Source organism: Salmo trutta, chromosome 37, assembly GCF_901001165.1.
Source record: "Salmo trutta chromosome 37, fSalTru1.1, whole genome shotgun sequence".
Lineage (NCBI taxonomy): Eukaryota > Metazoa > Chordata > Actinopteri > Salmoniformes > Salmonidae > Salmo > Salmo trutta.
The window spans coordinates 14,832,412-14,893,373 of NC_042993.1; the positions used below are offsets into that span (position 1 = coordinate 14,832,412).

The 60,962-nt window shown below is 44.6% G+C and overlaps 1 protein-coding gene across 2 annotated transcripts; it reads right to left on the reverse strand.

Annotated features, from left to right (window-relative positions):
* Positions 1-24,598: 24,598 nt before the first annotated feature.
* LOC115176753 (adhesion G protein-coupled receptor B1) lies at positions 24,599-60,518 on the reverse strand. 2 transcript variants are annotated; one of them, XM_029737014.1, is made up of 19 exons: positions 60,379-60,518; positions 58,103-58,178; positions 55,944-56,046; positions 55,068-55,111; positions 49,115-49,241; positions 41,120-41,223; positions 40,723-40,825; positions 40,385-40,535; positions 39,934-40,003; positions 39,411-39,477; positions 38,333-38,418; positions 32,342-32,440; positions 30,860-31,031; positions 30,523-30,618; positions 30,375-30,414; positions 28,698-29,383; positions 27,827-27,862; positions 27,257-27,415; positions 24,599-26,651 (listed from the first exon to the last, which is right to left on the reverse strand). In XM_029737014.1, the coding sequence occupies exons 1-19, from the start codon at positions 60,467-60,469 to the stop codon at positions 26,457-26,459; spliced, it is 2,505 nt and encodes an 834-aa protein (XP_029592874.1). In that variant the 5' UTR covers positions 60,470-60,518; the 3' UTR covers positions 24,599-26,456. The 2 variants fall into 2 exon arrangements, with proteins under 2 accessions (XP_029592874.1, XP_029592873.1); XM_029737013.1 differs by having other exon boundaries at positions 30,351-30,414.
* Positions 60,519-60,962: the final 444 nt, after the last annotated feature.

A 60,962-nucleotide genomic window follows, 5' to 3' on the forward strand; every position in this document is an offset into this window, starting at 1 on the left:
CGGTCTAGCTATGACCTGTAACCTCCACAGCCCAGTGCCTGCAATTAAGATTTATGACACTCTACAGGAGTTCAAGTTTTTTACAATCACTTTGGCACTAATTTCAGAACCTTGTGGTCATTTTTCAAAACTCTAGACACAAAACTCAAAACGGTCATCACTTGTAACACAGGCTGTCCAATGTTCAAACATTGCATTGTGCATTCATATCTTTAAATAAACCTTGCACTTGCAGAATCATTGGTTCAAATAACTAATTTATCATGAAATACCATAGGAACATTCATTTAGATCACCCACACACAAGATACCGATAGTTTCACTGTGTAGTTGTTCGTACAATCATTAAATATTGTAGTACAAAATATGTGATACATGTTTCATTATGCTACTACACGTGAATACATCACTGTAAAAGGACTAGTAGAGAGAATACTACAGACACAGTGGAATCATTGAACAAAATATGAAATTTATTGATGAAATACAATAAAATCACAACATAGGTTTCTTTGAATCAAAGCAAAGATAATTAGCTACAAAAAAAGAAAAAACAGTTAAAGGTCAACTGCAGTGTTCCTCACCTGGCTTACTGTAAAAAGCAAAACAAAGGATTGATTACTGTACTTCTATATTTCCACCAACCCTGTCTTGTGGATTTGGCCACAGGTTCTCATCCACATCACAATGGATGTTTTCATTGGCCAAACATCTTGGGAAGAATCTTCGGGCGAATCCAGGCCTGACACTGGTCTGCCGTGATGTCATTGCATGCGTCATCCATGGCCTGGAGAAGGGCGGCTTGTCCCTGAGGGCACCTATCATATACCTTCCATCTCCATGTGGAGAAAAAATCCTCAATCAGGTTAAGGAAAGGAGAGTATGGGGGTAAGTACAGGGTGGTAAATTGTGGATGGGCCTGAAACCATGCTTGCACCATTTGAGCATGGTGGAACCTGACATTATCCCACACAATGACATAGGTCACGTCATCAGCTCTACAGATCTGATTTAGCTCATCAAGGAAAGTTACATTCAAACAGCGAATCATGTGGCTGCCTGCAACTCAATATATAGAGTATATAGAGTAGAGAGCTTTAGATGTTGTTCGACCAAACATTAGAACGGACAAGATGAGTAATCTAAGCAACTTTGACTGTGGTATGATTGTTGATGCCACACATGGTGGTTCCAGCATCTCAGAAACAGCTGCCTTCCTGGGATTTTTACGCACTACAGTCTCTAGAGTTTACAGAGAATGGTGCGATAAACAAAACACATTCAGTGAGCGGCAGTTCTGTGTGCAAAAACACCTTGTTAATGAGAGAGGTCAGAGGAGAATGTCCAGACTCATTCAAGCTAACAGAAAGGCCACAAATGCTCAAATAACAGCTGTTTAAAACAGTGGTGTGCAGAAGGGCATCTCTTAATGTACAACACCGTGAATAATCCAGGCTGTTGTGGAGGCAAAAGGGGGTCCTACCCAGTACTAGATAGGTGTGCCTAATAAAGTGGCCCTGAGTATACAGTAATGTCAAATCTGAAAACATGGTCTGGAAAAGTGGTACATGGACCATAGAAACAGTGTCTGATAAAGAATGATGATGAAATATTACAGAGATAGATAATGTAGTCCAATTGGTTCATATTCCACGGTAATTGGTGTCAATGGATCTCATTATCCTGAACCTTTCATGATCAAAACATGGAATATTGTTTGTCATGTTTCCATAAAACTATGCATTAAGAGTAATGCAACAGTTACTTATCATTTGATCAGTTGTATCAATTGATAGTTAGATCATTGTAATGAAATGAATAGACAGTCATCTGCATTGTCTGCAGCATTCGGTCACATGACAGCTCGATCAACTGTTCGATTTCACTTACCGGCATGTCAACTTACCGGCGTGCTCAAGCAATCCAAAAACTGTAATCAAAAGTTTGCGCCACACTCAACTCACGCAGCTGAACAATTTGTTTGTTTGTTAAACTTTGTCTGTAAACACGCTGGATGATTCAGAATCCATTGAAGAGCTTGAACGATTCATTGACGAGAGATACTTACGAACTCTTAGAAACATGTCGCTAGCTTCAGAGGACTCAAACATTGTTAAGGACAACCAACCCAATCAACAAAACAAACCAAAATCAGGTTGGACAATTGGTATCAACGATGGAACCAAACCATCCCCTAGTAAGAGGGCGCGTGTGGCGAGTGGGGAGAGGTTTACAGATATGGATGTTGACTTGTTGAAATCCATCAATGAAAGGCTTGCCAAACTTGAAATCTTGGATATATTACGAGAGGACATCAATGCATTATGTGCTAGTCTAGAATTCAGCCAACGTCAGATTGATGATCTAAGGAAAGAGAACACGGAGCTGAAAGGTACTGTAGACTCTATTCATAGCAAGGTGGAGGTGGTACAAAGGGAGAACAAACAACTTAAAGAAACCTTGCTTGATGTACAGTGTCGATCAATGCGGGACAATCTCATATTTTCAGGGATACCGGAGAATGACAACAGCAGAGGCTGTGAGGACACAGTCCGAGATTTTATGTCAACTCAACTAAAACTGCCCACTGATGTTGTGCGTAATGTCACTTTCTCCAGAGTCCATAGAATAGGTAAGGCCTCTGGAAATAGGCCACGGGCTATTGTTGCATGTTTTGACAAAATTAAGGAAATGACGAAGAACATGGGCAGAGAACTCAGAAACACTGATTTTGGAATGAATGATCACTTCCCCACCGAGATCAATGAAAGGAGAAAAAAACTATATCCCATCATGAAGGAAAAACGTTGCCTGAATCAACGAGTCTCCATGGTGATGGATAAACTTTATATCAACGGGCAATTGTATCGGGACTCTAGAGTAAATCCCTGGCTATTTTCATTTAATGTTCAAATTTGAGTTTGTATGTTGTAGTGTATCATGACAACTTCAACTATAACGAATACATTCTCTATTGATCTTCACTTGACAAGGAAAGGGTTGCATATAGCTCAGGTTAATGTATGTAGCCTTCCTAACAAAATACATGAGGTTTTTAACTTGGTCAAGATAAATAATATTCATATTTTGGCCTTGACCGAAACGCATTTAGATGCATCTGTAAATGATGGGCAAATTAACATTCATGGATATAGTCTACTTAGAAGGGACAGGAATAGGAATGGTGGGGGTGTAGCACTGTATATTCAGAATCAGATACCTTTTAAGAGGAGGGATGACCTTAATGTATGTCAAGTAGAGGCACTATGGGCTCAAGTACATCTGCCTCACCAGGCAGCCATATTGGTGGGATGTGTGTACAGACCTCCTAGCTCTAAGGTGTCCTATTTGGATGACTTATGCACTGGGTTTGACAAGGCCACAGATAGCAACAGAGATGTATTTATCTTGGGTGATTTTAATATAAATTGGAAGGATCACAATAATTTGAATAGAACAAAATTGATGAGATATGCTATGAACTGTGGTTTGAAACAAATGGTTAATGATACTACTAGATCATCAATTAAGTTGGGTCATCGTTCAGACACATGCATTGATCTGATTTTCTGTAATATACCATCGCAATGCTTAAAAGCCAGATCAATGCCAGTGGGCTGGACAGACCATAATATTGTGACCGTAACCATGAACACCAAGGTTCCAAAGAAACCCCCTAGGATTGTGGTCAAGAGAAATTTTAAAACATTTAATTGTGAGCTATTTCTAAATGATTTGGCTGCTGTACCCTGGGAGCTGATTTATCTAGAGGATGATTTAAATCACGCTACAGAATGTTTTATTGATTTGCTCACTGAGGTTATGGACCATCATGCCCCTATAAGAAAGAGTACAGTTGGTGCACGTCCATCTCCATGGATTGATGATGAACTGGGTGAGGCTTTTTCTCAAAGAAATATGTTAAAAGTCTTAGCAGCCAAGTCAAAACTAGAAATTGATGAACAGAATTATAGAACATTTCGTAATTATGTAGTTAAATTGAATCGAAGGAAAAAAAAGTTATTTTTCAACAATGCTTTTATTGATTGTAAAAATGATTCTAAAAAGGTATTGAATACAGTTAAGGGTTTACTTGGTACATCTATCTCATCATGCCCATCTAGTGTGGAGGTTGACGGGAGAATAATAACAAAACCAGTTGATATTGCCAATCATTTTGCAGATTTTTTCACAAAGAAAATTAATTTACTGAGCAACAATGTAAACATACATTCTTCCAAACAAGCTATTGTCCAATGGATTGATGATCATATTATGAGCAACAAGATCTGCTCTTTTAGTCTGCAAACGGTGTCAGTGGAGGAGGTGTTAAACCTTTTGAAGTCATTACCTGATGGGAAATCTACATGTTATGATCTTATGGACAATTTTTTGCTTCGCTGTGCTGCTCCCCAGATTGCAGTTCCACTGAGATACATATTTAATTGGTCACTGGAAAAGGGGATGTTTGCAAATGTATGGAAGCATGCTAAACTTTGTCCTATTCCAAAAGACTGCAAAGAACCCGCTACTCCTGCCAATAGTCGACCAATTAGTCTACTCCCTACACTCAGTAAGATATTGGAGGGTATTGTGAGTAGACAAATATGGGAGTACATGGAAAATAATGATCTGATTACAGCCAATCAGCATGCTTATCGCAAAAATCATTCCACTACCACTGCATTGGTTGGCATGACTGACCAGTGGCTCAATGCTATGGATAATGGCAAGTTTGTGGGGGTACTATTTTTAGATTTCAGTGCAGCATTTGATTTAGTGGATCATGAGATAATTTTGACAAAATTAATGCATTATGGTTTTAAGGAGGTAGCATTGAATTGGGTACAGTCATATCTAACTGACAGGAAACAGTCCACCTATATCAATGGTTCATTTTCTTCCCCTCATGCTTTAAACTGTGGAATACCGCAGGGCAGCTGCCTTGGGCCACTTCTTTATTTAATATATACCAACGACCTTTCCTATGCCCTAGCTGAAACTCAAGCTACTGTATTTGCAGATGATACTACAATTTATGCAGCAGGACAATCGGTTCAACAGGTACAGCAAGCTTTACAAGGAGATTTGGAGAATATTAGGGAGTGGGTTTGCCAGAATAAACTTGTTTTAAACACCAAGAAAACCAAAGTTATGTTGGTCTGTTCCACTAGGAAAAGGCCAAAACAGCATGGGATACAATTAAGTATGGGAGGAGTACAAATTGAAGAAGTGGCAGAAACCAAACTATTAGGAGTGCAGCTAGACAACTGCTTTTCATGGTCATCTCAAATAACTAATCTATGTAAAAAAATTATTAAAACAGCATGCATAATCAGAAGGATAGCTAAATATTTACCAGGAAAAATTCTTAAGCAAATAACACAAGCTTTAATTGAGAGTCAAGTGAACTACTGTTCTGTGGTCTGGGGAAATGCATCATTAAGTGAAGTTAGGAGGCTGCAGATTGCACAGAACAAAGCAGCAAGGATTGTTTTACGGTGGAGATATGGTTTTTCTGTTGCAGTCATACGCAATGTTCTTGGTTGGTCATCAATCGACAAGATAATTGAAAAAAACATGCTTATTTTATTTCATAATATACATAATTTAAAACGGCCAAGTACAATTCACAACGGCAATCAGTTGGTAAGAGACAGACATTCCGTAAATACTAGGAATAGATTGTCCACCATCTATGCGTTATCCAGACAGAAAAGAGAAATAGGCAAAAGAACATTTCGATTTAGAGCAATAAAGAAATTGAATAAATTAACTGAGCAAACCAGAAACCTTTCAATATATACATTTAAACATTATTTTAAAACAATTTAAATATAATACACAGAAATGTTGTGGGATTACAGTAGATGAAGAATTCATATTTTTTAGATTGATTATTTATTTTTATTACGTTAGTATATTATGTATGTTTGTAATAGTGTGTTATATGTGAAAATGTGTTCGTATATAAATTGTATTTTAATATTTAAGGACTCTTGGAAGATTAGTCCAAATGGGGACTAAAAGAGATCCAAATCAAATCAAATCAAATCAAAATCTCAGATGTAATGTGTGAATTGCATTTTGAAATGGTAATACTTTGATGTAAAGTTGTGTCATTTTGAACAGGTGATTTTAGTTCAATGAACAAATGAACTTAGCTTTATGTGTATTGTATCCAAGCAATTGGAAAAAGTGTTAGAGTTTTGAAAAATGTGCATTTTGATCATTGGTTGTGAGTTTTGTGTCTAGAGTTTTGAAAAATGACATCAATGTTCCGAAATTAGTGCCAATGTGATTGTAAAAAAACTGTAATATGCATTAGATATCTAAAGTGTGTGAGACTGGAATGTATTATGCATCAGCTGAGGCCATTATCATCTGAATAAGACTGCTGCGTTCTACAGAATGTGCCCAATGTCGTTCAACTTGTTGCTCCATCTTAAATAAATATTAATGGTTAATAAACACAGCCTCTTTGGTGACTAATACACATTGGCCTTAGGATAATACTGTTTCCTCTGAGATGAAATGATTCTCAGAGAATACACACAGGGAGCACCATGAGACACTATACTAACTAACACATGCAGTTGAAGTTAGAAGTTTACATACACCTTTGCCAAATACATTTAAACTCAGTTTTTTACAATGCCTGACATTTAATCCAAATAAATATTCCCTGTCTTAGTTCAGTTAGGATCACCACTTTATTTTAAGAATGTGAAATGTCAGAATAATAGTAGAGATTTATTTCAGCTTTTATTTCTTTCATCACATTCCTAGTGGGTCAGAAGTTTACATACACTCAATTAGTATTTGGTAGCATTGCCTTTAAATTGTTTAACTTGGGTCAAACGTTTTGGGTAGCCTTCCACAAGCTTTCCACAATAAGTTGGGTGAATTTTGGACCATTCCTCCTCACAGAGCTGGTGTAACTGAGTCAGGTTTGTAGGCCTCCTTGCTCACACACGCTTTTTCAGTTCTGCCCACAGATTTTCTATAGGATTGAGGTCAGGGCTTTGTGATGTCCACTCCAATACCTTGACTTTGTTGTCCTTAAGCCATTTTGCCACAACTTTAGAAGTATGCTTGGGGTCATTGTCCATTTGGAAGACCCATTTGCGACCAAGCTTTAACTTTCTGGCTGATGTCTTGAGATGTTGCTTCAATATATCCACATCATTTTCCTACCTCATGATGCCATCTATTTTGTGATGTACACCAGTCCCTCCTGCAGCAAAGCACCCCCACAACATGATGCTGCCACCCCCATGCTTCACGGTTGGGATGGTGTTCTTTGGCTTGCAAGCCTCCCCCTTTTTTCTCCAAACATAACAATGGTAATTATTGCCAAACACTTCTATTTTTGTTTCATCAGACAAGAGGACATTTCTCCAAAAAGTACAATATTTGTCCCCATGTGCAGTTACAAACCGTAGTCTGACTTTTTTATGGTGGTTTTGGAGCAGTGGCTTCTTCCTTGCTGAGCCGGCCTTTCAGGTTTTTAATTTTTAATTTTTTGATTTCACCTTTATTTAACCAGGTAGGCTAGTTGAGAACAAGTTCTCATTTTCAACTGCGACCTGGCCAAGATAAAGCACAGCAGATTGACACATACAACAACACAGAGTTACACATGGAATAAACAAACATACAGTCAATAATAAGAAAACAAAGTCTATATACAGTGTGTGCAAATGAGGTAAGATAAGGGAGATAAGGCAATAAATAGGCCATGGTGGCGAAGTAATTACAATTAAGCAATTAAACACTGGAATGGTAGATGTGCAGAAGATGACTGTGCAAGGTGAGATACTGGGGTGCAAAGGAGCAAGATAAATAAATAAATACAGTATGGGGAAGGAGTAGTTGGTTGGGCTGTTTACAGATGGGCTATGTACAGGTGCAGTGATCTGTGAGCTGCTCTGACAGCTGGTGCTTAAAGCTAGTGAGGGAAATATGAGTCTCCAGCTTCAGTGATTTTTGCAGTTTGTTCCAGTCATTGGCAGTAGAGAACTGGAAGGAAAGGGGGCCAAAGGAGGAATTGGCTTTGGGTGTGACCAGTGAGATATACCTGCTGGAGCGTGTGCTACGGGTGGGTGCTGCTATGGTTACCAGTGAGCTGAGATAAGACGGGGCTTTACCTAGCAGAGACTTGTAGATGACCTGGAGCCAGTGGGTTTGGTGACGGGTATGAAGCGAGGGCCAGCCAACGAGAGCGTACAGGTCACAGTGGTGGGTAGTATATGGGGCTTTGGTGACAAAACGGATGGCAGTGTGATAGACGGCATCCAATTTGTTGAGTAAAGTGTTGGAGGCTATTTTATAAATGACATCGCCGAAGTCGAGGATCGGTAGGATGGTCAGTTTTACGAGGGTATGTTTGGCAGCGTGAGTGAAGGTTGCTTTGTTACGAAATAGGAAGCCAATTCTAGATTTAATTTTCGATTGGAGACGCTTAACGTGAGTCTGGAAGGAGAGTTTACAGTCTAACCAGACGCCTAGGTATTAGTAGTTGTCCTCATGTTCTAAGTCAGAACCGTCCAGAGCAGTGAAGCTGGACAGGCGGGCAGCTGTGGGCAGTGCTCGGTTGAAGAGCATGCATTTAGTTTAACTTGAATTTAAGAGCAGTTGGAGGCCATGGAAGGAGAGTTGTATGGCATTGAAGCTCGTCTGGAGGTTAGTTAACTTCTATAGGGTAGGGGGCAGTATTTTGACGTCCGGATGAAAGGCGTGCCCGTAGTAAACTGCCTGCTACTCAGGCTCAGAAGGTAGGATATGCATATTATTAGTAGATTTGGATCGACAACACTCTGAAGTTTCTAAAACTGTTTGAATTATGTCTGTGAGTATAACATAACTCATATGGCAGGCAGAAACCTGAGAAAAATCCATCCAGGAAGTGTGGAAATCTGAGGTTTGTAGTTTTTCAAGTGATTGCCTGTACAGTATACAGTGACTTAGGGTTCATTTTGCACTTCCCAAGGCTTCCACTAGAGGTCAACAGTCTTTAGAACGTTGTTTCATGCTTCTACTGTGACTGGGGAGAGAATAAGAGTTCCTGGAAGTAGATGAGTGAGAAAATGACATGAGCTCAGTGGCGCGCACTCACGTGAGAGTTAGCTGTGTTCCTTTTCTTTTTTGAAGACAAAGGTCTTGTCCAGTTGGAATATTATGGAAGATTTATGATAAAAACATCCTAAAGGTTGATTCTATACATCGTTTGTCATGTTTCTACGAACTGTAATGTAACTTTTTTGACTTTTCATCTGAACTTCATGCACAAGCACAGCGCATTTGGAGTACTTGATCGAATGCGCGAACAAAAAGCAGGTATTTGGATATATATATGGACTTTATCGAAACAAATGAACATTTATTGGGGAACTGGGATTCCTGGGAGTGCATTCCGATGAAGATCATCAAAGGTAAGTGAATATTTCTAATATTATTTCTGAGTTTTGTTGACTTCACAAAATGGCGGGTTTGGTTTCGTGTCTGAATGTTGTACTCAGATTATTGCAAAGTGTGCTTTCGCTGTAAAGTTTTTTGGAAATCTGACACAGCGGTTGCATTAAGGAGAAGTGTATCTATAATTCTTTGAATAACAGTTTAATATTTTATCAACGTTTATGATGAGTATTTCTGTAAATTGATGTGCTCATTCACCGGACGTTTTGGGAGGCAAAACATTTCTGAACATTACATGCCAATGTAAAATGTTTTTTTGGGATATAAATATGAACTTTTTCGAGCAAAACATACATGTATTGTGTATCATAAAGACCTATGAGTGCCATCTGATGAAGATCATCAAAGGTTAGTGATTAATTTTAGCTATATTTCTGGTTTTTGTGATGCCTCTCCTTGCTTGGAAAATGGCTGTGTGGTGCTGTCCTAACATAATGTAATGCTAAATTTTTGCCGTAAGGGCTTTTTGAAATCGGACAATGTGGTTGGATTAACGAGAATGTGACGTTCAGAACTAGCATACCCCCCGCAAACTTCCGGGGAATTTACTAACAATTTACTAAATTACTCACGATAAACGTTCACAAAAAGCATAACAATTATTTTAAGAATTATAGATACAGAACTCCTCTATGCACTCGATATGTCCGATTTTAAAATAGCTTTTCGGATTAAGCACATTTTGCAATATTCTAAGTACATAGCCCAGCCATCACGGGCTAGCTATTTAGACACCCGGCAAGTTTAGCCTTCACCAAAATCAGATTTACTATAAGAAAAATGGTCTTACCTTTCCTGTTCTTCGTCAGAATGCACTCCCAGGACTTCTACTTCAATAACAAATGTTGGTTTGGTCCCAAATAATCTTCATTATATCCAAACAGCGGCGTTTTGTTCGTGCGTTCTAGAAACTGTCCGAAATGGTAAATCAGGGTCGTGCACATGGCGCATTTCGTGACAAAAAAGTTCTAAATATTCCATTACCGTACTTCGAAGCATGTCAACCGCTGTTTAAAATCAACTTTTATGCAATTTATCTCGTAACAAAGCGATAATATTCCGACCGAGAATCTGCGTTTCGGTAAAAAGAGGGAAAAACAGAAAGGCGGGGGCGGCCAGTGCACGCGCCTAAGCCTTTTGTCTGCTGATAGACCACTTAGCAAAAGCGCTCGTGTGTTTCAGCCAGGGCTTTGAATTACGTCATTCAGGTTTTTCCCGGGCTCTGAGAGCCCATTGGAGCCGTAGGAAGTGTCACGTAACAGCAGAGATCCTTTGTAATAGATAGAGATGACAAAGAAGGGCAAGAAATGGTCAGACAGGGTACTTCCTGTACAGAATCTTCTCACGTTTTGGCCTGCCAAATGAGTTCTGTTATACTCACAGACACCATTCAAACAGTTTTAGAAACTTTGGAGTGTTTTCTATCCAAAGCTAATAATTATATGCATATTCTAGTTTCTGGGCAGGACTAATAATCAGATTAAATCGGGTACGTTTTTTTATCCAGCCGTGAAAATACTGCCCCCTAGCCATAAGAGGTTAAAATGGTGTAAAATAGTTGTATGTTAGAAATTTGAATTATGATTTTTGTTGTTTTGAATTTGCCGCCCTAGTGTGTCCCGCACGCTAGCGTCCCACATACCCCAGACAGGTTAACACAGTGTCCAAAGAAGGGCCGGAAGTATACAGAATGGTGTCGTCTGCGTAGAGGTGGATCAGAGAATCACCAGCAGGTGATGTCGATATAGGACTCATTTTACTGTGGATATAGATACTTTTGTACCTGTTTCCTCCAGCGTCTTCACAAGGTCCTTTGCTGTTGTTCTGGGATTGATTTGCACTTTTTGCACCAGTATGTCCATCTCTAGGAGACAGAACGCATCTCCTTCCTGAGCGGTATGATGGCTGCGTGTTCCCATGGTGTTTATACTTGCGTACTATTGTTTGTACAGATGAACGTGGTACCTTCAGGCATTTGGAAATTGCTCCCAAGGATGAACCAGATTTGTGGAGGTCTACAATTTTTTTTCTGAGGTCTTGGCTGATTTCTTTTGATTTTCCCATGATGTCAAGAAAAGGGGCACTGAGTTTGAAGGTAGGCCTTGAAATACATCCACAGGTACACCTCCAATTGACTCAAATTATGTAATTTAGCCTATCAGAAGCTTTTAAAGCCATGACATCATTTTCTGGAATTTTCCAAGCTGTTTAAAGGCACAGTCAACTTAGTGTTGTAAACTTATGACCCACTTGAATTGTGATACTGTGAATTATAAGTGAAATAATCTGTCTGTAAACAATTGTTGAAAAAATGACTTGTGTCATGCACACAGTAGATGTCCTAATCGACTTGCCAAAACTATAGTTTGTTAACCTCTCTGGGGTATGTGGGATGCTAGCGTTTGCGTGTTTAGTCCACTACTCCAAATGCATGAAGCGTGCGCAAAATGTCATGACGAAAAGTAAAAAAACTTTCTATTTACATTCGTAGAAACATGTCAAACGATGTATAGCATCAATCTTTAGGATGTTTTTATCATACATCTTCAGTAATATTCCAATCAGACAATGTCTTCAAAAAAGAAAAGGAACACAGCTAACTCTCACATGAGTGCGCACCACTGAACTCATGTCATTTTCTCAGTTGTTTACTTCCAGGACCTCCTATTCTCTCCCCATTCACAGTAGAAGCATGAAACAACGTTCTAAAGACTGTTGACATCTAGTGGAAGCATTGGGAAGTGCAAAATGAACCCCAAGTCACTGTATACTGTATAGGCAATCACTTGAAAAACTACAAACCTCAGATTTCCACACTTCCTGGTTGGATTTTTCTCAGGTTTTTGCCTGCCATATGAGTTCTGTTATACTCACAGACATCATTCAAACAGTTGTAGAAACTTCAGTGTTTTTTATCCAAATCTACTAATAATATGCATATCCTACCTTCTGAGCCTGAGTAGCAGGCAGTTTACTATGGGAATGCCTTTCATCCGGACGTCAAAATACTGCCCCCTACCCTAGAGAAGTTAACAAGAAATTTGTGGAGTGGTTGAAAACTAGTTTTAATGACTCCAACCTAAGTGTATGTAAACTTCCAACTTCAACTGTACAGTACCTTCGTAATGTATTCAGACCCCTCGACTTTTCCAGATTTTGTTACGTTATAGCCTTATTCTAAAATTGATTCAATTGTTTTTTTCCCCTCATCAATCTCCACACAACACCCCATAATGAGAATGCAAAAACTGGTTTTAAAAAATGTTAGCAAATGTATAAAATAAAATAAACTCAAATATCACATTTACATTAGTATTCAGACCCTTTAGTCAGTACTTTGTTGAAGCACCTTTGGTAGCAATTACAGCACTGATTCTTCTTGGCTATGACACTACCAGCTTGGCACACCTGTATTTGTGGAGTTTCTCCCAATCTTCTCTGCAGATCCTCTCAAGCTCTGTGAGGTTGGATGGGCAGCGTTGCTGCACAGCTATTTTCAGGTCTCTCCAGACCTGTTCGATAGGGTTCAAGTCCGGGCTCTGACTGGGCCAATCAAATAATATTTGATTGGTCACATACACGTGTTTAGCAGATGTTATTGCGGGTGTATCGAAATGCCTGTGCTTCTAGCTCCGACAGTGCAGTAATATCTAACAAGTAAGATCTAACAGTTTCACAACATATACCCAAAATACACGTAAATCTAAGTAAGGCATAGATTAAGAATATACATATATGTCAGAGCGGCATTGGACTAAGATACAGTGGCGTAGTATAGAGTACAGTGGCGTAGTATAGAGTACAGTGGCGTAGTATAGAGTACAGTGGCGTAGTATAGAGTCTCTCACAGTTGAAGTGTACCTATGATAAAAAATTACAGACCTCTACATGCTTTGTAAGTAGGAAAACCTGCAAAATCGGCAGTGTATAAATTACTTGTTCTCCCCACTGTACATATGAGATGGGCGATGTAATATTTACAAACAAATAAAGTGACTAAGATATCATAGAATAGTATAGATCAGTTTACACATATGAGATGAGTAATGCAAGATATGGAGACATTATTAAAGTGGTTAGTGTTTCATTTCTAAAAGTGGCCAGTGATTCCTAATCTATGTCTATAGGCAGCCGCCTCCGATGTGCTTGCGATGGCTAGCACATCAGTCTGATGGCCTTGAGATAGCTGTTTTTCAGTCTCTCGGTCCCAGCTTTGATGCTGCAGTCCCAGCTTTGATGCACTCAAGGACATTCAGAGACTTGTCCCAAAGCCACTCCTGCGTTGTTTTGGCAGTGTGCTTAGGGTTGTTGTCCTGTTGGAAGGTGAACCTTTGCCCCAGTCTGAGGTCTGGAGCAGGTTTTCATCAAGGCTCTCTCTGTGCATTGCTCCGTTCATCTTTGCCTCAATCCTGATTAGTCTCCCAGTCCCTGCCACTGAAAAACATCTCCACAGCATAATGCTGCCACCACCATGCTTCACCATAGGGATGGTGCCAGGTTTCCTCCAGACGTGACACTTGGCATTCAGACAAAAGAGTTCAATCCTGGTTGCGTCAGACCAGAGAATCTTGTTTCTCATGGTCTGAGAGTCTTTAGGTGCCTTTTGGCAAACTCCAAGCGGGCTGTCATGTGCCTTTTACTGAGGAATGGCTTCCGTCTGGCCACTCTACCATATAGGCCTGATTGGTGGAGTGCTGCAGAGATAGTTGTCCTTCTGGAAGGTTCTCCCATCTCTCCAGAGGAACTAAAGCTCTGTCAGAGTGACCATCGGGTTCTTGGTCACCTCCCTGACCAAGGCCCTTCTGGAGGCCACTGTGTACTTGGGGACCTTCAATGCTGCAGAAATGTTTTGGAACGCTTCCCCAGATCTGTACCTCAACACAATCCTGTCTCAGAGCCCTACGGACATTTCCTCCGACCTCATGTCTGACATGCACTGTCAACTGTAGGACCACAGGTGTGTGCCTTTTCAAATCATGTCCAATCAATTGAATTTACCACAGGTGGACTCCAATCAAGTTGTAGAAACATCTCAAGCATGATAAATGGAAACAGGATGCACCTGAGCTCTATTTCCAGTCTCATAGCAAAGGGTCTGAATACTTATGTAAATCAATTTGCAAACATATTAAAAAAAACTGTTTTCACTTTGTCATTATGGGGTATTGTGTGCAGATTGCCAAGATAATTTTTTTATCAATTTTAGAACAAGGCTGTAACGTAACAAAATGTGGAAAAAGTCAAGGGGTCTGAATACTTTCCGTTGCACTGTATGATCATATGTGGACTTCAGTCTGGTGAGTTTGACATCAGGACTGTAACACACATAATGTAACAAGCAGACATGCTAGGATCTACTAACTAGACTATTCTACATCTTATTACTCTAAACTTTATCAAGTTTGTTTAGGGTCAGTTTGATCTATATTGGTCCCACTTCATAAATTATATGTGAAGCATCTATGAAGGCCTTCACCGTTTCATGTGAGACCCCTTTATCATTGAATGATAAGTGTTTATGCCATGGAAACATCCTATTTCCAGTGATGTAAAACAAGACCTTGAAGCCTTTGAAGAAAATCAATGATGATCTGCCAAAAGCTTTTCTATGCTAAAAATCTCATTTTAGGGAGAATATTGTCAGTATTGAGTAAGTAAGGAATGTTCAGATATATCCACGAGAAAGAGAGAGCCTCGTGTCACACAAAAAGGCTCGCTTCTCAGACAGGAAATTATATTCTGCAGGAAATGATAGACTCTTGGAAGAAGCAAGATGAAAGGGTGGCTCAACCGAGACGCTCTCCGTTCCACTCCGTATTACAACCCAACATCTTTATAAGCAATAAAGGATCAGCTGGATAGCCCATCCTGTATACGTAGTGCCTTCAGAAAGTATTCGTAACCCTTGACTATTCCACATTTTGTTGTGTTACAGCCTGTATTAAAAAAACATTCTCTCCCATGTACACAATACCCCATAATGACAAAGTGAAAACATGTTTTTTGAAATTTTGTCAAATGTATTGAAACTTAAATACATAAATATCTAATTTACATAAGTATTCACTCCCCTGAGTCAATACATGTTACAATCACCTTTGGCAGCGATTACAGCTGTGAGTCTTTCTGGGTGAGTCTCTTAGAGCTTCGCACACCTGGATTGCACAATATTTGCACATTATTAGTAAAAAAAATATTCAAGCTCTGTTAAGTTGGTTGTTGATCATTGCTAAGTCTTGCCATAGAGTTTCACTCCGATTTAAGGTTATTGTCTGCTGAAAGGTGAATTTGTCGCCTAATGTCTGTTGGAAAGCAGACTGAACCAGGTTTTCCTCTTGGACTTTGCCTCTGCTTAGCTCTATTCCGTTTATTTTTCATCCCCCCCAAAAACTCCCTAGTCCTTGCCAATGACAATCATACCCATAACATGATGCAGCCACCACCATGCTTGAAAATATGAAGAGTGGTACTCAGTGATGTGTTGTGTTGGATTTTCCCCAAATATAACGCTTTGTATTCAGGACACAAAGTTAATTTCTTTGCAACATTTTTTGCAGTTTTACTTTAATGGCTTATTGCAAACAGGATGCATGTTTTGGAATATTTGTATTCTGTACAGGCTTCCTTCTTTCGCTCTTTAATTTAGGTTAGTATTGTGGAGTAACTACATTGTTGTTGATCCATCCTCAGTTGTCTCCTATCACAGCTATTCAACTCTGTAACTCTATGACAACTAGAAAGGTCGCCTGTATCTTTGTAGTGACTGGGTGTACTGATACACCATCCAGTGTAATTAATAACTTCACCATGCTCAAAGGGATATTCAATGTCTGTGTGGCTCAGTTGGTAGAGCATGGTGTTTGCAATGCCAGGGTTGTGGGTTCAATTCCCACGGGGGACCAGTACTGGGAAAAAAAAAGGTATGAAATGTATGCATTCACTACTGTAAGTAGCTCTGGATAAGAGCGTCTGCTAAATGACTAAAATGTAAATGTAATGTTGTACAGAGAAGAGTCCATGCAACTTATTATATGACTTGTTAAGCACATTTTTACTCCTGAACTTATTTAGGCTTGCCATAACAAAGATGTTGAATACTTATTAACTCAAAACATTTCAGCTTTTCATTTTTAATAAATGTGTAAACATTTATAAAAACATAATTCCCCTTTGACGTTATGGGGAATTGTGTGTAGGCCAGTGACACACAATCTCAGTTTAGTCCATTTTTTTATTTAGGTTGTAACACAACAAAATGTGTAAAAAGTCAAGGGGTATAAATACATTCCGAAGACACTGTACATATTATTTTTTCGTAACTAGAGTGGCTAGTGATTACTGTGATGTTTCAGTCCCTGTATGACTCCACTAGAGAGGGCTGGTAATCAAATGTTCTGATGTATTTATGGAGAGAGAGAGACCCTGTTAATTCGACTCACATTGGCCAGATAGAGACGGCAGTGTGACGAGAGGGGAATTCATTCAGAATAGAACTACCCTGGCTCTGCTTCTTAGTAATTAAGAACAAGCCAACGATGTGTCGTCCCATTCGGTCGGAGGCCCAGTGAGTCACCCGCACGCACAGACAGACAGACAGACAGACAGACAGACAGACAGACAGACAGACAGACAGACAGACAGACAGACAGACAGACAGACAGACAGACAGACAGAAACCATCCATTCACCACGACTCCTCTCAGCTTATTAGCATGAAAGCTTTTCTGGCATTGTGCTACTGTCAGGACGACCAGCCACAGAAGCCTCCATTTGTAGCATTAGTAGAAGCAACATTACCTCCCTACTGTTCTCTGGTGAGTGTAGGTAGATGTCATTATTGTGACGAGTTGTACTTTACGGTGTTAAACCCCTTTGCTTTTTATACAGAAGCACTTACAGTATATTCCAAGTGTGTTGGCCTCTGTAAAAGGCAGACTTAAAAATATATGTTTATATGAACTTTGCAATAAATCTCTGATTGAAAACAACACAATAATGGCAACCTTATTTATGAAAGTTAAATATAGCTGCTCTGAGATATTCTTTGGTCTGGTTGCACAGATAGGTCCAGAGGCCACCAATTACATTTATTTTCCTGCACTTTCCTCCGTGAAGGAGGAATGTTACTTTTTCTTGATGATTACAGATAGTTTTTTGTGAGGAAAATATTTCCATTGCTCTGCGGCCATCGCGTCTCAAATGAGCGAGCAACTGATGGCTCGGCTATTATGACTGTACAGAGAAGAACTACTGTTGATTTATTTTAATGAGTTTTTCAATTATGTTACCCATTAGAAGTTGTTCAAGAGGACCACTGGTGCAATAGGCCTGGTTTCATGCTGAAACTGGAATGTGGATCAGGCTGCTGTCCTGATCCTGCTGTTGTATGTATTTGTATTTTTTTATTTAACCTTTATTTAACTAGGCAAGTCAGTTAAGAATAAATTCTTATTTACAATGACAGCCTACACCGGCCAAACCTGGACGACGCTGGGCCAATCGTGTGCCGCCCTATGGGACTCCCAATCACGGCCAGTTGTGATAAAGCCTGGATTCGAACCAGGGACTGTAGTGACACCTCTTGCACTAAGATGCAGTGCCTTAGACCGTATGTTGGTATGGCTCTTGGATAATTACAATAATGTATGTATGATCCATATCTTACAAAACATTTGCCTGAGCATTGCGGAAACCCCATTCTATTAGGAGACCTTGGTCTGTGTTTTGTTTGCTGTGCCATTTCATCACACGTAAAGCTTAATAAAGAGCAGTCATACTAGTAAGAGCAGTGTGTGGTTTTTTAGAACATGCTTTTATTTGATGTCCAATAGAGGAGTATACGATACAAAGTAGAGAAACAAACAACTAGCTGTGTGTTTACTTATTTGTGTGTTCCTTCCGTGTGTGTTTCCGAAAGTGTGTGTGTTCTTTCATTCCATGTGTGTGTGTCTGTTCCGTGTGTTTGTTCCATGTGTGTTGCTTCTGAGCGTGTATCAAATGTGTGTGTGTGTTCCGTATGCATGTGTGTTTATTTTGGAGGGGAACATTAATCACAGTCTGGGAAAGAGTGGGAGAGTGACAGGCTGTAAATCAGAGTGAGTCAGCGGATGTCAGCGGAGTGTGAGTGTGTGTTTAAAACAGGGTCTGTCTCCATCATTTAGGCAGTCAGGGAGAATGTGGATCAACCTGGACCACAGCAGGACAGGTGTGGATCAGGTAACGCTGATCACTACCAACACCTGGCGGGAGACATTTTGTTTGTGAGACAGGTGTGTGCTTGAGAGGTGTCAGTTTCAAGATGCTGTGTTAGATGCATGTAGAAAGACCCCATGAGTTTATTCATGAATGTTTGACTAAGTAAGAAGAGAAACCTTCATAATTCAGATGTATAAAGCATCACATTTATACAGTATTACATTATGTGAGACTAGAGGATATTCTGACTATATTGTAGGATATATCTAATATTTGAGTACATAAAGTCCATATTATTTTCTCTCGCTCTCTCTCTGTCACTCTCTCTCTCTCTTTCTCTCTCTCTCTCTGTCACTCTCTCTCTGTCACTCTCTTTGTCTGTCTCTCTCTCTCTGTTTCTCAGCAAGTGGTAGTAGTGAGTTGTAGAGTCATAGATGTTTTTATTCTCTAGTTTCTTAACATCCATTGTTGATAGGTGCTGTCAGCAGGATTCTAATCAGGAAGACAGAAGCAGCTATTTTCAGCCTTATCTCATTGATTCTACTTGATGAACGCACACAATCACACACACACACACACACACACACACACAGACACAGACACAGACACAGACACACACACAGACACAGACACAGACACAGACACAGACACACACACACACACACACACACACACTGGGCCTAATTGCACGGTAGAGAAAAACAGAGGGGTGATTTCCATGTAATCGAATCCAGGCTTCTCCTGCAGATTACATTTAATTAGCCCTCTCATCTGGAGTGAACACAGCTAGGGGCCCTGCATAACACGAATAAACTCTGCCTCCTGAAAAAAGGAAACAGGACAAACAATGAGATGACAACTCACACCAAATAATCAAATACATATATAAATACAACACAAAATAGCCCTTTCTTGAAAATATGTTAACTTAACCTTTTGAATTTGGAACTGCAGGAGTGGCTAGCAATCTTTCACACGCCAATCCTCCTAACAACAACATGTTCCACCTCACAACACAAGTGGTTTCCTCTTCTTATACAGGAGGATTTAGAGCAATCTGAAACAGGCCATATAGCTGCTTTCTGTCAGTCTGGTGGTGTGATCGTGGGCTGTAGTGATAAGCCTTTGGCGTTTGCAGAACAGGGATATGTTTGTGTGTGTGTCTGTGTGTCTGCAACCACCAATGTTATCTTCAACCCAGGAATAATAGCCTGGCGGCACCATTAGCCTGTAACTACATGGATAAGGGTGTCGATGTCTGTGTGTGTGTGTGTGTGCGTGTGTGTGTGTGTGTGTGTGTGTGTGTGTGTGCGTGTGTGTGTGTGTGTGTGTGTGTGTGTGTGTGTGTGTGGGTGTGTGGGTGTGTGGGTGGGTGGGTGGGTGGGTGGGTGGGTGGGTGTGTTTTGCTGGCCAAGCGAAGATAGCGAGAGAGTCTGTGTACGTATGTCAAAGTGAGTGTGTATCTGCACGAATGTCTTCAGCTGTTGTAATTGCCCTCAAAGGTCCTGGTAATCTCTCGACCAAACAGAGCAGTTTGCAGCTGAAGCCAGTAGTAATTGCTGTGCCTGTCTAACCCAGCAAAGGGGAAGCTGTAAAAACAGATGTCCTCATGAATTAGTGAAAGCTGTTATGAAAAATTAACTGATAACCAAAGAGACAATGCCAGGGGGTTTATGTTAATTTAATAATTTATTTGATATACCACACTATTTGATTATATATTTTCTCTTCAGCTGAGTCTGTGTTGAGTTTGGAGGATGTGTTCCTCTCCAATGAGCTTTAGGGAGGCAGCATAGACAGGCTTGTAATGCTTATAATGGGGGGAGAGAGAGATGAGCAAAATATAGGTAAAGAGAGGAGGGAGAGGGCAAAAGAGGGCACAAATGGTGAAGAGGGTGAAGAGGGAGATTTTGAGGTCATGAAAAAATGAAGCATTCTCTCTCTCCTCTCCTCCAGCTCTTCCATTCCCTCTCTCCTCTCCTCCAGCTCCTCCATTCTCTCTCTCCTCTCCTCCAGCTCTTCCATTCTCTCTCTCCTCTCCTCCAGCTCTTCCATTCTCTCTCTCCTCTCCTCCAGCTCCTCCATTCTCTCTCTCCTCTCCTCCAGCTCTTCCATTCCCTCTCTCCTCTCCTCCAGCTCTTCCATTCCCTCTCTCCTCTCCTCCAGCTCTTCCATTCCCTCTCTCCTCTCCTCCAGCTCTTCCATTCTCTCTCTCCTCTCCTCCAGCTCTTCCATTCCCTCTCTCCTCTCCCCCAGCTCTTCCATTCCCTCTCTCCTCTCCTCCAGCTCCTCCATTCTCTCTCTCCTCTCCTCCAGCTCCTCCATTCTCTCGCTCCTCTCCTCCAGCTCTTCCATTCTCTCTCTCCTCTCCTCCAGCTCTTCCATTCCCTCTCTCCTCTCCTCCAGCTCTTCCATTCCCTCTCTCCTCTCCTCCAGCTCCTCCATTCCCTCTCTCCTCTCCTCCAGCTCTTCCATTCCCTCTCTCCTCTCCTCCAGCTCTTCCGTTCCCTCTCTCCTCTCCCCCAGCTCTTCCATTCCCTCTCTCCTCTCCTCCAGCTCCTCCATTCTCTCTCTCCTCTCCTCCAGCTCTTCCATTCTCTCTCCTCTCCTCCAGCTCTTCCATTCCCTCTCTCCTCTCCTCCAGCTCTTCCATTCCCTCTCTCCTCTCCTCCAGCTCCTCCATTCTCTCTCTCCTCTCCTCCAGCTCTTCCATTCTCTCTCTCCTCTCCTCCAGCTCTTCCATTCCCTCTCTCCTCTCCTCCAGCTCTTCCATTCCCTCTCTCCTCTCCTCCAGCTCCTCCATTCTCTCGCTCCTCTCCTCCAGCTCTTCCATTCCCTCTCTCCTCTCCTCCAGCTCTTCCATTCTCTCTCTCCTCTCCTCCAGCTCTTCCATTCTCTCTCTCCTCTCCTCCAGCTCTTCCATTCTCTCTCTCCTCTCCTCCAGCTCTTCCATTCCCTCTCTCCTCTCCTCCAGCTCTTCCATTCCCTCTCTCCTCTCCTCCAGCTCTTCCATTCCCTCTCTCCTCTCCTCCAGCTCTTCCATTCCCTCTCTCCTCTCCTCCAGCTCTTCCATTCCCTCTCTCCTCTCCTCCAGCTCTTCCATTCCCTCTCTCCTCTCCTCCAGCTCTTCCATTCTCTCTCTCCTCTCCTCCAGCTCTTCCATTCCCTCTCTCCTCTCCTCCAGCTCTTCCATTCCCTCTCTCTTCTCCTCCAGCTCTTCCATTCCCTCTCTCCTCTCCTCCAGCTCTTCCATTCTCTCTCTCCTCTCCTCCAGCTCTTCCATTCCCTCTCTCCTCTCCTCCAGCTCTTCCATTCCCTCTCTCCTCTCCTCCAGCTCCTCCATTCTCTCTCTCCTCTCCTCCAGCTCCTCCATTCTCTCGCTCCTCTCCTCCAGCTCATCCATTCTCTCTCTCCTCTCCTCCAGCTCTTCCATTCCCTCTCTCCTCTCCTCCAGCTCCTCCATTCTCTCTCTCCTCTCCTCCAGCTCTTCCATTCTCTCTCTCCTCTCCTCCAGCTCTTCCATTCTCTCTCTCCTCTCCTCCAGCTCTTCCATTCCCTCTCTCCTCTCCTCCAGCTCTTCCATTCCCTCTCTCCTCTCCTCCAGCTCTTCCATTCCCTCTCTCCTCTCCTCCAGCTCTTCCATTCCCTCTCTCCTCTCCTCCAGCTCTTCCATTCCCTCTCTCCTCTCCTCCAGCTCTTCCATTCTCTCTCTCCTCTCCTCCAGCTCTTCCATTCCCTCTCTCCTCTCCTCCAGCTCTTCCATTCCCTCTCTCTTCTCCTCCAGCTCTTCCATTCCCTCTCTCCTCCAGCTCTTCTACTCCCTCTCTCCTTTCCTCCAGCTCTTCTAATCACTCTCTCCTGTAGCTTTTCCTCTGGCCTCAGTGAGGATGGAGCACTCTGAGAGTCCGTAGGCGGCCAGTGTTAACTCCTGTCATTTGATCCTCATTAAAACCTAATACCAGTCATTTTATAATGAGGCTTAATTTGAACCTAATGTCTGCTGATTGCCTAACATACAATGTGAGGTTAATATCTATGGACGGACGCTAATGATGGGTACTATAGGTTTCTAACAAGACTGCGGCTCACGCTGGATCACTGGAGGCATTCTGATGTGTATATGGGACCAGCGAAGGTCTACCAGTCATTTGTAGGGGTTGTAATACTTAGAGAACCTGTTCACTGGACTTTTAACCAGGACTGGTAGGGTGGTTACGTGAGAAGGAAGGTCGGCTTGGCTGTGAATGAGAGAGGAGATGAGAGGAGAGAGGAAGGTGAGTCAGTGTGTTTGTAACACAAACGCACGTGCGCACGCACACACACACCCAGCCAAGGGCTTTGAGATAGGTCGGCTGTTGGACCCTGTCAGCCTAAATCAGTGCCAGCTTCTCTCTGAGTCCCTGTGACACTGCTGCACATACATTCCCTGTTCTGAAAAACACAAATAAAACATCATCTGTGCCCAACCACGGGGAGGAGGGAGGGAGACAAAACTCCAGATTCCAGATGAAGAGTCTCGCTCTAAATCTACTTTTTTAAACACCAAGCCAAAACAGAAGAGAATTATGGAGCGGAACAATGCCCAGTGGTTTGTTGTCTGTGTGTGGAAGGCCAGATGCTGGAGTAGTGTTTCAGTGAGTTTGGTCCATTGTGCAGTTGGCCTCCTATCTCTGAGTGGAGAAGTGGAGGATGGAGGGAGTGTAGGGGTTGGAGAACAAACCTCTGCACAGAGCGGAACAACTCCTACACCTACTGGGTGGGCCTCTGTACCTTGGTGACATTTAGATTGATAAAGCCTGTCCAAAGTACTTATGGCAGATCAGGTCAAATGTTAATGACTTTTGTGTTTATAATTTGATGCAACTCCTTATTTTCCTAAGAGATAAGCTATGGTTAGTCCAGCAGTCCAGCATACCTTTAAAACATTCCTGTATTGTACAGTAGGCCCCTAAAACCTTTTCCATTGGATTTGCCCCACTTAAAATGTCTGAAGTTGATCCATTGTGAATAAATGAATGAATAAATTATAGCCCAATAATTAGGGTGAGGACATTTAGCAGCTCTGCAGTGACATGGAGTAATATTGTCTGTTTGTGCTGGATAGTATTTCCTCAGCACTCTGAACCTTAGTGGCTCCATCGTTGATGTATTCCTTAAATCTAATAATAACACATCATTTTTATTTGCCTGGGCTATTTACGAGCAGTTAAATCTTTATTAGCCGAGCGAGCATCTCGCTGTCCAGATTGGGTGTCTGTTCAGGGGCTGTAAATAATGCTTAGGTCATTACAGCCACACGCCTTCCCATTTCTAATCTCACACACAAGCGGAAGCACGAGCACACACACATGGACGAACATGCACACACACACACATAGGCACGCACACAAACACACAATTTGAGCCCTCAATCATCCTCCAGGTAATTGTGTTGGATGCCTTCTGCTTTGACAGTATACATTATGGGAAAAAAATGTTCCAAGTAAATGTATGGAATATTTTTTAAACATACCGTACAAAAACTATAGGGGAATAGAGGGATTCATTTGTTTGAGTTTAAGACTTTGGGGGGGGGGGGGGGGCGATTCTGACATATAGAATTGTTTTAAATGGTCATACTATGGATAATTTAGCTATTTGATTTTGATTTTGAATTTTAGGATCCATTTAGGTATGGTCTGACAAACACGCTCTAGCTCTGCCACCTTTCACCACAGATGCGGAAGTGCAACACCGGGGGATGTGGTGGATTAAGAAGCATCCAATGCAACAAAACAGATGTCTCTAGTTTAAACTGACTGATTTTGATGGGGAGTTTTTTGTTATGTAACTTAGACTGACGCACCGGTGTGTCAGTGGACTCTAGGTGTTGAAATAGAGTATATATTAGGAATACTGGCAGTACAAATGCACCAGGACAACAGATAGTTTATTATATAGATATACTTTTATTAGAAATATGACACATTCATTTTGTGCTCTGAAAACTGTACATTAACAAAGAGTCAACCCCAGTGAACTAAAAAGGAGGGGGCGGTGGAGGTTAAAGGTCAGGTGACAGAGATCAGGGTTCATGTCAGACACGTACAGATCTGAGGAGGGAGTGACAGTCAGTGATACCAAAACACACACTGTTACATGGAGTTACAGAACACTCATATTCCAGTACCCTGAAAAGGATGGGAGGGGAATGATAATATGTGTTCGAAATGGCACCCTATTCCCTATACGGTGCACTACTTTTGACCTGGTCAAAAGCAGTACACTATATAGGGAATAGGGTGCCATTTCGTACGCAGATGTAATCTGAATAATCATGGTCATAATTATAATAATGAGAACAATAATCCCCAAGCACAGTAAGAAAGATATTTATAGGCTAAAATTCATTCTGTAGAACTCTGTTGAAATAATTACATTGCTGTACAACAGGACTCCAAAAGAGCCTTGTGCTTTCTCTGTGTGCAACTAATCCTAACCCCATACTGCAGTCACAACCTCTGTAATGTCCTATACAGTATTTATCATATATATTTTTATATTTATTCATTTTCATTGTCAATATTAAGCATAATTCTTTATATACTTTGTGACATGAGTGTCCTTCATTTTTTACCACCTGCATTTGCCGAACAAGCAGAATTAAATTTGCCACAAATGTACCAAGCCTGCTCGTACATCAAGCAATCAGTCAACCAATTAAAACAGTGTCTCCTTGGCTTCTGCTGAGGTCATAGAGGCTTCCACCAATTAAATATGGCCATCTTGGCTTTCAGTGATGTCATTAAGGGCATCCGCAAATGAGATATCTCATCCTTGTTGGTCTATGCTGATGTCACTATGGCACCCAGCAATGGGAGGGTTTTCCACCCTTTTGGCTGACTGATGTCATCGGTCTGCTCCTTTCCTGTCTTAGGGGGTGGGGACTCTGACAGTGCAGTGGAGGGTGGGGGGGCGGGGCTATGTGCTGGCATGGAGAGGCACATGGTTATGGTCCAGCAGTCTGCCTCCTCCACTGCCTAGGCGTGTTTGGGACATGTACTGGACATGTAGTTTGGTTGGAACATGTACTGTATGTTGGGTGAAGGTCTTGTCCAGACCAGGTCCATTGCCTATAGGCTTAGTTGGAACATGAATTGTATGGCTGGTCCAGGTGATCAGTTAGCAGGCTGGAGAAGAGTCCATAGGCAGTTGCAGTCTGTCCTTTTAGCCTACACTAACTACACCACCCAACTGCCTAACTGACTAACCATCCACAGAGATCTACCAGGAGGGGGAGAGGGACTCAAGCATGTGCCCAGTGAAGTAATAATGTGGATAATAACAGACCAGATATATGACTTTCTGACATAGTAAACAAAAAACTGATTCCAGCAGCAATAAGAAAATAACAAAATGCACTGCAAACCTGTTCTCTTTCCCCACCATTTAGCAGGCAATTGTTCTCTCTCTCTGTACGTCTTCCACTTTTCTCTCTCTTAGTTGGGTCCTAACATAAAGGAGCTTCTCTCTCTCTCACCCCTGCCCGTTTCGTTGGTCATTGATCGTTTGGTCGTTGGTTCTCAGAGTGAGATTGAGACGTGGAGCTGCGGGAAGGGAAGGTGTCTGTCTGTCTGTCTGTCTGTCTGTCTGTCTGTCTGTCTGTCTGTCTGTCTGTCTGTCTGTCTGTCTGTCTGTCTGTCTGTCTGTCTGTCTGTCTGTCTGTCTGTCTGTCTGTCTGTCTGAGAGCTGGGCTGGGGGACGGGGTTGGCTGCTCACTCTCCGTCTGTCTCTCTGTCTCAGTCTCACACCTCTGTCTGCAGGTCCATGAGCTCCTGTCCCACCAGAGGGATGGTGGCGCTGGCCTTCTCCCACTCCACGTTCTGCAACTCCAGGGGAGAGGCCGCCAAGGGCTCCAGGTCCTTCCTCATCCACGACGGGGGAGATTGGGTCTTCCTGATGCCCTCCCAGGCTCTCTTACTGGGTGTCTGCTGCTTGTCCTGTTGGATAGAGGGAGGGACAGGAGAGGAGACTAAATCATCAAAGGGCAAGAGACATGCATTTTGAATGAGAGAGAGAGAGACAGACAGAGAGAGAGAGAGACAGAGAGAGAGACAGTCAGACAGACAGACAGACAGACAGACAGACAGACAGACAGACAGACAGACAGACAGACAGACAGAAAAAGAGGTGGAAAAGGGGAAGAGAGAGCGAGAGAGAGAAAAGAGGTGGAGAAGGGGAAGAAAGAAAGAGAGAGAGTGAGAGAGAGAAAAAAAGAGGTAGAGAAGGGAGAGAGGGAGAAAAACAGGTGGAGAAGGGGAAGAAAGAGAGAGAGTGAGAAAAAAGAGATGGAGGAGGGAGAGAGAGAGAGAGAGAGAGAGAGAGACAGAGAGAGAGAGAGAGAGAGAGACAGAGAGAGAGAAAAAAAGAGGTGGAGAAGTGGAAGAGAGAGAGAGAGAGAGAGACAGAGAGAGAGGGAGAGAGAGGGAAAAAGATGTGGAGAAGGGAAAGAGAGAGAGAGAAAAAGAGGGAGAAGGGGAAGAAAGAGAGAGTGAGTCAGACAGACAGAGAGAAAGTGATAAGAGCGAGAGACAGAGTGTCGTACGCTCGTGATGGTCTTGTCGCTGCCTGCTGAGGACACACTCCACCTCTTCCCTGCCTTCCCATCGCCAGGCGGAGACGCCCTGTCCTGGTCTGCACTGTGGATCTTCCTGTTCAGGTCCTGGAACATGTCCTGGTGGCGCTTCCGTGTGTGCATGATCTTCTACATGGGACAATCACACAGGAAAGTCATCCATCCATTTATCCACCATCAATGTCTACACAGTGTGTTATATACCATGGTAATACTTTAGTGTGAACAGAGAAAAAACATTAATCATCCTTAAACAACAACATAGCTTGTGCAAAATCTTCTACACGGACCAAACACATATAAAACTCCCATCATAGAAAAATCCTTAATTTAGCTCCCATCCACCAGAAACGTCTACAAAGCTTAGATAGAGTACTGTATATGATCTGCTATGCAGTCCCATGCACCATTATTCTAAAGAAAAAGGAATTATGTAAATTCTAGTGGATTTTTGGAAGCAGAATTGAGACATTAGAGACAGTTTGTCAAACCATCAAGACATTATTTCAGAAGAAATGCAGTCCAGAAGTCAGAAATTACCTCAAAGTCCAGCTCCGCATAGCGAGATTTTCGTCTCTGGAGAAAGACAAGAGGGAAAGATTAAAAGATACATTCTGCTATCATCTATATGCTGTGTGAGTCTGACTAGACAAAATGGTGATGTCTTCCTCAGCATTTCACTGTTTTACTGTTCGTTTCAAATCAGTTAAAACGACTGAGACGGTTTCTCAGTGGCAACAGTGACTCATGAGAAACTGAGCGTCCATGTTGGTTCATCCTGACCCCGTTGGCGTGAATTCTTGCAGTAAACAGCTTGTGATTGAGTGACCTTTGTTAGCGAGCAGAAAAAGAAAGGCCTGACCTTCAGGCTGCTTGGTTGTTGGTTGCCCTGGCAGCTGCGACCTTGCACGTACAGCATTTTGGGAGGGGAGCGAGTTTGGCCCTGAGGTGAAAAGACACCAGCAAGCTGAGAGGTCTGACTGGTTGCCTATCTGACTGACTGCCTATCTGACTGGCTGGCTTGGCACGACTAGCTGTGCGTGTGTGTGTGCTGGTCAGTGTAGCAGTCTGAGTTTGAGCTCCCCCACTGGACTGGCACAGTCAAGGAGAGAATACTAAAACCTGACCTTTTTAAAGATCTTGGTGTTCTGTCGAGCCAGGCGAGATAGGGATATTTCCGTACATGTTGCCACTACAGTGCTGTTACCACACAGAAAACGATAGCGACTATAAAGATATCTCAACAGAAACCCTATGTCATGAATACAGTACCACCACATATTGACAGTCAAGGGCACTAGTTGGTTTCTGATATTTTCTTTGATCAAGCTGTCCCATCTCCCTCATGTGGCGAGAACATGCGGTTGTGTGTGTTTGTATGTGTGTCTATGTGTGTGTGTGTGTGTCTTACCTCCAGGGAGCTCATGGAGAGAGTGGACACGGTCTCGCTCTTGGACATCATTCCAGAGTTCCCAGAATCACCCTGTTCACACATGCTGTTGGTCATGTGGGATTCTCCGGAGACGTTCTGCATGTTGTGGACGGGCGACTCCCTCTCCGAGCAGGAGACACTGACCAGGTCCGCAGGCAGGCTCTTCAGCGCGAAACCCGGGACGCCCTCCACCCCTGCCGAGTTGGCCAGGTGGATGAGCCTGGTCTGGGGCATCTGCTGCTCGATGCTGATGTTGTACTTGGCCGTCGTGTCCTCCTTGCTGCCCTTTCCGGGCCGCCCCAGGGTGCCAGTGTTGTTGTTGTTAGGCAGGATGATGTATCCTGTGCCCGGGCCTGTTCCTGTGCCCTCAGGGCCCCCGGCCTCCCCTGTTCCCTGTGGAGACAGCTCCCCGTCCAGCTGTTTAAAGAGCTCCCCGTCACAGATGTAGATGGACTTGGCTCCTGGCAGCTCGGTGCTGATTCCCTTGGTGGCGCCACCCTTCTCCCTTCGCAGGGTGAGGGTATGACTGGGGTAGTCTGCCACATTCTGGAGGTGGACTTTGGCCATGCTGGCAGGCATGGTGTTGAAGTTAGAGCCCTTCTGAAGGGTCAGGGGCTGGGAGGATGGCTTCTCATCACCCTGGAGAGAGGAACGCTTCAGAGTACCTGGGGGGAGAGGGAGGGAGGGAGGGCAACAGAGAGAGAGAGAGAGATTTGAGAGGACGCAAAACTCAGAGATAAAGAGAGGGTGACTTTCAAGATGTCCAACTCAGACTTGGAAATGCTATAGAATGAGTGCAAACCTTCCCACTGTTGATTTAACTAGTGACTACACTGCCTTCCTTGAACTTCTGATCATTAGCTTGAAGATTACGCCGCGACCCCGTTTCACTGTAACTGCTGGCTTGCTGTGGTGTGCATCTCACTATTGAGCACAGGGCTAGACAACAGCATCAGACAACTTCCTGTCAGCATGACAAAATATCTTACAATCACTCCCCAGTCCCCACCGCTCCACACACACTCACTCAAAGAAAAAGTCATTTCACTCCTCTTATATTCCATCTCTCCCTTCAGTGGGCTTGTCTGCTGCGTCTCGCGTCTCAATAGCGTTTCTGCTCCAGATGCTTTTTCTGATATCCTGTCTCGGGAGATAATCAGATTTCCGTCCGCTCCCAACGGATACCAGAGGAGAGCCTCTGTCTGATGCTGCACTGTTGGTCGGTACATAATTATTGCACGGCCTGCCCGCCTGCCGGTGGATGTGGGGGAAGATGTGGGAGACTCAGACAACCCTATTTATCCTCATATTACTGCTCAGCACTCGTTCGCACACCACCGCCCTATTGCCAAATGGCTGGGCTAAATTGCATTATGCTGCAGTAATGTGGTGCATCTCATGTCAAAGCAGTATTTTGTGCTTCATAAGGGGCGGCTGCTGTGGCGGCCGTGGTCTGACAACGGGTGGAGAGGAGTGGAATGGGAGGGGGCTGCTAAAATAGAACACGCGTGCAGCAGAGAGGGGAAAGCAGGTGCAACTTTTTAATGACAGATCTCAAAGAAAAATCCACATGCATAGAGAGAATTTCAATAGGGTCAGAGACAGACAGACGGACACACTGCATAAACTCACTCTTTTTTTTGCCGGTACTCTTACCTCCTCTGCAAGCCATGTCGACGTCTTTCTCAAAATCAGTCTAATGAAGAAAAAAATGTATAGAAAACCTGTTAACAAAGAACATGTAATACATATCAAGTATATTAGACATTGTTTTAGATGAATAATAACGTTCCATTGGTACTACCATAAGCTGAGCGTGTCCGTTCTGGAAAGATCCCCCTGAGTCTCCATTCCCGTCCTCCTGGCGGTCCACTACCCGACACTTCACTGCCTCTTGAACCTACAGTACACCATAATAAACACAGAGGTCATGACCTTTCAATGTCACAGTCAGATTTTTCTCTGCTCATCCTCCTCCCCTCCACATCACCCTCAAAACAACCAATGACTTTTCCCTTTTAGCTCCTAGTGGAGCACAGAGCACACCAACCAATACATTTTTTTTAATAATAATGAATAAAAAGAGTAGGAGACAGAGTATCATCGAGGTGAAATGTGTCAGAGTGACAAGAATGATGTACCTCTCGGCGCAGGATGCAATGCACCATGACGATGACGAAGCCTTCCAGCGAATCAAACACAGCGAACAGGATCTGGAAGAGGGAGGAGCGTCGGTCGGTGATGGCCAGGACAGCAGACATCCAGGTGAGGGCCAGGAGAGGCAGAACCACACAGGAGCTCCACAGCGACGCCCTGGAGGATGGGAGAGGAACAGCAGCCCAGGGCCAGGGTCAGTACTACAGTCAGTAGACGATACACAAAGAGGGAAAGACTACACAACTGGAAAACAACTGTCGCTATTTAATACGATTTTCAATGATTTACTTGTTTGAAATGGGATTCAATGATACTTAAAAACTACATGAAAATGTCTAATTATGATAGAAGCATGTCAAATGTAATACATACAATATCTACTCCTAAAAAAGGCATCTATGTACTGCATGTTGCCCTCGTTGTTGAAATGATTGGCATTATGTACAGTATAATAAACCTATAACAAGGTATAGGTACATAGCTTGATGTTTTAAATATACTTACAGTAGCTACCGTAAATATGCTAATATCACACACATAAACATACATCCATAATCAATTGAAATATATGTTCCATAACTGACATATACAATATGCATGTACGTTTAGGATGTGTCAATAAAACATATGAGACCAAGGGCAACAGGAAAAGGAGGAGCTGAGGTGAGTAAAGGAAGAACAAAAGTGAAATGAAGCAAAGAAACGTAACATAAAGACAAACGCAAGAGGCAGAGGGCAGAGGTGTGATTAAGTGGACAGGGACTTGTCTTCTGGTCCATATGTTCCTACAGGACAATGTCTCTCTCTCCTTTATCAACATGCGTATTTCTTTCCCTAACTGCTCAACTCTTCAGAGTCTTTGTTTCACATGTCCACTTGTTAACTCTGTCCTGAGTTGATTGAATGAAAGGTTTCTAGGTGTTGTTTAAAACAGATCCAAGCATTCAGACACACTCCCACTGAAAAACACATTGAATAAAATATAGCTACACGTCAGGCCTGGCAACAGAAAGCCAAAGCACTTGCACACACGCACACACGCACTAATTGATAAGTCAAGTGCACTGCCCGTGAAAACCTCCTCCATGCGGATACAGATGTAGAGTTAGTGTATCCATCTATAGCCTGGGGGCATTATATAGCTGAAAGCCACTGAGCCTTGCACTTTTACTCTGGCCTATATTAAAGCTGCTTTTCTGCTGTCTGTGCTTCACACAGACACACACACACACACACACACACACACACACACACACACACACACACACACCCCTTACAAGAACAGCACTGGAGAACTAATTCCCAATGATACTCACGAGGGTACAGGGGAAGAGAGGAAACGAAAAGGGGGGAACAAAAAGATAAAAACAAGAGGAGGAGGAGGTAGAGGAGGCATATCAAGGTAAAGGAAACAGAGGTAAAGAAAGCAGTATAGAATATGTGGGTAAATAATTAGCAGGACTAACATGGCGTTACTGGTAGCTGTGGTAGAAACGTCAGCCGACGAGATAACTCCGCACTTGGCACATTTGAGCGTCATATTGTACAGTGGTACTGTCATCTGACTGCAAAGTAGTCAAATTAACACACGTTGTAACATAATACACACAGATACAAACACACACATACACACACACACTTACAGTCAGAGTGAGTCACAGTTCCCTCTCTCTCTCTAGCTCTCTCTCTCTCTCTCTCTCTCTCTCTCAGGGCTAAGGGGTATGTGTGGGGGCTGGGCCGGACAAGATACACAACCACATGGGTGGATATGTCACTAAGGGTTGATTTATTCCTCAATGATTTATCACTGCTCCTACTATGTGAACACAACAAACATATAGGGGATCCTAACCAACACAGAGTGAGTGGGATAATCAAGTCAACAAAGGCACTATTGCATTTCAACATTATTCTAATCATCTTGAGTCTGTGCAGAAAAGTGCTGTGACACTGTTGCACATGATGTAGCTCAAACTAGTGATTCAAAATATGATTCATCAGTGGTGAAGGTAGCCTAGCGGTTCAGAGGTTGGGCCAGTAACCGAAAGGTTGCTGGTTCGAATCCCTGAGCTGACTAGGTGAAATCTGCCAGTGTGCCCTTGAGCAAGGCACTTAACCCTAATTGCTCCTGTAAGTCACTCTGGATAAGAGTGTCTGCTAAATGACCACAATGTAAAAAGAGAGATACATGTGTAACTTGTGCAGGTCTGATTCTTATTGGCCAGGCCAGGCACCTGTATGTACACTGGCATGAATACACATTATATTTCCCTTCTTCATCTTATTATTCACATTGTTGAATCCTTCATTTACGTGCATTCAACTAAATAATGATGGTATTCTTATAAATGAATAATGCAAATGTCTAATTAGAGACACTTCATGTGCCTATTGATGCTTTGCGTCTCAACTGCGTTGTTTATTTAGCTTTCTAAATGTAATTGCTGGGAATATTTTCACCCCTGGTTATTTCTCCCTACGCCTCACTGGTCAGACTGATTACTTTATACAGGCATTACTGAACACCCTGCTAAGGCTCTCACGCACACACACACACGTACACACACACACAAAGTAACACTCAAACACATGCACGCACAAACAATGAACTATGAACTCAAAGTAGTGAGTCATGACAGGCCTCTTAGCCTATATCTCCAATTAACAAATTAACAATGTGTTTTTACGTCGGTTCATTACCAGGTGTATATATGTGGATGTGTGTACGTATGAGTGTGTGTTTCTGCATGGCTGTATTAAAACAACACAAAGGATAGACAATGAATTCTAAAGATTTCCTGAGAAGCTGTTTCTCCACTGGTACTGTAATCCACGAATACTGTAGAGAATCATCACAGTTCCAATCTAGCAGTCTATTTCTGTGTCACCCCACTTCTCCAGTGTCTGTGCTGTCATCTAATCTCCTCTCATCACATCACAAAGCCCAGTGTGGCTGTGGCCTGCGTCTCTCTGCCTGGATGCCTGGCTGGAAGTAAGAGGCACAGTACAATCTCTACAATGCCTCTTCATCATGGATGACATACTGTCTGAGAAATAATAGAGCAATAATATACGAGAAGGTATGTGATTATTTAGATTACTATCAGGACGTGATGCAACAATAAACTGTCCATCCATACTTCAACACAATGGCTTGAAAGCTGCTTCGTTACATTAAAATACTCCCACAAGAAACACACATCTAGAAGAAACAGAGTTTGAGAAAAACAGTGTCACAAAATGGCCGCTCACAAAACAACAATTAAACCATTGATTCCATATAGCTGCTGGACAGATGGATTAAAAATCACATTATAAGAAATTCCATTTCAAGTAAAAGGGCAATTCAACCAATCCCCCCCCCCCCCTTCTGCCATAGGCAGTGATATTAAAAAGCAATCAGTAGCTTTTGAAATACAACACCATTTCCCTTGTCTTTATGATGTGTAGACGACAGAGAGAGTTCAGTGAGAGAATGAAGCTGAGTAGGAAACACCCATATCCACAGGGACACATAGACCTGCTCAAATAAAATCCAGGTCTTCAATCAAACAAGCAATACTCTTCAGCTAAATGCTCACTTCATTGTTCTGTCTCAACATGGGTAGAAGAGATTAGATAGGTGATATCCTGTGGTTCCCAGTCGGGAGGAGCCAGTCTGTATAGTGATAACTAGGGTTGAAGTAACTGAACAGCAACCTGCTAACACAGTCCTAAGACTTCCTGGAATGAGGAACGAAGAAACAGTACACCCCAGCAGCTCTGCCTGGATGGCTTTACAGTTGGCCTTTCCTCTTCTCTCCTGTCTTGTCCTCTACTCTCCTGTCTGTTTCCATTTTCCCATCCAATTAGCCTCTAATTTTAGGGGTGGAGAAAGCAAGAGAGAGCCTCACCAGGCAGCGAGGGTAAATCTAAATCTCTGAGATATGAGAGAGCGGAGCCACAGTACGCCGTGCCTAATTAGGCGCACCATCTAGCAATCATTAATTATCTTGATTAAACATGTTAGGTATTGAAAGGCATGCGAGGGGGCAGAGACTAACACCCTTCTGTTTTCCACGTATGCACTCTGCAGTGCCACCCTGCCCCCTCCCCATAGTCCCTCCACCCCTCAGTCCACGTATCCACTCTGCAGTGCCACCCTGCCCCCTCCCCATAGTCCCTCCACCCCTCAGTCCACGTATCCACTCTGCAGTGCCACCCTGCCCCCTCCCCATAGTCCCTCCACCCCTCAGTCCACGTATCCACTCTGCAGTGCCACCCTGCCCCCTCCCCATAGTCCCTCCACCCCTCAGTCCACGTATCCACTCTGCAGTGCCACCCTGCCCCCTCCCCATAGTCCCTCCACCCCTCAGTCCAAGTATCCACTCTGTAGAGCCACCCTGCCCCCTCCCCATAGTCCCTCCACCCCTCAGTCCACGTATCCACTCTGCAGTGCCACCCTGCCCCCCTCCCCATAGTCCCTCCACCCCTCAGTCCACGTATCCACTCTGCAGTGCCACCCTGCCCCCTCCCCATAGTCCCTCCACCCCTCAGTCCACGTATCCACTCCGCAGTGCCACCCTGCCCCCTCCCCATAGTCCCTCCACCCCTCAGTCCACGTATCCACTCCGCAGTGCCACCCTGCCCCCTCCCCATAGTCCCTCCACCCCTCAGTCCACGTATCCACTCCGCAGTGCCACCCTGCCCCCTCCCCATAGTCCCTCCACCCCTCAGTCCACGTATCCACTCTGCAGTGCCACCCTGCCCCCTCCCCATAGTCCCTCCACCCCTCAGTCCACGTATCCACTCCGCAGTGCCACCCTGCCCCCTCCCCATAGTCCCTCCACCCCTCAGTCCACGTATCCACTCCGCAGTGCCACCCTGCCCCCTCCCCATAGTCCCTCCACCCCTCAGTCCACGTATCCACTCTGCAGTGCCACCCTGCCCCCCTCCCCATAGTCCCTCCACCCCTCAGTCCACGTATCCACTCTGCAGTGCCACCCTGCCCCCTCCCCATAGTCCCTCCACCCCTCAGTCCACGTATCCACTCTGCAGTGCCACCCTGCCCCCTCCCCATAGTCCCTCCACCCCTCAGTCCACGTATCCACTCTGCAGTGCCACCCTGCCCCCTCCCCATAGTCCCTCCACCCCTCAGTCCACGTATCCACTCTGCAGTGCCACCCTGCCCCCTCCCCATAGTCCCTCCACCCCTCAGTCCACGTATCCACTCTGCAGTGCCACCCTGCCCCCCTCCCCATAGTCCCTCCACCCCTCAGTCCACGTATCCACTCTGCAGTGCCACCCTGCCCCCTCCCCATAGTCCCTCCACCCCTCAGTCCACGTATGCTTAATTTGATCCTTGAGAAGGCTATCAGGAGCAGAGGGGGCCCAAACAATGAGAATAATATCAGAGAATACCATGGTATCCTGCTGTGTTGTGTATGCATCCAGTCTTCTGGTGCCACCTCTGCCCCCTCTCCCCTCGGTCCAGGCATCACTGATAGCCCTGTGGTCTGCTGCGCAACATCGGTGTAAAACAACCCTTCAACAACCCCCCAGTACCCACTGTGTAATCGAATGCTCACAAACACACAGGCCAAAGCACAGACTCACACATCTAAACACACACAAACATACACACACCCTTTCATATACTACTCTGTGCCATGTCCTATACTTCTGTCAGTATTCATTCTGTATCTTAGTAATGTGACTACTTTGAACAGAACTATGGATCACAACCGTGTTCTAGATTTTGCACTGCAGGTTATATTTCTAGTTATTCTATACATCTAGTGCTTGTCCAGCTGGTTTTAGATGGAAGCTGGGATATTGACAGCAGGGAAAGAGATTCTACAATTATACTAGTAGGGAGTGTGAGGAGGGGATATTAAGCCAATCAGAGTGTGAGGAGGGGATATTAAGCCAATCAGAGAGCGCTACTGCCAGGGGGAGGAGATTTAGTGGGTGGGCCATGAGCAGGGCTGATAGCCAATACAAATCAACAACAGTGGGAGGGGCAGATGTTTTACCGAATCAGTGACGAGGTGGAAAGGGGGAGCTGAGATTGAGGTGTTCCTGATTGGAGAGGAGGAGCCCTGAGTGAGAGAGAGGGGGGATTCTGTGCAAACTCAAAGAGAACGTTTCAGACAGCAAAAAACAAACTTGTACAGTTCAAGAATAGATCATTGCAGAGAGAGGCAAACATGTTGTTCAGAGAAAATAAATACATAAATAAACAACAATACAGTTGGATGTACTAACGATGGCCAATGAGGGCACAGAACAGCAGCCTGCGAGAAGGGGGGAGCAGGGGTCACCAAGAGGTCAAAGGTCAACCCTGGGGTTATATAGGGACTAAAGGTCATGACCTCTCACAACTTTGAACTGCACATGCTACTGTCTGTATTAAGTAGCAGTAGTAAGTATAAACAAAGCAGCCTTTAAGACAAGTATACATGGTTGAAGAAGGTGGAAACCTTCCATCCCGTCTCAGCAGGAACTTGGCTGTAGTAAAACCCCATCTCCAACACAACAGATGTATCCGATGGAGTTTCATACTATAGTGAGTAGCCTTTTTAACAAACACAACAGAAAATAAACCAATTTCTATGGACATAGAGACAGCATTAGCGGTGTACAATAAATCAAACACATGACATTATCTCTGAGGTCTCTACTCTATACCCATAGGGCCCCTGCTCCCCTTCCCTATAAAACAATCAACGAAACATAACAAAAGAGAAAGATGGATATACAGAAATGTACATTATACAGCAACACCTGCAAATTAAGAGAAGCTGAGTGAATGTGTAAAAGCAACATACAGTATATGGCAGAGAATAATGAAACCAATATGATAGCCATGAGATGATCACTGATGCGCCATCTTGTTTCTTAATGGGAGGGTCCGATAACCACTCCAATCTTCCCTTTTCTTATATCTCCCTCCCTCCCTCCCCACCCTCCCTCGCTCCTCTCTTCTTCTATCCCTCTCTGTCAGACCTCATCCTCTACAAATCTTCCAATCATTGATCACTGTCTGCCTTATAAAAACATCCACATATTCCTTTCAATATCTGCTCCTTTTTATTTCCCCACTCTCACCTGTCTCTCTCTCTCTCTCTCTCTCTCTCTACTCTCGCTATATCTCTCCTCCCTCTCTCTCTCTCTGCTCTCATTATCTCTCCTCCCTCTCTCTCTCTCTGCTCTCATTATCTCTCCTCCCGTACTCTCTTTCTCTCTCTCCCTCTCTCCTTTTGTCTGTGCTCTTATTCCCCAACTGTTATCTCCCGTTTCTAAATTCTGTCCTCCAAAAAAAATAACTCTTATCAATTTCCTCATCTGACTCTTTCTTAGCTCCTGCATCCTAAACGTGAGAGCCAATGGCATCGCTAGCCCCGCCCCCAAGCGTATGCCCCCAGGCTGGTTATTGGTGGACCAGTGAGATGGATGTGTGGTAGGATAAGGCATACCCTGCCCTCTCCTTCAGTTTCATATCAGTAATGCCGTCTTTGGACACCAGTTTGTTAAATACGAGAATCCCGATAACCATGTTAACCTGTCAGAGAGAAAAGAGAGATGTGAACAAAGCAGCCAGATACAGAGAAAAACTCTTAGTCATTTAGACCATATAGCTACAACCACTCTGTCAGTCTGACATGGGACTACAGAAATGATTATGATGCATGCATGTGAATTATGTCAGTCCCACACATAAAGAGAGTAGCTTTACATATCAAACCTACAGTATATACAATACCTTTCAAAAGTTTGGGCTCACTTAGAAATGTCCTTGTTCTTGAAACAAAAGCAAATATTCTGTCCATTAAAATAACATCAAATTGATCAGAAATGCAGTGTAGACATTGTTAATGTTCTAAATGACTATTGTAGCTGGAAACGGCTGATTTTTAATGGGATATCTACATAGGCGTACAGAGGCCCATTATCAGCAACCATCACTCCTGTGTTCCAATGGCACGTTGTGTTAGCTAATTCAAGTTTATCATTTTAAAAGGCTAATTGATCATTAGAAAACCCTTTTGCAATTATGTTAGCACAGCTGAAAACTGTTGTTCTGATTAAAGAAGCAATAAAACTGGCCTTCTTCAGACTAGTTGAGTATCTGGAGCATCAGCGTTTGTGAAATGTCTACATTGTATTTCTGATATATTTGATGTTATTTTAAAGGACAAAAATGTGCTTTTCTTTCAAAAAGAAGGACATTTCTAAGTGACCCCAAACTTTTGAACAGTAGTGTATATAAAGTTGTAACTGCTAAGTCAAGGTAATAACATGTAGTTAGACAAGTGGTAGCAATCTGCACATAGGGTCCATTGATGACTATACATGGTTGATGAAGATGTACAATCTATTGACTGGCTATAACCAATGTTGACTGCATTAAGCCAAAATGGTAAGTTCATGGTTAGGGCAAGATAAGCGTTACAGTATCTTACATATTTCTGTGGCTAAATGTTAATCTAAGATCAGTAAAGCAACAAAGGTTTCTCAGACAAATAGAGGCTGAGACAGAGAGATAGGAAGTACCAAGACTACAGCGGCAGCCGGTCCCACAAACGCATAAAGCAGACCACCTTCCAGAGACAGCCAGCAGCTGAGAGAGAAAGAAGAAGAGAGGGAGGAGGAAAGGAAAAAGTCAGGAAGAGAGAGTGAAACCCAGGGCAGGTGAGAAGGAAGGAGAAAGAGAGATGAAAAGAAAGAAAGATGGCATGAGAAAAAAAGGATGGAGAAAAATAGATCCATGAAGAGAAAAAAGATGGTGTGAGAAAGAGAGAAAAGGAGGGAGGGGTAGAGCAAGGAGAGGAAGAGGTCAAGTCAGATACCAGCACTCAATTCACACAAATACAACCCACACATATAAGGATTCTGTATCACATGTCTTAAATGCTCTTTAAACAGTTGGCTAATCCAATATGGAAAGGTTAAGAAGAAGAGAGTTCTGGAGGTATACAGGTATAGAGAAAGAAAGATACAGAGGGAGAGAGACAGAATTACACTTGTCTAGACAAAGGGAGACACACAGCAACAATATCAGGGATAGCAGACTCACTAGTTGACGGTGCCATATCCCTTAGCTTTGGTGAAACCCACAGAGACTGCCACAACCAGAGCCGGTAGACCTGAGGAGGAGGAGGGAGAAGGGTCAGTACTGGGTAGGGATGAGACGGACACACAGATGGACAGACAGAGAAACAAATAAAATTTGATCCTCCCTGTCCCCAGCATCCTCACCCCAGCCCCCCCCTGCCCCCAGCATCCTCACCCCCCCCTCCCCCCCTTGCCCCCAGCATCCTCACTCCAGCCCCCCCCGCCCTGCCCCCAGCATCTTCACCCCAGCCCCCCCCCTCCCCCCCTGCATCCTCACCCCAGCCCCCCCCTGCCCTGCCCCCAGCATCCACACCCCAGCCCCCCCCTCCCCCCCCTGCCCCCAGCATCCTCACCCCAGCCCCCCCCCTCCCCCCCAGCATCCTCACCCCAGCCCCTGCCCCCAGCATCCTCACCCCAGCCCAGACACAGGAATCGCTTGCGGATGATGCGGTTCCTCAGCCGGCCAGTCACGGCCATGTATGACTGCCACGCCTCTGTCAGAACCCAACAGAACGACGACAGGAAGAAGAAATGCAGGAAAGCAGCGACCAGCGTGCAGATCACCTGAGAGAGGGAGAGAACACAAGATAGGAAGAGAAGGACAGAGAGTGAGGGAGAAAGAAGGAGAGCGTGAAGGGGGTTGAAAGAGGGAACAGGGAAGAGAAGAAGAGACAGAGAGATGTGAGTAAAGCATCTTTACAAGACCTTGAGAGAGTACGTGGTAAGATACAGCTTGTTCATTGGCTCTTACCTTGTTCCGTGTCTGTGTCTGACCAATGAGGATAAGGGCGTTGGAGGAGATGATGGAGAGGCAGAAGTTGATGAGGATGACGGAGCGCTCGGAGCGAATGTACCTGAGGAGAGACAACATGTTGAGGGGTCCAACCTTTCCCAATTGACCGTCAACCATCAACAACCACCCCCATACTTCCTTCACTTAAACAGTTCAAAAGCTCTAGCCTTTTTACACTATCAAGCCAACCTGAACAGCACTATGCTGGCTCAGATTTAGTCCACTTTGTCCTTTCCAGCACGGTTCAAGCAACTATGGTGGATGTGTAACCAAACCAGCCTAGCACAGGTCAGCTGGGCATAGGTACTACTCAAATACTGCTAGAAACCAAAGACCAGAGTCAATGTGTTCTCACCTCCAGACCGACACATAGATGATGATGAGGAGCAGCAAAGTGAGAGAGGAGACTCCACAGCCCACCATCAGCGTCACTGAGGGAAGCTGCATTTTATCCATGTTCTGCAGGAGACGCACATACAGTCAACACACAGACTGTTAGGACTGTAAAGAAATGTAAAGAAGCTGTCTTCTCCTTTTTGGAGCAGATTCTTTCTTCCACTCTCCTGGTTCATGACTGCAAAGCTAAAACAGCCACACACACAGGACCCCCCCCCCCCCCCCCCCCTCACACACACACAGATATGCGCAGTGCCGTGTACAGAGGTAGGTATATCTGGTATCTGATAAAGAGAGCAGGGAGCTGGAGAGAGGCTGGCAGACAGGCTGCTGTTTGGGCCTTGGCTGGATATGGAGAGCAAGGTGACTCCAAGGTGAATCCCCACACAGATTCTTAGCTGAAGGCCATGAAGCACATTTTGACAGATTATATTGTCAGACGTGCAGTCTGATTCAGCCAGATTCAAACGTTCTACTATGAAACACAGCAAGATAATTGAAACCTCCTCCTGTAAAAGCATCGACAACAACAGATCGCCGTCTCCATGTTCCCGCAGCAGCCATTATCTTAGTTGCCATGGTGATGCAGGATGTCGGTACGGTAGCGTGGCAGCAGAAGCAGTGAGGGAAGGAAGGCTGCAGCAACCCACTGACCCTGTGGCTGCTTTATGCATCTCACTGGTGTGTGTCTATGTGTGTATTTCGGACACAATTCCCAGACTTGACTCATACATGCTTAGCAGCACTGACTGACGGGTGTTCCCTGCTGTGGCCTGAACAGCGTGAAAGCATCTAGCTGGCAGACAGTGTATCTATCTGAGGGAGTAGTGCAGCCTGCAGGCTCCCATGCATGTCATCCTGGGCACTGGCATGTCCCTCTCCCAACGCAGGCCAGGCGTGTGTGTTGACTGCGTTCCTCAATATACCATTATGTGCTCTACACAGCAGTACTAACAGCGAGCCATATCCATCATGTGGGTGTGACCTGTAGACTAGAGGATGTTCAAGAGGCCCATGTTCAGGAGTGTTGCTTAATGAAGTCTGCTTACTCTAGAAGACTAGCTTGATTAAACGTGTCATGTGTTCCAAAAGGAAACATGTTCTAAGGGCAGCTGTCTTTGCTAAGGTTTGTTAGAGGTGGTGTTGGGGGGTGGATGTAGGTGAATGGGTCGGATGGGAAGGGATAGGGATGGAGGGTCGCGGTGCAGGGGGGGTTGAGGTGGTGTTGGGGGGTGGATGTAGGTGAATGGGTCTGATGGGAAGGGATAGGGATGGAGGGTAGCGGTGCAGGGGGGGTTGAGGTGGTGTTGGGGGGTGGATGTAGGTGAATGGGTCTGATGGGAAGGGATAGGGATGGAGGGTCGCGGTGCAGGGGGGGTTGAGGTCGTGTTGGGGGGTGGATGTAGGTGAATGGGTCTGATGGGAAGGGATAGGGATGGAGGGTCGCGGTGCAGGGGGGGTTGAGGTGGTGTTGGGGGGTGGATGTAGGTGAATGGGTCTGATGGGAAGGGATAGGGATGGAGGGTCGCGGTGCAGGGGGGGTTGAGTTGGTGTTGGGGGGTGGATGTAGGTGAATGGGTCTGATGGGAAGGGATAGGGATGGAGGGTCGCGGTGCAGGGGGGGTTGAGGTGGTGTTGGGGGGTGGATGTAGGTGAATGGGTCTGATGGGAAGGGATAGGGATGGAGGGTCGCGGTGCAGGGGGGGTTGAGGTGGTGTTGGGGGCTGGATGTAGGTGAATGGGTCTGATGGGAAGGGATAGGGATGGAGGGTCGCGGTGCAGGGGGGGTTGAGGTGGTGTTGGGGGGTGGATGTAGGTGAATGGGTCTGATGGGAAGGGATAGGGATGGAGGGTCGCGGTGCAGGGGGGGTTGAGGTGGTGTTGGGGGGTGGATGTAGGTGAATGGGTCTGATGGGAAGGGATAGGCATGGAGGGTCGCGGTGCAGGGGGGGTTGAGGTGGTGTTGGGGGGTGGATGTAGGTGAATGGGTCTGATGGGAAGGGATAGGGATGGAGGGTCGCGGTGCAGGGGGGTTTGAGGTGGTGTTGGGGGGTGGATGTAGGTGAATGGGTCTGATGGGAAGGGATAGGGATGGAGGGTCGCGGTGCAGGGGGGGTTGAGGTGGTGTTGGGGGGTGGATGTAGGTGAATGGGTCTGATGGGAAGGGATAGGGATGGAGGGTCGCGGTGCAGGGGGGTTGAGGTGGTGTTGGGGGGTGGATGTAGGTGAATGGGTCTGATGGGAAGGGATAGGGATGGAGGGTCGCGGTGCAGGGGGGTTGAGGTGGTGTTGGGGGGTGGATGTAGGTGAATGGGTCTGATGGGAAGGGATAGGGATGGAGGGTCGCGGTGCAGGGGGGGTTGAGGTGGTGTTGGGGGGTGGATGTAGGTGAATGGGTCTGATGGGAAGGGATAGGGATGGAGGGTCGCGGTGCAGGGGGGGTTGAGGTGGTGTTGGGGGGTGGATGTAGGTGAATGGGTCTGATGGGAAGGGATAGGGATGGAGGGTCGCGGTGCAGGGGGGTTGAGGTGGTGTTGGGGGGTGGATGTAGGTTAATGGGTCTGATGGGAAGGGATAGGGATGGAGGGTCGCGGTGCAGGGGGGTTGAGGTGGTGTTGGGGGGTGGATGTAGGTGAATGGGTCTGATGGGAAGGGATAGGGATGGAGGGTCGCGGTGCAGGGGGGTTGAGGTGGTGTTTGGGGGTGGATGTAGGTGAATGGGTCTGATGGGAAGGGATAGGGATGGAGGGTCGCGGTGCAGGGGGGTTGAGGTGGTGTTGGGGGGTGGATGTAGGTGAATGGGTCTGATGGGAAGGAATAGGGATGGAGGGTCGCGGTGCAGGGGGGGTTGAGGTGGTGTTGGGGGGTGGATGTAGGTGAATGGGTCTGATGGGAAGGGATAGGGATGGAGGGTCGCGGTGCAGGGGGGGTTGAGGTGGTGTTGGGGGGTGGATGTAGGTGAATGGGTCTGATGGGAAGGGATAGGGATGGAGGGTCGCGGTGCAGGGGGGGTTGAGGTGGTGTTGGGGGGTGGATGTAGGTGAATGGGTCTGATGGGAAGGGATAGGGATGGAGGGTCGCGGTGCAGGGGGGTTGAGGTGGTGTTGGGGGGTGGATGTAGGTGAATGGGTCTGATGGGAAGGGATAGGGATGGAGGGTCGCGGTGCAGGGGGGTTGAGGTGGTGTTGGGGTAGCTAGAGGTGAGATGCAGGTGGAAGGGAGAGAGCCAGTCTTATGACAGGGATATGGGGGAGATGAGGGGGGGCGTCTATTCTATGGTTGTGCATTCCACCCTCAAGCAGAAGATAATTGGAGTTTATAGTCTGTCTTGTTTCCAGGTTTGATGTGTGCTAGAGGGACAAATTAATTAAATCCTTTGATTAATCTGCACTGCAGTGAGTTCCCCTCTTTCTCTCTGTCTGAAGGAAAAAGATTACGAGTGCAGCCGAATGGAACAATGTCCGCTGAGACCGAGTAACTTTTACAGCCCTCTCTGTCTCCACTAATGGCAGCGCAAGGATGTGGGATGTGAATCGCGTACAGTGCAATCGCCTAGTGAGACAGACAGAGAGAGAGAGGGGAACCGGAAGAAGCTACGTTATCCCAGATTTGACCTAAAACTGCCTTCAGAAAGGGAGCATATATGTTTGTCAAGACAACAATGGCTAAATGGTGATCTTGATTTGTTGGTTGCAGTCCTGTATCAATGCAGATATACAGGTATACATACAGTATCATAGTGTTAACAGCTATCCAACACCGTCAAGACTTCCTGGGAATCACCATGGAGACAGTAGTTCAATGATACCTAGCCTGGGTGTGTCTAGTTTGTAGAGTCAGACTTTGGCTTTGATCATGACCTTCCACTGAACTCTGTATCTGACTGCATGTGACTCAAACCCAAGTAGGATTGATAGCATCTAAAGAAACATAAATCCATGAATGAGTACTGGTGTAGCTACAGCATGAGGAACAGTCTCTCTGATATAATGGGAAACACAAAGCTGTTCTGTGGTTCTGTTGAGTTATGTTTTTTATTTATTTTTTATTTTATTTTTTTATTTCACTTTTATTTAACCAGGTAGGCAAGTTGAGAACAAGTTCTGATTTACAATTGCGACCTGGCCAAGATAAAGCAAAGCAGTTCGACACATACAACAACACAGAGTTACACATGGAGTAAAACAAACATACAGTCAATAATACAGTAGAAAAATAAGTCTATATACAATGTGAGCAAATAAGGTGAGATAAGGGAGGTAAAGGCAAAAAAGGCCATGGTGGCAAAGTAAATACAATATAGCAAGTAAAACAATGGAATGGTAGATTTGTAGTGGAAGAAAGTGCAAAGTAGAAATAGAAATAATGGGGTGCAAAGGAGCAAAATAAATAAATAAATAAATACAGTAGGGGAAGAGGTAGTTGTTTGGGCTAAATTATAGATGGGCTACGTACAGGTGCAGTGATCTGTGAGCTGCTCTGAGAGATGGTGCTTAAAGCTAGTGAGGGAGATAAGTGTTTCCAGTTTCAGAGATTTTTGTAGTTCGTTCCAGTCATTGGCAGCAGAGAACTGGAAGCAGAAACGGCCAAAGGAGGAATTGGCTTTGGGGGTGACCAGAGAGATATACCTGCTGGAGCGCGTGCTACAGGTGGGTGCTGCTATGGTGACCAGTGAGCTGAGATAAGGGGGACTTTACCTAGCAGGGTCTTGTAGATGACCTGGCTCCAGGTTTGGCGACGATTATGAAGCGAAGGCCAGCCAATGAGAGCGTACAGGTCGCAGTGGTGGGTAGTATATGGGGCTTTGGTGACAAAACGGAAGGCAATGTGATAGACTGCATCCAGTTTATTGAGTAGGTATTGGAGGCTATTTTGTAAATGACATCGCCGAAGTCAAGGATCGGTAGGATGGTCAGTTTTACGAGGGTATGTTTGGCAGCATGAGTTAAGGATGCTTTGTTGTGAAATAGGAAGCCAATTCTAGATTTAACTTTGGATTGGAGATGTTTGATGTGAGTCTGGAAGGAGAGTTTACAGTCTAACCAGACACCTAGGTATTTGTAGTTGTCCACATATTCTAAGTCAGAACCGTCCAGAGTAGTGATGCTGGACGGCGGGCAGGTGCAGGCAGTGATCGGTTGAAGAGCATGCATTTAGTTTTACTTGTATTTAAGAGCAGTTGGAGGCCACGGAAGGAGAGTTGTATGGCATTGAAGCTAGTCTGGAGGATTGTTAACACAGTGTCCAAAGAAGGGCCAGAAGTATACAGAATGGTGTCGTCTGCGTTGAGGTGAATCAGAGACTCACCAGCAGCAAGAGCTGAGTTGATCTATGTCTTACTATCTAGAGGCCTACTATGGGTTACATGGTCAAAGGCAGGTCTGTAGGTGTGTGAACTGCGTACTCACAGACCCATGACACATTCTAACAAAGAGTTGTCTGTCTCTCTCTCACTCACACACACACACACACACACACACACACACACACACACACACACACACACACACACACACGATTCCCAAAAACACAAGCCTACTGGGTTCAGGTTTGGGACTGCAGTGCATTTTCTCTCTCTCTCTCTTTCCTTATACAGCCTGCAGCTGAGTAGGATTGACTGAACATGGTAACATTACAGAAGACATGAGAGGAGAGATGAAGCGAGCGAATGATAAAGGGGTGGGACAGAGACCTACTATTTGGAGAGAGAGAGAGAGAGAGAGAGAGAGAGAGAGAGAGAGAGAGAGAGAGAGAGAGAGAGAGAGAAAGAGAGAGAGAGAGAGAGAGAGAGAGAGAGAGAGAGAGAGAGAGAGAGAGAAAGGGGCAGATAAAGCAGCAGAGGAAAAGGATGTGGGAAAATGACTAAGCAGGAGGGAGAGGAAGATGGGATAAAGGGGTAGAAGAGAAACAGAGAGAGGCTGGGTGTTTGTCATTCTGGGGCTGTAAGAGGCTAGCTGCAGACAGAGGAGAGGAGAGGGGCTGCGCCATTCAGAATGTGGCAAGTGTTGCTGCAGGAATAATTAGCTTGTTCCGTAACCATAGCTGTCTCACAAACCCACTAGCATGGCAAAAGGGAGAGAGAAGAAGAAAGAGGGGGGAGGGGGGGAGGAAGGAAGGAAGAGAGGGAGAGGGAGGAAAAGGAGTGCCCTTCTCTCCTGGCACAGAACCAGGTTAATATAATTGCCACAATATGCTTCTCTTAGGGCATCTAAAAGCCCCCAGAATGCGACACTGCTGTGAAACAGCCTGTCGAGTGCCCAGGTAGAGAGGGGGATGAATAGGGGTAGAGAGAGGGATGAATAGAGGTAGAGAGATGGAAGGAGTATTGAGGGGGAGGATAACACTGTGTCGGACCAGGGAGAAGCAGAAATCACTTGGGAAGTGATATTAACACATGATGCTACTACGACTGCTGCCCATCGCACAGGCACACGCCAAATAAACAGTGTGTGTGTGTGTGTGTGTGTGTGTGTGTGTGTGTGCAGTATGTGTAACTATGCATATGTGCAGCTGTGTGTAATAAGGATAGCAACTGCTTCTGTGTGTGTATAGCAAGTGATGATCTGTAAACATCTTGCAGAGGTGCACAAACACACATACACACACACACACACAAACACACACTTCCAAGATCATCCCCCCGGCTGAATAATCTTAGCTCTAGGATGGACGAGGGGAAGACAGAGGGAGTGTGAGAGAGGGAGAAGAGAGAGAGAGACAGAGATGGAGAAGAGAGAGATACAGAACATCAAACGCACAGCTGCAGATTCTCAGGGCGAAAGACTGGCGTGCTTATTTGCTTTCCTAAGACCCATCAAATCAAGCCTGTCCGTTGCTTGCAGGTGCACATTTTCTCATCCCCATCCCTCCTTTTGATGTAGCATTTGGGAACCGCCATATAAAAACCACATGCATATCTAAAACGGGTAAATGTTGCATCTGTCTGAATATTTTGGGTAAATGAATGGTATTCCATCCCTCCCTTCATCCATCCATCCGTTCTTCCCTTCCCTCTATCTAGGCCACACAGCACAAAGGCTGTGGTGGTGTATTAGTATAGGGTCTTCTACAGCTTTAAGAGCCCTTGGTGCCCTCCATGCTGTTACCAGGGCAACTAGTGAACAACTGCTTCAGAGGCAGTTTCCAGTCTAATAATAACTAATCACTCTGAATGAACACTTCCTCACAAAGACAGTACTGGCCTTTTCATCCCCCTCAGAAACTGGGCCACATTTGAGCGGTTTGAGACATCACTGGAATTCTGCAGGGTTTGGTAAAGATATTGTCATATTAACACACCTATTTTTCCCCAATTGGAATCAAATACTGATTATCTGTGATTTGTTCTGTTATTTTAGCCCCATTTTATGTAAATGCATCATTGGAGGATATTTAGGCAGCATGCATGGAGCATAGCAGCATTCCAATGGAGACATGTGCAGGAAAATATGATTTAATTTGTCAAAATGCTGGAATAATATGTTACTATGTTACATTGGACAGTGTTCACATGAAATATGCAAGGACTCTTAACATGATTATAATAATAGCTTATCTAAAACCCTAAAATAATTATTCACATAGCCTAACAATTTCTCATTCAGCATGTAATGTATGCAAATCAATAGTCAACACGGTCATTTTGCAGTTGGAATACATCAACTGAATGTACCTCGACTAAAATGTGTCATGTCGACACAAATCTCCCTTTTCTGCTCGGTGGGACGACTTGAAAGATGCCCAAATTCTTTATTTGAGAATACACAGAGCCCTTGCTGAATGGCATCTGCATGTCTCAAGCAAGAGAGGAGAGAGAGAGGGCGGGCGCGCGCGAGGGCTCTGTTGATACCGAATGGCAATGACGCCCTTATCCACTAAACCCGTGAGATACATACACAAGCACCTCGATTCGGATACCCTAACATAAAAGAATGAAGGAAGTTGTCGGACTTACCATGTCAGGATTTAGCCGTGCTAAAATGGCGAAGGTTGAGAGTCTGTCACACACGCATTTGGTTCTCAATGAGTCGACAGGCACGGCTCTGCAGCCCCTGGCGGACCACGATCCGAGCAGCGAAGAGCTGCGGGAAAAGAGAGAGAGCGCTGCGGTGAATAAAAACGGGGGAAAGCTAGTCAAATCCCCCACCACGTTACAGACACCAGCTATTTAATTCCAAATCCCCCTTTGCATCTTCGCGGTTAGCGAGCAAGAGCGCAGAAAACGCAGTGAAAATGGTGATGAAAGGTTATCTGTGAGCCAGACGCCGTGCTGCTCAGGTTTCTGCTTGGCCAGGTTATTGCAATATAGAGTTTGAATTCACAAATGACCCAAAAAACAAACTATAGCAACGGGAGTAATAATAACAACAACAATAATAATAATAATAATAATAATAATGCAAATCTAAGTTATTATTGTATCTCATTATTTATCCCTATATTTAGTTTGCGTTATTGGTGGAACAATTTAAAAGCTAAATAGATCATCTTTGTGTAGTTAATATACAATTAATCAGCTGGAAAACATGTTTTATTGTGTGAACCCATTTTACAGTACTTCATGTGACTGTAATGCCATCCTAACTACCATTTACATGTAAATAGGTTTTTGATGGCCTGGTCTAGGCCTTTGTTGTAGCTACTGGACCATACATCAACAATAACTGCAATTCTAACCCAATAAGAAAGCACATTAAATACATATGTAGTTTCTTTTTCTGTTACAGTGTTAACCATTCTTTAGTTGAGCGTATTAATCAAAATGCGAAATCTTGAATGTTGACTGAACTTTGACAGATACCATGTTTTTCTAAGTCTTAATTACGCTAAATGGCTAAATCCACACCACTTTGTCACTCACTGTTTATGGGATTGACTAAACTTTTACCCACTTTTACTATAAAGCATTACTAACAATTCTAAAGTTTTAACATTCAAAAACAACATTGCCTAACAGCTTAGCGTGGAGTTCATGGGGAGCCTTTCCCCTCTAGACGTCTTGCTTGTAGGCCTCTTCCCTCATTGAATGGGGTATTCTCAGTGGCCAGTGACATTGCATTGCCAGTACGCTGTCCACTGCCATGTGGTGCTGAACTCCAAATATCAGAAACCATATTTTCAGAAACCATATTTTCCCACTATGCATGGTGCTGAAATATCAGACCACAGCTATTTCATTGTTGTTTACAACATCAGACCTTCCACAAGTGGCTAAGTTACCACACAGCTGTTCTAAAACCCTGACAAAGACAACACACCAAAACCAGCTGGTTTTAATAATAAAGAAGACTTTTCAAGTTGTTATATTGTGCATGGCTCAGTTTTACTCCTCTCTTCATATCGGTCTGACTGCAGGTGCACAGAGAATGACCCGATGGTTATTGGTTCCTCATGTCTTCATGGGAGTTGTGTGTTGTTTCTTTCTCCCATGGCACAGTGATGCTGGATGGTACATTGGTGATGTCACACTCCATCCATCTCAAGTGAGCCCTTACATCCTCTTCCCAAGCAGAGTGGTCCCCAAAGGGACTCATCAAGACGGGGGGAACATGGTCTCCTGCAGGTCTCTGGGGCTAGTGGCACCAGGAACACACAACAGCCCCCAGGGTTAACCAACCAACAAATCAACAAACCAGTTACAGCCTGGGACTGTGCCTCAGCAGACCTGGGTTCAAATTGTAGTTGTGTTCTTTCCAATACTTTGAAGCATTTCATTGCTTCAGTCTGGAGAGCCCGTTGGGCAGGGATTGCACTGTGTTGATTCTTCCAGTGGTTCCATTGAGCTAGGCAGGCTCAATCAAGAGCAGATGAAGTATTTGAAAGAAACCCAATACTATTTGAACCCAGGTCTGTACCTCAGGGCCAAAGACATCTCATCACAACACACCACGGCCTCCAACAGGGTTACCCACAGTGCCACCTCACAGCAGCCCTTGATAGGGTTACCCATGGTGCATCTGGTTGGAGAGTGCTGGAGGGGTGAAAACCATGACGAACAGAGAGAGAGAGTGAGAGAGAGAGAGTGAGAGAGAGAGAGAGAGAGAGAGAGTAGTACAGTCTTGTAGCCCCAGGAGTAGGCTCAGTGCTAACATTAGCACATCACCCTAACAGAAATCCAATATTATAACTCAGCGCAGAGTCTCTGTGGATGACACGATTAGGCCACTCTCCCAACCACACAGCAAGCCACAGCAACACACACAGGCCTCACCGCGGTCTAATGGGATAATTTGGGTGGCGGTCCAGCAGCACTGCATGTGTGAACGGTCCCTGCCAACAACAGGCCAGGACCACATGAATGAATGGGACAGCAGGGCCTGCTAGACAGCCACAACATCCCAGACATCCCTGGGTTTAAATACTATTAGCGTTTGCTCTAGTCTACCTACAGAGCAAGATGGGCAGGGTTGGCAACTTTTCCAACATTTCTATTTGTTCCATTAAACAAGACAAGCTCAATCAAGCCCAGACAAATATATTATTTCAGAAATGGTTTAGTCTGGTGCTATAACACCCAGCGATGGAAATCATAATAAATTATGTATTAATAACCTGTTTGGGATAGGGGGCAGTATTTTCACGGCCGGATAAAAAACGTACCCGATTTAATCTGGTTACTACTCCTGCCCAGAAACTAGAATATGCATACAATTAGTAGATTTGGATAGAAAACACTCTAAAGTTTCTAAAACTGTTTGAATGGTGTCTGTGAGCATAACATAACTCATATGGCAGGCCAAAGCCTGAGAAGATTCTATACAGGAAGTGCCCTGTCTGACAATTTGTTATCCTTCTAGGGCATCTCTATCAAAAATACAGCATCTCTGCTGTAACGTGACATTTTCTAAGGCTTTCATTGGCTCTAGGAAGGCGCCAGAAAGTGGAATGAGAGCTCTCCAGTCTCTGGGCAAAAAACAGCAGGGGTTTTTGTGAGTGGTCCTTCTGGGAACAATGACACTGAGGCGCGCGTGCACGAGACGACTCCATTTTTTCTTTCAGTGTTTGAACGAATACATCGTCTCCCGGTTGGAATATTATCGCTATTTTACAACAAAAATAGCATAAAAATTGATTTTAAACAGCGTTTGAAATGCTTCGAAGTATGGTAATAGAATATTTTGAATTTTTTTGTCACGAAATGCGCCGGTGCGTCACCCTTCGGATAGTGACTTGAACGCACAAACAAAACGGAGCTATTTGGATATAACTATGGATTATTTCGAACCAAAACAACATTTGTTGTTGAAGTAGAAATCCTGGGAGTGCATTCTGACAAAGAACAGCAAAGGTAATCCAATTTTTCTTATAGTAAATCTGAGTTTGGTGAGGGCCAAACTTGGTGGGTGTCAAATTAGCTAGCCGTGATGGCCGGGCTATCTACTCAGAATATTGCAAAATGTGCTTTCACCGAAAAGCTATTTTAAAATCTGACACCGCGATTGCATAAAGGAGTTCTGTATCTATAATTCTTAAAATAATTGTTATGTATTTTGTGAACGTTAATCGTGAGTAATTTAGTAAATTCACCGGAAGTTTGCGATGGGTATGCTAGTTCTGAACAAAACATGCTAATGTAAAAAGCTGTTTTTTGATATAAATATGAACTTGATTAAACAAAACATGCATGCATTGTATAACATAATGTCCTAGGAGTGTCATCTGATGGAGATCATAAAAGGTTAGTGCTGCATTTAGCTGTGGTTTTGGTTTTTGTGACATATATGCTAGCTTGAAAAATGGGTGTGTGATTATTTCTGACTGTGTACTCTCCTGACATAATCTAATGTTTTGCTTTCGCTGTAAAGCCTTTTTGAAATCGGACAATGTGGTTAGATAAAGGAGAGTCTTATCTTTCAAATGGTGTAAAATAGTCATATGTTTCAGAAATTGAAATTATAGCATTTTTAAGGTTTTTCGTATTTCGCGCCAGGCGCTACCATTGGATATGGAACGTCTGTCCATATAGCGGAACGTCTGTCCATAAGAGGTTTTAACTAAAAGCAACAGACAGATTAAAGAACAGGGGAAGCTGAATTCAATTAGAAACAAACTGTAAAGGGAACAAATCAGATTGTGGGTTTCTAAAGAAGTGGAGGTGGGTGAGGAGAGATACGGTAGGGAGGGTAACTGGGCCAGGTCAGGAGCAGGTTGACGTTTATTATTATGAATCTTGCCCTGAAGCAGAACTGAGCGATTTCCACTAGATGGGCCAACTGCAAAGTCAAAATTGTCTGTATTGTAAAAAAACATATATATTGAAATCAAATTTTATAACTTTGTGGCTGTTCACCTAGTAACCTCTCTACAGAGCTGCCTCCAGGGCAAGATTCATTACAATAAATGCCAACCTGCAAGCCAGGATGGCAACACTGCTGTTGTTATTGATCCCCCGCCCCAGACCGAAGTGTGAGCCCTAGGAAAGAAGACCACCTGTCTCACACCCGCTTGCCTCTCTCTCTCACAGCCCTTATCAACAAGACACCACCATGACAAGGACACCTCACATTTCAATTTCTCCCCCCCAAATTAACTCATTAATCATAGCTGCTGTCCAAGATGGATTTACATTTTGCTTAGAACATGTCACTCCCCTCCCCCTCCCTCGCCTCCCCCTTCTCTCCCCACACTCCCCAACATGGTGGGTGAAGCTAGATTAGATTTTGTTTTGTTCTGCCTCTCTCTCGCTCTGCCTCTCTATCCATCTTCCTATGTCCTCTCTCATCCCTCTTGCTTTCTCTCAACCCTGTCTCTCTCCTCTTCCCTCATTGTTCGGTCGTTCTTTCTCTCTCTTGGTCTATATTTACCTGGTTCAACTTTTTTTTAAGGCAAAAGATCGCTCTGTTCTATGCCTCGTCTCAGTAACATAAGTGTACGCACTTATCTAAATGCAAATGTCCAACCTGCATTGCAATAAGGCCCATGGGCACATTGTGCTTTCTCCTCTCTCTTGCTCTTTCTCTCACTTGCACACAGCTACACTCTCTCTCTCTTTTTCTCGCTCGCTCTCTCTTGTTCTCTCTCTCTCTTTCTCCCTCTCTCTCTCTCTCTCTCTCTCTCACACACACACACACTCACTCACTCTCTCTGTTTTGGGTTTTAAAACAAAAAGGGTACTTAAGTGTATGAAGCATATGAACAGTGTGTGAAACGGACCCACATTAGCTGTGCAATTGAACTGTGCAATGCATTTCTCTCTCTCTCAGATTCTCTCTCTCTTACTACACATATATATACTCTCTCCCTCTCTCTTCATCCGTCTGTGTTGACGCCTTGGTTCGTGTGCGCGTGGGGGCCCAGGAGAGAAAGCTGTGAGCGACACTTTTAATATTCTACATCCTGCATCACTGTCGGTGCAGTGTTAGCAGCGTGGGGGTTAGTGTTAGCCCCGTCCCATCTCCCTTCACCCACAGAGAGGAGCTCAGGAACTGTCTGACAAACTCAGCACCTTTCTACAGGGTCAGTGTGTGTCATGGGCACTTCGTCAAGATGAAAAACAGTGGAGCGGGAACAGCCACGGAACACACAGTCACAGTGAGAGATGATGTGATGTGAAGCCGTCTCCCAAAGTTCTATCCCTCACTGTGAAGGTCCACACCAGCAGGTGTTTCAGAGCCAGGTAGCCAGGCGGGTCCACCATAGAATATAATTACTTTAGTTCCTGGTTATGGGTACACTTATTACTTTACATCCTGGCCGCTAGTCCACGCATCATGGTAAATTGACTTGAATGGGGATGTCCATTCTAGTATTTCTGTTTTCAGAGCCAGGTAGGATCATAGAGATCCTATTATTCAGTTGATTCAGGCAGTTCCACCCCCAGGCTCCACACTGCAGTCTGGAAGCGTCAAGGGGCAACCCAGCAGGCACATGGGTGTATCACCAGAGAAAGAAATTGACAAAGGCCTTACCTGTCACTTTCGTCCCAGGAGATGCAGGTCTGGTTTGTGGTGCCCTGATCAGACAGATAGAGAAACGGTCACATGGTTGACATATGCATAGACACGGTTAGTAGGGGTGCTGAAGGGGCTGCAGCACCCCCTGAAAAATCACAATTAAAAATGTACTAATAAAAAAAAGTGCGCCCCCACCACAAATCATCTTCCTGTGGCCATGGACATATGCTCTGATTACAGATGTTCTCCTATACCTCCATATACCTCCATGGACATATGCTCTGATTACAGATGTTCTCCTATACCTCCATATACCTCCATGGACATATGCTCTGATTACAGATGTTCTCCTATACCTCCATATACCTCCATGGACATATGCTCTGATTACAGATGTTCTCCTATACCTCCATATACCTCCATGGACATATGCTCTGATTACAGATGTTCTCCTATACCTCCATATACCTCCATGGACATATGCTCTGATTACAGATGTTCTCCTATACCTCCATATACCTCCATGGACATATGCTCTGATTACAGATGTTCTCATATACCTCCATATACCTCCATGGACATATGCTCTGATTACAGATGTTCTCATATACCTCCATGGACATATGCTCTGATTACAGATGTTCTCAAATACCTCCATTTGAGGGGATGATGAAATTGATTTGTATACTGCTTTTCTAAGTGCTAAAAGTGCTTTTCAGTGATAAAGGCATGGTAAGTCTTTTGAAATGCTCTCAAATATCAGTACCTTGTGTTTTTATGGGATAAGCCACATGATTTGTCAAGGCCCTACCTACTCTGTTACACTACAGGGGTCAATTACTACAGAGGTCACTGCTCAGGTCAGAGGGTCTGATGTGAAAGGTCACTCACGTTGTAAAGGTGTGAGAACTGGACCTCCACCGGGGTAGAGAGAGATCCTGGGGTGGGCTTGATGGTCACAGACACCACCTTGGAGTTGAGCACGGTGCTGTTTCTGGAGGGAGGGAGAGAGGGACAGTTTGGTGTCACCAGCATAGGACAACTCACATTGTCAGGTGACATATCACGTGAGAACCACACATCATTGTCATCGTTGTCAAATCGCTGTTCCCTTCAACCAACTCAAACCTCCCTGCAGTAATACTGCCCCATCCTACAACACGTTCCCATCTCTCCCTAACACAGCATACATGTCCCTCAAGACACCCTTGTATGTCCCAGCACTTAACCCATGTCCTGTTTGAAATAGACAATGTTTCACAGCCCCCACACTCTGACTCCTCCCCCCTACTCTCGCTCATCCGCAACTTCTCCCTCTCCCTCTCGCTTTTTCTCCCTCTCGCTCTTTCTCCCTCTCGCTCTTTCTCCCTCTCACTTCTCAGAACGCAATCAGTCAACGTAAACGTTTGTGTCAGCCAGCCTCTGTCTAAAACTGATCACATTTCCTTGAAGGGGAAAAAGATTCTGAGGGAAAAAAGGAAAGAAAAAAGAACTAACTAGCCCCCGATAAAGACAAGATAGAAGAGGAGCATCCACATGCACGCCCTGGGGTGAAAGTAGATTTCATTTCTTACCGGTACGGGACACCCAAGCGCGCACACAATACATTTTTTATAGCCTTGGTGTAATCATAGAATTACATAGGCCTATAGAATCCCTATTCATTTTGTATATGATCTCTGTGGGCCTTTTGCCCTAGACCTAGTAAAGATTTGTCATATCACTTCTAACATGTATAACCTTTTAATGTGGCATAAAAATAACCAGTCTTGATGTTTTCAACTGATTGTCAAACAATCACTTCAAACGCGCACGTTTGTCCACTCGCAAATAATTCCAGCTTCCAAACCCCAACAGTGCACTATGCACCCGCAATTTGGTGAATGGAAAGAGGCATCTGTTACAAAACCTTTTACTTCAGTGTGCTAAATCAGGGTCACACAGGGTGTTTTCTGGTAGTCTTAAACAATTCTACTTTGAAACCAAAGTATCCACCTCACACACATGGTTACGGGCTTTAAAAAGAAGACGCCTGTACCTGTCACGTCCTGACCATAGTAAGTTGTTATTTTCAATGATAGAGTAGGTCAGGGCGTGACAGGGGGTGTTTGTCCGTTTTTGTATCTCTATGTTTAGTTTCTAGTTTTGTATTTCTAGGTTGGTTTTTGTTTGGCATGACCTCCAATTAGAGGCAGCCGGTTGTCGTTGTCTCTAATTGGAGATCATATTTAAGTTGCTTTTGTCCCACTTGTGTTTTGTGGGTGATTATGTTTTGTGAGTGTGTTTGTTCCTCCTGCGTCACGGTTTGTTGTTTTGTTCCTTCAGTTTATTTTTGTATCGCATTAAGTTTCACTCTCCAATAAATATGTGGAACGAAACCGACGCTGCATTTTGGTCCGATCATTCGAACAGCCGTGACAGTACCATGTCAGATATACAGTTGAAATGTAATAAATGTTGAGTTTGTATCCCAATATTACACTTTATATACATCACAGAAAACTGAAATAGAATGAAACTGTTTGACATAGAAACACCGGATTTTAGGTGTGTTTTTGAAATAACGTTTATTAATTATGAAATTATGAAAGATATTAATAACATTCCACCCATGAGGCCACTAGGTCATTTGACGGCAGGAAAGGGCTACAAAACACATCAATTTGCAGTGAATGAAGTATGTGGGAGGGTTGAGTGTGATTCCCCCACGCTAGCCTGTGTTCCTCCATCTCATTATACATGCACAGAACATTAACATAACAGAGAGAACACTCCTCACTGGACGAGAGAACGCTGTAGCCTATAAATACACATGGTGTTCGGATGCATGTGCTTAGCATAAAGCAGTTCTCTGAAATGTTATTCATTCGAGACTAAGGAACTACGTGGTAGCATTCAAAGCCCATTAGCCACCAATCAAAAGAGCTTCTGGGATGCGTTCTGTGCTGGGTTGCATTCCAAATGGCACCCCATTCCCTTTATAGTACACTACTTTTGACGCATCCCTGGAGAAAGCATTGCAAGTAGAGATGTCAGTAAACCACTCTCACCTCTGTAGAGATAGGATGCTGCCCAGGTTTCTGTAGAGAACGATCCCGGTGACAAACGCTGACAAGTCATCTGCATCTGGAGTACAACATAGACATGTGCCCACCGTTCAGACACAGACCAACACACACACACGAACAGACACAAACGAGATGGAGGGAGAGAGAGAGATGGGGCGAGAGAGAGAGATAGGGAGAGAGAGAAAGAAAGAGAAAGAGAGAAAGCCCCTTAAATTTAAATTGAATTGAAAGAGAGAGAGGGTGAGAGAGAGAGAGGGAGAGAGAGGGAGAGAAAGAGAGATTTAGGGATAGAGAGTGAGAGATAGGGAGGGAGAGAGAGAGAGAGAGAGAGAGAGGGAGAGAGAGAGAGGAGAAGAGAGAGAGAGAGAGAGAGAGAGAGAGAGAGAGAGACAGGTCAGTCAGAATCCAATAAAAAAGGGAGAGGGGGGAGAAATGGAGGAGTGACGTGTGTTTGTGTTAGTGTGTCAGTGGTGTGTGTATGTGTGTGTGATGACCTGCAGCTCTAGTCTTAGTGGTTTGTGCTGAAGGACAGCAGGAGAGAGAATACAGGTCAGCCGGTCTCCCTCCTGTCCTCTTGGCTCTGTACCTCTGCAGCTGGCTTACATAACTACCCATCTATAAACAGACACTCACACGGCATCATCACTCACACACAAACACACTTACATACAGACTTACTCATAATCACTAAATTGCCATTTAAACAGACCTAATAAACATGATTGTTTAAACATGCATGCACTTACACACCACCCGCACCCCCCCCCCCACACACACACACACACATAGCCAAATGCAAAAGGCCAGATGACATTGAATCATTTTCCACTGTCACACAACAATGTATTTCATGCGACAAAAAGGGTTGCCATGGTAGCATGGTTGGGCATGGCATGCCGTGATGGCAGACTGCACTGGCAAAATAGACAAAAAACATACCCAGAAAAACCCAGAAAAATATGAGATTTTGTCCAACCTGTGTCACAGCTAAACTAAACTGCTGGGCGGAAGGCCAGAAGAGAAGGACAGAGCCTGAAGCTGTCTCCTGCTGCAGTGTCACAGACAGAAACCCACAAAGTCCATCTGTTCCTCTATCTAAAGGACCTCAGCTCTCTATCACACTCCAGCACGCTGTGTCTGGCAGGCTGGCAGTATGGATGTGTACTGAGAGGACACAGAAGTATGCCAGGCAGCATGCAGAGGGTACTATACTGCTCCAGGCCAGGCAGCTGAGATCCCATGGGCATCAGGGAGGAACCGAGCGAGAGAGAGGGAAAGTTTGTGTATGCATGTGTGTGTGTGTGACATAAAGTATCTTGCCCTCCCCTTCATATCATGGGCCTGCTAGCCAATATGTTCAGCCAGAATGATCACAGCAGTAGAGAGGCAACAAATGGCAATATTTAACAATTATACAGTGCACTGTTGTGTGTGTTAGTGTGGGGGGGGGGTGTATGTATGTGTGTGTGTGTGTGTGTGTGTGTGTATGTGTGTGTTTGTGCATGTGTATGTGTATGTGTGTGTGTGGTGTGTGTGGTGTGTGTGTGTGTGTGTGTGTTGTGTGTGTGTGTGTGTGTGGTGTGCTGTTGTGTGTGTGGTGTGGGTGTGTGTGTGTGTGTGTGTATGTGTATGTGTATGTGTGTGTATGTGTATGTGTATGTGTATGTGTATGTGTATGTGGTTGTGTGTGTGTGTGTGTGTGTGTGTGTGTGTGTGTGTGTGTGTGTGTGCGTTCCGATGCATGCCCCCCATCTTTACTGCTCTGATAAGTTTCAGAGAGGCGGCTGAGGAAAACATTCCAATCAGTGCAACTGGGCATGGCCCCCTGTGAGCCATGCCCAGTATAGAGCAGCAGATGAGAGGCATGAGTGACTGTTGATATGCTGTTGCCGCCATGGAGACACTTCTACCAGTGGGGGAGGAGATTAGCTTTAATTACCCCTGATTGGCTCCTGTTGACTTCTGATTAGCAAGTGACTGGTTCATTAGCATGGTAGCCGTGATAATGATCTATGTCACAGAGAGAGCCAAAACTATCCCATTGGCTGAGGCTGAGGAACCCCACGTCTCCACACAGCTGCGAGTCTGGAGGCTCTCAAATGTCAAGTGCAATTCCATATGCAAATTTTGTAGGAATGTTTTGTTTGTTTCTGTGTGTGTGTGTGTGTGTGTGTGTGTGTGTGTGTGTGTGTGTGTGTGTGTGTGTGTGTGTGTGTGTGTGTGTGTGTGTGTGTGTGTGTGTGTGTGTGTGCTCTCACCTGGCTTGCCTGTGGAGAGGATGTTCTTGGAAACAGTAACTCTGTCCTCAGAGCTGCGGGCCCAGTCCATCATCCCCTTCCAGCCCTTCATAGGGAAGCTGATGTCTGCATTACCTGCCACCGGACGCTTGTGGATGGACAGAACTGGAGAGAGAGAGAAAGCTATATTTTATTCACTACATAAACTCATGACTCATCACATACTTAATCAATAAGGCCTGAGGGGGTGTGGTATATGGCCAATATACTACGGCTAAGGTCTGTTCTTACGTACGACGCAACGCGGGATGCCTGGACACAGCCCTTAGCTGTGGTATATTGGCCATATACCACAAACCCCCGAGGTGCCTTAATGCTATTATAAACTGGTTAACAACATAATTAGAGCAGTAAAAATAAATTTTTTGTCGTACTCGTGGTATACGGGTATGACAGCCAATTAGCATTCGGGGCTCGAACCATCATCCAATTAGTATTCAGGGCTTGAACCATCCAGTTTATAATGTGTGTTAGCCATTTGTTTGGCCAGCCTCTTCTTTCTCACTATGTACATATTTAAATTATAGCTATCTAAATACAGTAAT

What these genes read in the sequence shown, in the direction of transcription:
- LOC115176753 (XM_029737013.1), bottom strand. Translation starts at nt 60,469, where the DNA reads ATGAAGGGCTGGAAGGGGATGATGGACTGGGCCCGCAGCTCTGAGGAC. An exon ending in ATCTATGTGTCGGTCTGGAG is followed by an intron (nt 40,826 to 41,119) that starts GTGAGAACACAT and finishes GTCTCTCCTCAG; the next exon opens with GTACATTCGCTCCGAGCGCT. An exon ending in ACGGACACGCTCAGCTTATG is followed by an intron (nt 30,415 to 30,522) that starts GTAGTACCAATG and finishes TTTCTTCATTAG; the next exon opens with ACTGATTTTGAGAAAGACGT.